Source organism: Lepisma saccharinum, chromosome 19 (genome assembly GCF_977018435.1).
Source record: "Lepisma saccharinum chromosome 19, izLepSacc3.1, whole genome shotgun sequence".
NCBI classification, from domain to species: Eukaryota; Metazoa; Arthropoda; class Insecta; order Zygentoma; family Lepismatidae; genus Lepisma; species Lepisma saccharinum.
This window is the reverse complement of record NC_139247.1, coordinates 54,418,032-54,490,120: the sequence shown is the minus strand read 5'-3', so window position 1 is coordinate 54,490,120 and position 72,089 is coordinate 54,418,032.

Sequence of the window (72,089 nt, the reverse complement as noted above, 5' to 3'; positions counted from 1 at the left end):
CTTGAAAGTGAGATTATTAAACCTTTTAACTTTTCTTCGAAACAAATGAAACATTAAAATAAAATTTACATAAGCTTATTTGTTAAGAATTTAAATTTTTTTCCAACCAATAGAGAGTTTATTTTACAGATTATCTTAAACATTTTAGGCTACATTATAAATCAACTTTAAAATTAATTAATAAACTCTGTTAATAACAAAGAAAATGATCCAAGTTTCTCAGACAATATGTCATGCACCAAGGACTAAGGTCCTCCTATTACATAGCCAGCTCCGGTGTCCCCCAAGGTTCGAAACTTGGCCCCCTGCTGTACTTGATTTTCATTAACGATTTACCAGACGCACTAAAAAACTCCGAAAAATTAATCTTTGCTGACGATGTCAAAATTTTCAAACAAATTAAAAGCGATCACGACTGCACGAAATTACAAGACGAACTTAACGAAGTACTTGATTGGTGCAAGAACAACAAGGTTAGTCTCAATCTCAAGAAATGCAAAGTAGTGTCATTCACACGTAACAAACATCCCATCCAATACTCGTATAACATTTCCGACGTAGAAATCCTACGAGAGAATACTGTAACTGATCTTGGAGTCACATTTGACAAAGCTTTAAATTTCCAGACACACACTGCGCGCATCCTCAGTGAAGCGCACAGGAACCTAGGATTTGTGATGAGAATGGGTAGCCAGTTTAAGAAAAAAGAAACCTTTTTGCTACTTTACTATACGTTTGTCAGATCAAAACTTGAATATGCCTCAGTCGTTTGGAACCCATTATTTATAAAGGAAATTTAAAAAATAGAGAAACTCCAAAATAAATTCTTAAGGTATTTAGTATATAAATTAGATGGCATTTATCCAAAATTCACTTCGGGTGACATCTTACGCAACATGCTGAGTGTCCCGTCCCTTGAAAAAAGAAGACAGATGCACAAGTTAACATTCCTTTCGAAACTTGTCAATGGAAAAATAGACTCCTCCGCACTTCTCGCAAAAATAAACTTTTATGTTCCATATTCAAAATTAAGACCCAGAAATGACCTCTTTAAAATTTCACGCGGTAGAACCAGGATGGCTGAAACGGATCCCATGAGGAGGATGTGCGCGTTGTACAATATAGTCTCCAATAATACCCGTGACATTGATCTATGTAGACCTAAAAGCAAACTTATTATATGAACCCTGTATATAATAGCATTGTAACCAAATAAGTTGTATACTTTATGATATACCACCGTTGTATTATATATTGTTGTTATGTAGAGATTATTCTGTTCCGTCTTATACGTAGTTCTTTCCCCTTGTCTTTGTTTTCTCTTTCCAATTCTTAATTACTTGTCTTGTCAATATGTATGTAAACTGAACTCAGTTAACCTCAAAACACTGTAACTGGGCATTTGCCTGTAGTGCTTAATAAATAAAATAAAATAAAATAAAAACATTTTTTACCAAAACTTAAATTGCAACAAAGGCACCTTTACACTTTTCTTTATCATGTTTAATCTAAGTTAAAAAAGGGGGACAAATTCAGGATTCAGTAATACAAATGAGATGTCCCATGTTCACGTAAGGAAAGGGAAACTAGGATGATCCATTGTCAAGTGCTTCTCATGGACGTCCGCAGGATTTTTTCCAGGGAGGGGCAAAGAAGGTAATTTTTCCAGGGGGGCAAGCAAGGCATATTCTCCCCAATAATAGTGTTGTTCCCTCAAAACAAAATAGCTTAAATTTGAATTTATCGTATTCATAAAATAATTAACACATATTATTGTGGCTGAAATGAAATTATATGTGAAAAATGTATAAATTTTGGTTGACTTTCATTTTACAGGGAGGGCACGGTCCCCCCTTGCCCCCCTTCCGGACGCCCATGGTGCTTCTACTACTAACACCTCTTCTAACATTACGTCTCGAGAGAGAGCGTGAATTGTTAGACAACGAGAAAAGAGGTACTCTTTCTCGTCACGTAATATTAGAATAAGACTAAGAACTTGAGTTTGAGATTTTGTTTTAATGCACATAGAGGCTAATTGGGACGTCGCGCAACATCGTCACGCGGTCTAAGGCGCAAGGAGACACGCGCATGATCTTGTCTCCTTGGGGGAAGCGTAACAACTTTCCTCCTGAGATTTCAGCCTGTGTATGGGACCGGTGGCCACCCACCATCGTGCGAAAATTGGTGAGCTACGAATGAGTAACGTGACAAGGTCATGGGAACCTACAACAACGACTGGGTGTTCGTCGTGCTGACCACACGTCACCCCGTAACTGATTGGATGATTGCCCACCTCTGGCGGGAGTGAGAGAGGTAGTCGGCAGGTAGTCCCTGGCCCTCGCGGGCTTTTCCGCCACGGATTGTTGTTATTATTACATGTAGGCTAATTGGGACTGACCTACAGTTTAAAGTGGGATGTAGCACCACCCGGGTATCGAATCCGGGACCCCTTCATTACAAGGCGACGACGTTCTCACTAAGTCTTCGGAGAAGTAGAAAGACTAGACAAATGGATAATAACCAATTAACATTGCTTGCCATTGTAACCTTATCTAATACTACTCTTTACACGCACAGGGTATGCGTTCAATGTTGACAAATGTTTCAGGTACGAATCCAGAGAAAGTCATGATTGTATCGTTTCGTTTGTCTCAACATTCATTTATTTATCCATTTATTCAGTGTATCGTTCATCCTACAACTTTACATTATCTAATCCATATAACAAAAGGGAACAAGATCTTTAAAATAGCCACAGGTCCTTAGCACTATTATTTGAAAGACTATCAGACAAGTTTCATTGCAACTATTGAAGCAAACGTATACATCTTGTGGTATTATTTACTTGAATAAACCAACTGTTTCAAAATATAATTTTTCATTTAAACACAAGACATTTCTTAACAGAAACTAATTAGAATCTACAACTTGCAAAGGAGTTAATTTACTACACACCATTTATCAACTCAGTGTCTCCCTCTAACATCATAGTTGTAAGTGTTGAATATAGTCGCAATCGTCATCGTAGCGATTATCCCAAAAGGAAGAAAACAGAACACCTCAGTAAAGTGGCGTGTGTCTAATACTGTTGTAAGACAGACTATGCTTTGTGTTTTAGTTACTCTTTCCTCAAGAGGGAAGACATGAACAGTGGCGGCGATTAGGAATTGCGAGTTTTGCCCCCCCGCACTATGCTAAACCTTATCTAAAAAGGGAAATATACTGTCTTTGCTCCCCTAGCTTTGGCACCTTGCCCTCCTGGTTTTGGGAAACCAATCGTCGCCACTTGACATGAATATTGGTGAATATATTCTTTGGCTTTACAAAGAAAGTGAAACAAGTGCTTCGTTTTCAACCTGATCATGATGAAAAAGATTCAGAATAACCGAAAAATATAATCTGCCCACTATTGGATACAGTTTTTCAATTTGGTCAATTTGATTGATTGGTTTGGTTTATATCACTTCGCTTTTCTACCATTTTTTTGGTTAATGGCGAAGATGAGAATGAATGAAGGATGAAATTGGTGAAAGGATACTCACAAAGATCATCCATGCTCACGCCGCGATTCGAACCCGGGACGTCTGGCGTCGTAGCGCGCTGTGCTAACCACTCCGCAATTGAGGTCGTCCATTCGGTCTAAGAGTTGCAAGATCAATGTAAATAAGACACAATACTAAATTACTAAATTCCTTCAGTAGAATTATTAAACATAGATGTCACTCATTTCCAAATCTTTGTCTCTGCGACGCCAAGGGTCCCGGGTTCGAATCCTGGTCGGGCTTGGTTGTTTGTGAATGTCCATTCATCAATTTCATCATTTCATCACTCATCCCATCTTCGCAAATTAGCCAAGAGGCACAAAACGCGAAGTAAAATAAACTAAATCAAATCAAAAAAATCAAATCCAAATCTTTGTAAACAGGATTCTGTTAAATCTTCGAACGCACTATCTTCCCATTCGCCATCAAGAGTTTTAGATTTCAGAATTCTTATCAGAATTATGACTGGACACTATTAACAAATTATCTCTTGCTACTCTTTTCATATTCTGCTCGCGTGTACCAGTTACAAATGACTCAGCTTCACTACATAAGATTTTCCTTAGAAACTTCATTTCTAAATAGGCTGAAAGTAACTTTGAACTTTCTCGATTGTAAGTAACTGCACTCTATAAAAGAGGAACACTACTATTTTAGAGATTCCTTTGCTTCTCAGCGCCCGTGCTGCCGCAGTGACAGGAATGAGAACCACTGCTTTAAGCCGATGACACATTTCTTGCTCTGTGCTTATTCCAACTTGCGTTTATCCCACTTCCGCGATACTCCTACGCTGGAAACGACCTTCGACCCCCCCCCCCCCCAAACTCTAACCAGGCTATTTTTGATTCAGTTCATGCCGCGTGGTGTCACTGGCGTCGGATCGTTAGTTCGTGTTCGGATGGAGTTTTCAGCTTCGTGTCTGCGAGTGGACGGTCCAACACGAGGCTGTGTTCAAGCCACACAATGGGTTACGCTCTAGCTGAAAAGCTTGCGACACTGTTTGGATAATTGACAGTACGTGTTCTAGCGGCAGTGATAATTACGGGATTACTTTGTAACTGGCTGCTAATAATAGGGGGACAAAAACGGTCGACAGCTGTCGGGTCCTCCTCTAAAGAGGGAACAAAGCAAAAAGATGATAGTCAACATCACTTTATTTGCCATTCAAGGCTGTTCTGTGTAAATAAAACTACATCGGCATTATCGAAAGTGTGTTAGTTTAATTTCAGAAACTTAAAACACATTTAAAACATGTACAGAAGCGATTCTAACCAATAATGCATAATAAGTTTTAAAAATATGTGTTTAAAATCTTTTACACTAATACTTAAACTTGTTGGTGCTATTTTTGCGATAAATTCATCATTTTTATTGATAGAGGGATACATGTTGACTCTTTATCCTCACACTATTGCTTTTTTATTATTTTTTTATTTATAGAAACGTTACTAAAGACGCAAACGATCACACCGTCGTCCAACGACAAGAGAGATGCCAGCTTTAAAACGACAAAAATGTCTTTTGAAACTCACTTGATTGCTTTTTCAGCGTTGAGGTCGTCTTGTACATAAGAGCTAATAACTCATGTAAAATTGAGCTGTATGCAGTCTGTCCTATAATTTTTGTCCTAATTTAATGGTTTTCATTTAATTCTTGTAATAATATTTTTTTAAAATAATAATAACTAGCTGAGATATACAAGCACATCATTAAAACTTACTAGCTCTTAAATTTCCAATATGCTTCCTTATATATTTCGTCATAATTCAGACAACAAACAGTCCTTGAAATGTCTGGGATATACAGGGTGTTCCTTACATGGGAATAGCATTATCTCTTTGCAAGTGAGACGCCACTAGAATATATTAAATGGCAGGAATGCATTGACCTACGCCTGGCTCTCGAAGTTCGCCATTGAGCACATTATGTGACATTTCAATTCTAAAGTGACATTCCCTATGTATCAAAACTTTTGTGACACCCTGTAAATATAGCGAATGGTTAGACAGACACGTCCATTTCAGCGAGTAATAGCTACCTTACAAAAACTTTCAGACAGAAGCGACAAGCAACAAGCGTCCAACGACAGTTGATATTCTCATCGAAGTAAGATGCTACACGGGGTCCTTCAATCTACAGGTAAGCATTCGTCGTGCATGTGCGAACAACATGATGAACGCCATTGAGTAAACAGACCTGTCCGAGCGACATGTGTAGTTTGTCGTCTTGTTTCGGTTGCTTGCCGCTTCGGTTTGAAAACTACCTCGTGGTTATTTGATTCGAACAGGTTTCGGGTTCGATTCCAAATGTGAATCGAGTCTTCACGCATTAATTCAATATTGAGGCGCCAAAAATATATGGTAGTAAACTGTAGTTTAGAAATTCAGGTAGCCTGAACAAAAAAGAAGAAGTTCTTGGGTGTTGCATAGTTGCTTCAAGGGTTGTTGTGTAACAGAGATTACTTATTGTACAGAGCATTTCCTGACATTAGCTACGAGACTCGGCCGCAAGCGGTCCGGCATCAGCGCTTGTCTTTCCCGGTGAACGGGTCCGCGGCAGTCGCTTATATTAAACCTCGTAAAAAAGTTTAGAGTAACAGGGTGAGTTCTGAATAAAAGTGGAAAGAAAAATGTGGAAATAAAGTATCACACCATCCCTGGGTTAAAAGAGAGTATTGTACGAAAAATCGGGAGAATTACAGTAGACGAACTTGCACGTGTAAATGCCAATTTCCTTCGGAGATGCCAGGAATGTATTGCAGCAGAGGGACATAATTTTCATCACCTTCTGTAGTCAAGGCTAGTACACAATATGAAAACTTTAAATGTAATAGCCGACTCTAGCGACTGTCGCTGACCCGTTCACCGGGAAAGACCAGCGCTGATGCCGAGCCGCTTGCCGCCGAGTCTCGTAGCAAATGTCAGGGAATGCTCTGTAGTATCTAGTCATCACGTAACATAGGCGTGAGCACGGGGAGCAAGGGGACCAGTTGCCCCTCCTAATATTCTCACTTAGAAATTTAGTGTAGCGATAGATATCCTATTGGCGGTATTAAACAATATTATTATCTTCAAAAAATAAAAGTATTTTCAAGCCGATGAAAGTTCCCAGGAACTACGGAATATTTATTTGCTATGATATTGTATTGTATTTCACTTCTCTCCCTCCAGAAAATTACTTGTTATTAAGACTCGTGCATTTTTTTCGTTAGCCTAGTTGTGTTACACCTATGAGGTCGCAGAATAAATTGGTCACACATTGGAAATTAATAAATTATGTGTAGTTGTTTTGAATCTGCTGAACTCTTGGTGTACGAAATCATGTTTATATGTAAATTGAACCACAGAGAAGGAAAATAAAGGGGAGGGGGACAGAGAACTTTTGTGCCTCGGAAGCTGGAATTCATCTATTAGAGTGATTTTCGGTGTGTCCGGACACACACTATATACGTCACGGAAGCTGGAATTAATCTATTAGAGTGATTTTCGGTGGGTCCGGACACACACTATATACGTCACGGAAGATGGAATTCATCTATTAGAGTGATTTTCGGTGGGTCCGGATACACACTATATACGTCACGGAAGCTGGAATTCATCTATTAGAGTGATTTTCGGTGGGTCCGGACACACACTATATACGTCACGGAAGCTGGAGTTCATCTATTATAGTGATTTTCGGTGAGTCCGGATACACACTATATACGTCACGGAAGCTGGAATTCTTCTAATAGCGTGATTTTCAGGAGGTCTGAACACACACTATATACGCGCCTGTTTAGTGTCCATCAATATAAAACAATGAGATGGAATGAGGTTTTCTTTCTCCGACTGAACTTTCATCAAGGCTCACCCCCCCCCCTTAATCAGAGGGTCTGCGCACGTCTATGTCACGTAATTATCGCCGTAGAAATGCTAAGCTTTTAAATTGATCTTTGATATCCTTTGTCTATTCTTACAAGGAAAGCGTGCTGTATTTGTGCGGCTCCTCTAAGAACAGGTCGAGACAATTTCCCCGGCAGCTTTGAACCGCCTGAGACAGCTCCTCGTCTGTTTCGAAGCCTCCTGCACATTTCATGAAGCATCAAGTCGATTGTCTTCCGCGGTTTTCCCTCTTCATTCCGGCAATATGACACGGAGGATTCCCTATTGGGGGAGACGAAACTTCCTCGAAAACCGCTTCCCGTGATGGCACCCGGCGAGGGAACGCCGATGGTGAAGAATTCATGAAGAGATTTGACGCACACATTCAACTTCTACGGATGCCGCCCATATTGGTGGAAGTTGGTGGATATCTTCCAAAGAGGGTGTTCCATTTTCTTTGCCGTCCTAAAGGTCTTTGAAAAGGACATTTTCCAGTTCTACCCACGAGAGTACCTTTCCGTCAGTCAACATGTCCAATGAATACATCATTGGTTCCCAACACTATATCATGTAGCCTAATTAAAAATCATTAACGCATTGGAAAGAATATTTTAGACTTGCAACGTACTCCAGTTGGACACCAGTCGTCAGAAAGTTAGTCCGCTACTCCTTTAGTCGGGAACATGTGAATCTTTGCAAATCATATCAGGGCTTGCATGGTAGAAAAGAAACACAACACAGTATTCAAAGTTAAACGCAGTTTTATAATTACTTATATTTCCTATCGTATGTGGACTTACAAGCAAGGTACAGATTTGCTTACGTTTCTGCCTGAAGAGGAACAATTCTATAGCATATTAAATCACATCACAATCACTAAACACCCTTGCATATAGAATTAACGTTTGACAAGACAAACGTAAATACACGAAAGTTTCTGTACCTAATTATTATTTCCGAGTATAACCAGAACGAAACGAAAATAATTACGAATTACACTATTCGGGCATTCCATTAACCGTTACCACGTTTCTGTTGATTTCTCATCTTCACCTGATTTCTAACTTAGTCTGTCGTCAGGTGAAAAACATTCAGGTGGGTTCACTTCCTCTGCTGAGATGAGAAAGTGACGTCAACACGAACAGATTATGACGTATTCTAAACATATACACAAGTTCCAACAAGAACTGAATCAATCTAACTATAGTTGTCTGTGACAGCTTGCACATTATTTGAAGTAACAAACATTTTAAAATCTTAATATCTTACAAATATAAAACCTTAAACGTTCAGGTTCGTTACAGACTTTACTCTTTCTTTACCACTTATGCTTACCGGAGAGTTCACACGTTTGGGAACGAGTCAATTAACAGCAATGTTTCACACCGTAGCGGAATGGCAAGCCGCACAAACCTGCGTTCGATTTGTGAAACCCTCAAGCGAAATGTATCGCGAAGAAGTATGTATCACTAATTCCCAAGCAAACTATTTATACGAGGTATAATTCATATCTTTGTGATAAATTAAACTCCTCTCAATTTATCATCTCAAATTTTCACATCACTAAATCATAATTCCCTGTCGCAACGGCTTTCGCAAGACGTACATAAACAGACAAGTCACTATTCTCTGTCATCATCAAAAAGAGGTTAAAAAATTGAACAAAGAAAGCAATCACATGCTAAATTAGACTACATGGATTACAAAATAACAATAAATATTTGTCAGAAAAGGACGTGCCAACCACCCCCCGTATCTCACTCTCTGTGTGTGTATGTGTGTGTGTCTGTATTCCCCCATTGTCTCTCTAGTGTAAGAGTCTAAGTAAAAAAAATGTCCGCGAAAGAACCCAGGACTCCTTGATTGCAAGGCGATGACGTCACCACTGCGCCATCGGGGAGGCCTCAAAAAAAGGATGCTATGTAGCTGCCGATATACAATACCAAAATGATCAAACTGGTGATAACTACAAACAGAAACACAATCGCTTTGCCCCCGTATTTGAACCCACGATGTAGAGGCCAAATGTCATTGTTGACGTCACGAGTACTCCACCGTTTACGAACCTTTCAAGAAATGTTATGCAAGAAAAGTGCAGGACCCAGTCGCAACCAATCACGAAAAGAGCCAGCCGAGCAAGATCAAATCGTTATCCAGAGAAAGGCCGTGAGAGGGGAGGACGCAGGGGGGGGGGGTGCAAAACCCAAAAATCCTGGAAAATCATTAAGAAGTTTTCCGCAAACTCATCCAAGTCTCCCATCAATTATTAGCAGTTCGATGAATCTACATTTTTGCTCCTTCCCCCCCACCCCCCTCTCCCTCTTCTCGTCGATCAAAAATTTCTTGGTTATTCTTTGGTTCTCCCCCCACCATCCCCCTCGCCCGCACTGGACAACTTCCAAAACATTCTCCGGACTTTAATTCACTTTGCTGTCTACAGTCCAATGAATTCTTGTTCGTGGAGTGATTTCCCTTTCTTTGTATGAAGGAAAATCTAATTCAACGGCCTTACCAGCTCCTACCAGCCAAAAGGACATTGATGTTTTCTTGGTCTCTTTTCAGCCTGGAACTCTTCTTCTGCTGTGGCTGACCCTAAAACTTGATTTGTCCGCAAGGAATTGCAGTTGTCTTCCTTTCTGTAATCTCCACTTTAACAGCGACATAAAGAATATCCTGATAAAACATCTCTGGTCTTGGTTCCAGTTTAAGCGTACACATGGAAACGTTTTGTTAATGTATAGCGTACGAAATTAGTTTGAAGATAGTTAACCGTGGGTACGTTGAGTGGCCGACTCACGAACTTTTTCACCGAAAGTTTAGGGTTTCAGTTACATCCACGCAGGGACCTGCAACGTACCGCAATTCATTGGTATTTGTCACCGTTCCGCGGTATTTCCGTACCAGCCCAAATGCCGTGGACCGTTCCAAAGAAAATACCAGAACCACTTGGTAAGGCGAACAGTAACGCTTCTGCTGAACCGTTCCGTTCGTACCCGATAGAGCTTCGGGGACGACAGCTTCGGGTACACAGAGTGGAACGTTATTATAACCGTACCAGAAAGCGTGGAACTTATTCCTTCTCTGAATGCCGGTTCCGTTACGGTACGTACCTCTCAGAATCATACCGGTACAAAATCATGATGGGTATACCTGAAACTTTGGGATCGGGTACAATTGTAACAAAACTTATTTTCAACTAATCAAATGGGTATTGAATGGATCAGAAAATATATGAGTCACGTAACTCTTCATTTTAAAACTTCCATTGTCGAATTCTTGAACAATCGGCTATTATTGGAGGTTGTAGGCAATATATATATAAAAATATGGAATCCTGAGATTTGTTATTAATAATGTTACTTTTATATAACCAATAGCCTACACGTAATTATAGGGTGCAAGGTGATGTCTTGTGTAGTAGTTCCTCCATTCATATCGGGGGTTAGGCGTAGAGCTGACAACTCTGCACTGTAAAAAGCCATGTCAAGAAACAGAAATATAAGGCCATGGATGTTCCCAAGGTAAAATATTCCGGAGGTAAAATAGTCCCCCGTTCGGATCTCCGGGTGGGGACTACTTTGGGAGGTCCCTGGACTAAGGATGAGATCTACATTAGGAATAAGGATATTAAATTAGGCACCTGGAATGTTCTGAGCCTTTACCGGCCTGGGGCATTTCAGTGTACAGTTAATGAGATAGTGAAGTATAAATTAGATGTAGTAGCTGTCCAGGAAGTTAGGTGGCCAGGAGAAGGGAATTGTAAAACTAAAAAATATACTTTTTTCTATGGTGGTACTGAAAATCATAATTTTGGAATAGGCTTTTTCATAAATAATAGAATTATCTCGGCTCTTAAAACAGTAGAATTTATTAATGATAGGATATCATATGCAGTTTTACAGGGTAGGTGGTGTAAAATTATTTTAATAAACATACATGCACCAACGGAAGATAAAGATGATAATACTAAAGATGATTTTTATACAGAGTTAGAACAGGTCTTTGATAAATTTTCTCAGTATGATATGAAAATTCTGTTAGGTGACTGTAATGCACAGATTGGCAAAGAAGAGATATTTAAACCCACGATTGGTAAAGAAAGTCTTCATGAATTAAGTAATGATAATGGTATAAGATTGATTACTTTTGCAATCTCAAAGAATTTAATTGTGAAAAGTACCACTTTTAAACATAAAGATATCCATAAATATACCTGGTCTTCTCCAGATGGTAAAACTCATAATCAGATAGATCATATTCTCATTGATAAGAGAAGGCATACTAGTATAATTGACGTTCGTACACATAGAGGTGCTGACTGTGCCAGTGACCATTATTTAGTAATTGCTAAATTAAGAGAAAGACTCTCAGTGATAAATCATAAGCAACAAAATCTGAAAGTTATAAAATTTGATACAGGAAAGTTTGCTGATGAAAGAATTAAGAAAGATTACCAAATTAAACTGTCAAATAGATTTGATGTTTTGCAGGATTTAAATGATGATGAAAATATAAATGAAACAGACGTAAATAAGAATTGGGAGCACATACGTAATGCAATAGAATCAGCAGCTAAAGAAAGTATAGGATACCATAAACCGAGAAAAAGTAAGCCATGGTTTGATAATGAATGTCATAATCTAATAGAAATAAGAAATCAGGCTAGACTTAGGTGGTTAAATAACTCTGATGATACAAATCTAAGCAATTATAATAGAATAAAGCGAGAAGTTAACCGCACGTTTAGAAGTAAAAAAAGAGATTACTTGAAAAGCAAAATTAACGAAATTGAAACAAACAGCAAAAATAAAAATATCAGAGATTTATATAAAGGTGTAAATGAATTTAGAAAGGGGTGGCAACCTAAAGTAAACTTGATAAAAGATAAAGACGGTGATTTTCTAGCTGACCCAAGCGATATTCTAAATAGATGGAAGAACTACTTTAATGACCTTAAAATGTCCATGTAGGAGATAAATCAGAAGTAAATGAAGTACACACAGCAGAACCTTTAGTTCCAGAACCTAACTTGACTGAAGTTAAAGATGCTATTAAAAGGCTTAAGAATAACAAGGCACCTGGCATTGATTTAATACCAGCTGAGTTAATTAAATATGGTGGAAATTCATTAATATGTCAAATTCATAAATTAATTTGTTTAATATGGAATAAAGAAAAAATCCCTCAACAGTGGAAAGAATCCATAATTGTTCCTGTGTTTAAAAAAGGTGATAAAATGAACTGCAATAATTACCGTGGAATTTCTCTACTCTCAACAACATACAAAATATTGTCTAACATTCTTTTAACAAGACTAACCCCATATGCTAATGAAATTATAGGTGATTATCAATGTGGATTTAAACGTAACAGATCAACTACAGATCAAATTTTTCACATCAGACAGACACTTGAAAAAAGTGGGAATATAATCAAAATGTCCATCAGCTATTCATTGATTTCAAAAAAGCATATGATTCGGTCAAAAGAGATAAACTATATAATATATTAGTAGAGTTTGGAATACCTAAGAAGCTTGTTAGTATGATAAAAATATGCACCAGTGAAACAGAAAGTAAAATTCGTGTGGGTAATAATATGTCTGACAAATTTATAATTCATGATGGGTTAAAACAAGGAGATGCATTATCTCCATTGCTCTTTAATTTTGCCTTAGAATATGCTGTAAGGGAGGTAAAAGAAACTAAAGAAGGACTAAAATTAAATGGTGTGACTCAGTTGTTAGCATATGCAGATGATGTAGACTTACTGGGGGATGATATAAATACGATTAAGAATAATGCTAAAATATTTTTCAAAACTGCTAAAGAGATAGGTTTGGAAGTTAACAAAGAGAAAACTAAATATATGCTTACAGGCCGAAACCAAGTGTTAGGTAATAATCAAAATCTAATTATTGATAACAACTCGTTTGAACCAGTTTCCAAATTCAAATACTTAGGAGTAATATTAACAAATGAAAATTATATTAAAGAGGAAATAAAAAGTAGGCTTAATTCAGGAAATGCATGTTACTTCTCTCTTCATAAACTTTTGTCTTCTCGTTTAATATCTAAGAAACTAAAAGTTAAAATATACAAAACAGTAATTTTGCCTGTAGTATTATATGGGTGTGAAACTTGGTCCCTTACATTGAAAGAGGAACATAAATTGAGAGTATTTGAAAATAAGATCCTTAGGAAAATCTTTGGACCTAAAAGGGATGAGGAGACAGGTGAGTGGAGAAGGTTACATAATTTAGAACTACATAATTTGTATTCATGTCCAGATATTATTAGAATAATTAAATCAAGAAGACTTAGGTGGGCAGGCCATGTGGCACGAATGGGAGAGGAAAGAGGAGTTTACAGGATTCTTGTTGGGAAACCAGATGGTAAGAGACCTGTAGGAAGGCCAAGACGAAGATGGAGGGACAACGTTGAGATGGACCTAAAGGAAATCGGTAGGGATGGAAAAGAGTATATAGATCTTGCTCAAGATAGGGACAGATGGAAGGCCTGTGTTGCTGCAGCCATGAACCTTCGGGTTTAAGAAGGCTAGAGAGTTAGTTAGTTAGTTAGTTAGTTAGTGATGCCAACATATTGAAAAAGAATTCTTTTCAAGCAAGATATTGAAAGTTCGATATGATGATAGTTTATAGTAATTAGAATATTACCAATTAATACATCTGGAAAAAAGGGGAAGTTAATGTACGCCATATTGAGAAATGATACCTATTAAGTAACAGATCTTAAATTCGGTTTGACTTATACTAATTAGGGCATTGCCAATCAACATGATTTTCGTAAAACTGGAAATTAGACGCCATATTGAAAAATGTTACTTCTTAAGATAAAGAAGTGAAATTCGGTTTGGTGGTAGCTTTTGCTAATTAGTGCATGTTAAATCAACATGATTGTGGAAAACCTGAAGTTCATGACCACCATATTGAAAAATGTTACTTCATAAGATAGAACTGTGAAATTCGGTTTGATGATAACTCATGCTAATTAGAGCATGGCAAATCAATATGTTTGTTGAAACCCAGAAGCTGATGGACGCCATATTGAAAATTGCTACTTCTTAAGATGGAGAAGTGAAATTCGGTTTGGTGGTAGCTTATGCTTATTAGAGCATGGCAAATCAACATGATTGTGGAAAACCGGAAGCTGATTGACGCCATATTGAAAATACTACTTTTTAAGATAGAGAAGTGAAATTCGATTTTATGGTAGCTTATGCGAATTAGAGCATTGCAAATCAACATGATTGTGGAAAACCGGAAGTTAATGGACGCCATATTGTAAAATGTCACTTCTTAAGATAGAGAAGTGAAATTAGGTTTCATGTAAGCTTATGTCAATTAGAGCAAGGCAAATGAACATGATTGTGGAAAACCGGAAGCTGATGGACGCCATATTGGAAAATACTACTTTTTTAGATAGTATGGCGTCCATCAACTTCCGGTTCGCCACAATCATGTTGATTTCCCATGCTCTAATTAGCATAATCTACCGTCAAACTGAATTTCACTTATCTATCTATTTTAAACCTAATGGTGCCTACTGCGCATGTTGGTTGCCTGAAGGAGGAATATCGACTTTCTACGCAGGTCATTGTAATTAGTATATTATACATGGTCTTGATCTAATTGTTTCTATTTTTGCTTAGCTCACCATTATTAACAAATTAATAGAAGATAAACTAGATAGTATTTATACATATTTTTCTGATAAATAATAACCCAAAAGACCACGAATTACTTTTTTTTAAAGTTATTATAATTAGTTTTTAAACAAAGAAGTGTAAATTTATCGGTATTCCATTTGCTGCTGTGGAATTTTGATTGACAGTAAACTTAATTTGAATACGCTCAGTATGTGTTTTGATACGTACCGTAACTTGCTGTTACAAATATTACCCGCTTCATCCATTTCTATCCACGTTCCGGTATTTTAAGAACAAGCGCTGGTCATAGTTCATTAGTACCGGTTACAAACCTGTGGTTCATTTCGTACCCGGTAGCCACCGTTCCGGTACGGTATGTACGGGTGCGATCGTACCCGTTCCATCCGAGACCCGTTCCACTCAGTACCTGAAGCGAATGGGTCGTTGAGTAACGTTACGCCTAATTTACCCAGGTTGTTGGTAGGTCCAATCTGTCCGGTACTGTCTGGAACGCCAATGCTATTGTAACGCATATCGATAGTCCGTTCGTAACTTGACAGCGTTACAAGTTCGGTTACGTTACAGGTCCCTGCATCCACGGGCTCAATTGTATTTTTAGTTACGTCGCGACGTTGACGATTAATAATTCTCTGAATGTTAACGACGATAGTTCTTTATTAACATGCAATATTAATTAGACATTATCCATTGTCATGTACAGTCGTGAAAAGAAATACTTCCCCCATAAGACTACTGGTATTAAGGCTCAATGGGGGAAGTATTTTTTTTCCTTTACTGTACGTCGCTAGAAATATTTGCATGCGGGGAATACGTTGACATAAATTTCGTAAGAAGTAATAATAGTTATAAATAGGGCCCGAAACTTTATGTAATAATATTTTTTTCATTTGGCTTTGGATCTATTATTGGGGTGAAATCTTTACATATCTGATGAAAATAAGCCGAAATAGACAAACTTGACAAAGCATATTTTGACATATTTCACCAATTTCGCGTTTTTAAAACATATTTCTTCAATTTTGTTGTAATAAGACATATTTCTGTATAACTTCGTAATTCTCTCGCACATAATCGGTTAATTCATAATTTTTTCTTCGTAGCTTTAGCACAACGGATAGTTCATATTGTCGATGGCAGGATATGGGAATTACGGAGGAAGAAAGGTGCCGTCTTTTCTTAGTACAGAACAAAAATACCCCCACTTTTTTATCCCACCGACAATTGATAGCCATGCAAACATTATTGAGGAAAAATATTCTCTCTCATTGTTGCACGGGAAGTAAAGAAGTTTGGTTCTCATTTCTTTGCCTTTTTCGCTTTTCACAAATATCAGTCAAGAGTAAAAATAACATTCGGTACATTACAGCCCCTACTCTACTCTATCGGGTATGGGAGAAATTAGAGAGTACTGTTGTGCATATTTTTGGCTTTACTGTGAATATTTCTGCATTTTTCTGACATATTTGTAATTTTTCATGACATATTTTCCAATTTATATGACATAATTAAATACATATTTTACAGTTTTATAGGATATAAAGTCCCGGGCCCTAGTTATAAGCATCAAAACAACTAATATTACACTGGTCAACATGAAATTTGTTACAAGGACTGTGAATGGTGTTCTATGGTAAGTCGGTGGTGCTGAATTCGAAAATGAAATCAGTTTTTTCTTATCGGGCTCAGTTTTCTTGTTATACACTAACCTGTACCTAATGCAATTCATGGAAATTCTACCTATTGGGCTGTGGCTTAACCTATATTTACTCTACAGATATTGTTGAATAACAGTCATTATATGACCATAGAATGACCAGCACATTCCTAAGGCCAGGGACCTTCCTCCAATTGAAACAAACCAAATTGTGAATAAGAGAGAGGCATGGCAACACTGTCGATGAGTCATGCCCGAACACTTCGAAAACAAAGAACACTGTGCAGTACCCAAATTTACTATCAGTCATGAGACCTGTATGTCACAACGAAGAATTGCTGGTACCAAAGCCTCCTGAGAATGTGACTGTGAGTGAAGATGATTGTCCTGACCAACACGGGGAAGAAAGTGCAAGAAGTGAAGAAACTGCCGACTCAACACTTAAAGTGTCCAGTTCATCAATGGAGCCACACTTACTGTCACAAGGGTATCTGAACGATATTACGTGGGATTTAAATTTGTCTAAGCAACAGTTTGAACTTTTAGCTTCGCGACTGAAAGGTTGGAATCTCCTCACTTGCGATATGAAAGTGTGTTTTTTTCGTGACCGCCATACTATTTTCTCAGAATATTTCTCCCACGAAGGAGACATGGGTTTTTGTAATGACATCTCATCCGTTATGGATTGTCTTGGCCATGAATACAGTTCACACGATCGGCGTCTTTTCATTGATTCCAGCAAAGTTAGTATGAAAGCTGTACTTCTCCATAATGGAAACAAATTCCCATCAGTACCAATTGCTCATGCTGTTAAAATGAAGGAGACGTATGAGAACTTGAAACAACTTCTTACAAATATCCAATATGAGAAATACAAATGGAATATATGCGGAGATCTGAAGGTAATTACAATTCTGCTTGGCATGCAGCTTGGGTACACAAAGCATTGCTGCTTCTTATGCGAGTGGGACAGCAGAGACAGAAAAAAATCACTATTGTGGGAAAAAATGGTCTCTTCGTAGTGAATTAGTGCTTGGACAGAAGAATGTGGCGAATACTCCTCTTGTTGACCCCAAAAATGTGTATCTCTCTCCTCTACACATAAAATTGGGATTAATTAAAAACTTTGTGAAAGCCATGGACAGAACTTCACGTGGATTCATGTACTTGCAACAGAAATTGCCAAGAATCAGTGATGCCAAATTAAAGAAGGAATATTTGTAGTGCATCAAATAAGGGAATTGATGAATGACGAGAATTTCATTCAACAATTAACAGATGTTGAAAAAATCGCATGGTTGTATTTTACAAGTGTATGTAAAAACTTTTTAGGCAACCATAAAGCAGAGAAGTATCGCGATATTGTACATGGACTAATTAGATCATACCAACGTATGGAATGCAACATGCCTCTAAAATTACATTTCTTGAATGATCACCTGGACTTCTTCCCAACTAACCTTTGTGCTGTTAGTGACGAACACGGTGAACGGTTTCACCAAGACATTGCTCTAATGCAAAAGCGGTATCAAGGCAAATGGAGTGCCGCAATGCTGTCCGACTACTGGACCTTACGAAGAGATGTTCCTGAGGAAAAGTTTGTAGGAAATCGGGAAGGAAACATTTTTAGGTATGTTTATACACTTTCATGTTACTCATGTACTTCATTCCTTTGTATACTGACACAGATTTATTACCTTTTACGTTTGTAGCACTTTTGTGAAAGCGAGTCCTTTCGACCAATACATATAGAACATAGGCTGAGGTAGGAAAATACAAAAAACATATTTACAGGAAATCTGAGCCCGATGGAGAAATTCTGAAATCAGATCTGCATTCAGGGGCTCAGCAACTTCTAGAAACACCTTGTTTTGTTCTTGTAACACTCACAAATATTTTTTTTGTAGACCAGTGTTATGAAAAGGTTTTCTCGGGATATTAACCAGGTGATTTTCGGATTGGATTTCGAGAGCTAATTGAATATTCAATCCCTGAAGATGAGAGTAAAGTTAGCTCTCGAAAGCTTGGAAGCGTTTCCGGAAATCACCTGATTCATATCCAAAGAAAACCTCTTCATCATTCGCCACCAGGAAAGCTTCAAGAACTAATAGTATATTGTCAATATTTTTTATTACTACTATAATGGAAGAAGAGGGAAAACATAAGCAAATACTGGAAACAAGACCAGAAGACAGGAGAGGAAGACGACGATCTAGAATAGAATAGGAGAAATATCTATCAGAGGTAGTTACTTAAATAGAGAAGACCGTATGGGAAGTTAAGAGAATGGCTCAAGATAGGAAAATGTTTACAAGATGGCTGAAGGAACCCGACACCTAACAGTACAAAGGGGAAGAAAAAGTAAGTACTACAGGGTGGGATAAGAGTCGCTTTCCCGAGAAATGAACATTGCTCATTCCTCTGGTGGAAGGGAATTTTATCCCAGCCTGCATATATCCTTGAATACTTAACTTTTGGAATTCTGAAAACACATACAACCAATACTTATTTCAATTAAGTGGTATAAAATAATATATGAAGTTCTGATACGTTCCTTGCATTTTACACTCAGTTTTTCAAGCTGGCTTGTTTTTGCTGTGGTTATTCTGTTAGCTGTAACAATGGCATAATTTAACAAATAGGAACTCTTGTAAAGAGTGATTACAAAGTCCCATTACCCCCTATTATCGCGTGTCCACATCGTCATAGATGGTCGCATTGTATTGATGTGAGATCATGGCAGAGGACAACTCGGAGGTAGTGTGACTATTCGTTATGATTTAGTCCAGAGTGTCTGTGTGTACACCATCGTTTTCATAACAGAGTATGATTCTCCGCCATGTACGATGGGAAATTCTCCTCTAAGTGGACTCATCAGCCATGATTTAGATGTAGATCCTGCAACAATAAGGAACAACAATTCATTAACATCTATGTAATACATAGGGGGTAATGGGACTTTGTGCTCACTAACATCTATGTAATACATAGGGGGTAATGGGACTTTGTGATCACTCTGTACAATGAATATTGTCAATAATGTTACATTGTTGGAACCTAACAACTCATATAACGACTTTGTCAGTATAATTCAAACTCAGTATCAGCACAATAGGTAGCTATTATTATTATTGTCATACTGGCGCTCAACAAGGGATGAACCCACAACAGATCTGAGCACTACTGAGACTTTAACATATAATAATTAATATATTTCCTCTATATTTACAATCTGTTTTCATGTTCAGCATTATAATCAATTGAGTGTAACTGAATATTTGTTTTCCAACAATACAAGAACTTGTTCATAATGAACCAATACAGTGGAACTACACATAATGAATTTTTAGTACATAATAATATTGAAAAACAAAAAATATCAAGTTCGACATACCAACAATTATTATCCAGTAAAGTAACCATTTTTACATAAACAATGTACCTACATAACATTATTATTTATTATCAACCAATAAAGCACCATTCAGAACTTAATTCTCAACCTGGGAGCAAAATTTCTATATTAATCTTTATTTAGCCAAAAAATATATTAATAATAATTTTTTACATGTAGAGTAAGTTACCTCTGATCTAAATTTCCCATTAGGAATTGATCCATTCATCTAGCAACATCAGCTAACAAGACAAAAATGTAAGTCCCTGCATCGAAAAGCAAACATCCTCAGATTTACGGAGTGCAGAATATAAGATTTTTTACATCGCAAATGAATTCATGCAAGAAATGTATAAATTATGATGTGCGCACAAAAATTATAAATTATAAATAACTGTTGTTCCTGAACTCACAGCGTCATGGCACGAATTTCCTATTCTGCCCTTTGTGAACACATTTTGGAGCCATAATGCATTCTAGCATTTTAAAGGAACCAACTACTTGACTTAAGCTTGGATCAACACGTGAATCTCTTTGCTCCTTGTCAAGTTCATTCCTATTTGAGCCTACGATTCAACTCTTGGAATCTTTGTGCTCTAGTAAATATTTTTCAAGCCAAAGCTAAATCTTAGCATTCAAAATTATTTCCACATGCCATCACATTATATTATACATTTTTTGCACTCTAAAATACACATAACAAAGAATATTTGTTATATTAAATTTTTCCACCGTTCAACACTACTAAGGATCAAGAAATATGAATGAGGACCAATGTCGGATCATGAAGCTCAACTTAAGGCAAACTCTACAGAGGAATACTTCATACCTGAACTAATGTTTCAGACTCAAGGAAAGAAGCACGAAAGGTGAGAAAATTTTGACATTAACAGCCGACAAAAGAAAAATTATGCACAAAGTACTGTGACTCACAGTACCACCTTTAACCAACAGCGTAAGAGAAGAACTCAACCAACCAACTCTCATGGGTATGGTTGTGATATGAAGCAGTATCTTTTGTCCTTCAAACCAACAAAATAAACAACATGTTAGCATAAGCAATTTCATGCCAAAATTAATATATGAATAATTAAAAAAGTAAAGAACTGAGGTCTTAAATACCACCCTTGAAACTCAGTCAATAAGAAACTCCCAACCAACCAACCCTTTATGCTTACTTAATCTTACATCTTCACTACAGAAATATCTGTTTCCTTTGAAGATCTGACAAGTATGTCATCTACCTTGCATCCTTGCAACAATCTCTTTATTAGCTCCTCATGTGACTTGTTGCAGTTTTGCAAAATTTCTAGCCATTTATACCTTTTGGCATTAGAACACTTCCACACTTTGATGTGTTCAATGGCCACTTGACTCACAGGATTACCAGTGTTGCATTCTAACAATGTAACTGTTGAATTATCATGATTCTCAACACACAAATAAGGTCCTTCAAACAAGAAGCAGTATTTCTTAATGGGATTATTTTCTAAATCTTTATGTCTGTTTCTAACAAACAACAAACCACCAACTAATATGGAAACTTTATCTTGTTGTTTTTGGTTGATTTGGTTTGTTTTCTTACGTCTGGCCTCAAAACTTTTTAGATGTGCCATGTAAATTTTATTATCCCATGACATTACTTCATCTTCAGTGATATTATTGAATATGCTCATGTTAGGTTCCATATTTAATCGTAGTTCTATAGGAGCATAACCTGTTTGAGATGAAATTGCATTATTTAAACAATGAAGGGCAACATTAACCTTTTCAGGCCATAGGGTATGACTATCCTGACATAAAACTCTCATTAAGCGGTTAAGCTCTGCATGATATCTCTCAACCATATTCGAGGATGGATGATATGGAGGAGTGAACACTAACATGATGCCTAAGTGTTTCATTTTATCTGCAAACTGATGAGATCTGAATTGAGGTCCATTATCGGCAATCAATTTTTCAGGAATACCCAAATGGACAAAATAACAATTGATAAGCTTTTTGATGACTGTATTTGCATTACTGTTGACAATAGGATAAGCCAACAAGTACCGACTTGCAGCATCCAACACTGTCAACAAAAATCTCTCCCGTTTAGAACCCATGACGAATGGACCTTGCAAATCCACAAAAAGGACTTTTCCAGGTTTACTGGTCAGGTGTATTTTAACTAAATGTTTTGCAGGATGTTTATTGGGCTTTGACCTGACACAAGTATCGCAATCAGCAACATATTGTTTTATATCTCCAAACATGTTTTTCCATCGGAAATTTCTATATATTTGTGCCATTGTCCGAGATGCACCGAAATGACCACTCTCATCATGAAACTTGATGAGCATATTACCAATTAAGGAGGCAGGTAAGCATATCCTTAACTTTTCTGGTCTGTGAAAATCCCTGCCACATAATATGTTCTCCCTGAGACAATACTGTTTCCGCCAATTCCTACAGCGAGAATTATCAGTATCAACATCTCCAGAGAGATAGGAAATGATCTCATTCAATTCGATATCATTTCTCTGTGCATTCGCAAGTTCCTTACAGTTACACAAAGGTTGCAGCATTAATTCCAACTCGGAGTAGTTGTCATGATAATGCATGTCCAACTGCCAAGGAAAAGATCGACTTAGCAAATCAGCGATTACATTTTCCTTGCCTTTGCAATATTGAACATCAAAAGAATACATCTGTAACTGGATGAACCAGCGAGTGAGACGAGCATTCCACGTGTGGGCAGTTTCCAACCACGTGAGGGCTTTATGATCTGTAATAATGACAAAATGCCTCCCTTTTAGTATAGAAGCAAATTTGTCTATAGTATATAGGATCGCCAACACCTCCATTTCAGTAGATGTATAAGATTTCTCATAATCTTTTAACAACCTGCTGACAAATCCAAGAGGCTTGAACCCTCCTTCTATGATCTGGAAACAATAACCCGCTACTCCAATAATCGAAGCATCAGTTTGAACAAAGAAATTATGTTCAAAATCGGGAAATGCAAGCATTACTTGTTCAGCAATTTTTTCCTTCAAAAGCTGAAATGCTTCAGATGCCTCTTTATTCCAACACCATTTTTGTTTAGCTTTGAGAAGCTCATACATGGGTTGGGCAAACATTGCATAATTTTTTATGTATTTACTAATCCAATTTAAGGAACCTAATATCTTTTGCAATTGTTTAATTGAGCTAGGTTCCGGTAACTCTATTATAGACTTGACAAAAACTGGATCTTTATGATACCCTTTTGGGGCAATGATGTGACCCAAAAACTTTATCTCCCTGCAGCAAAATTTACATTTCTCTATTTTAAGGGTCATGCCTGCTTTCAGTAGACAATTAAATACACTTTCAACATGAGTCAGATGAGAATCAAAGTCTTTGGATCTTATAATGATATCATCCACATACACCACTACAAAATCCTTACAATCAGCCAAAACTCTATTCATTGCATCTACAAAGACAGCGGTGCCATTCACTGATCCAAATACAACACGTTTAAATTGATATAACACGCCTTCGAATGAAAATGCTGTGTATTTTCTACTTTGTTCATCCAAAGCAATTTGCCAAAAGGCATTACCTAAATCTATAGATGAGAAATAATTACAACCTTGAAACTGTACTAATAACTCATCTATTTTTACGGGATGAATTTGCATCAACTTTACATGCTTATTTATCCCTTTTAGATCAACACACATTCTTATCCCTCCACCTGGCTTAGGTACAACCAATAGAGGGGATAAGTATTCAGAGTTGGACAATTCAATCACGTCCCATTCCAACATGGTGTTGATCTGTTCTCTAACTTCGTCCCGGTATGCAAATGGAATAGGATAGTTTCGACCTACCACGGTTTGTCTGTATCCAGTTCCATTGTGTGCACATAATTTTTACATAAACCTGGATTAATGGAAAACAATTTTTTATATTTATACAATATATTTAAAAATTTCTGTTTTTCAACTACCGACAACATCTCAGTTTGATCCAACTGACCAGAAATTTTTAATATTGTTTCATCACCCACCTTATTACCCTCAGAACTTGACACAAAAGAACATTCATAATAATGATCCACATCTACAGTATTTTCCAATGGAACGAAACGGGCAAGTACATCATATTTATCATTATCACATACAAGTGCCTTCTTAGATAAATCTAAGGTACCTTTCAATGCATATAGAACATCTAAGCCCAAGATCATATCCACCTGCAGATTCTGAACCACTAAAAATTGTACCAACAAACTTTGCAAACCGATAACAATCATAAGCCTAGTTAAACCTAAAACTTTGTTCTTTTTAGAGCCTGTAAAATCCACTAGTCTAATGTTTTTAGTACTCAATAATCTTGGCCTACTGGCTGTAGAAGAGATATTTTTCCACACCTTATAGGAAAGCAAACTAATTTCAGCTCCACTATCACATAGAGCCAAATGTTTATGATCTAGTATATTAACCCAAATTTTTGCAGTATTCGAACCATTAGGAACATTATTGATTGGTCTGTAATTTTCTTTCATGTAATTTTGATCTTCAGTTTCTAAGCCTTTTTCCCAATCCCCAACATTAACAACTGCTATGGCAGGGTTTATAGCATACCCTTTGTCACCTGCCTCAAGGCAAAGGGAATTGACTAGTTTTTTTTGATTTTCAGGAACATGAGATCTTCCCTGATTTAAGTGTCCAATCTTGTTACGCTCTTTGTCACCTATCTCAGTTGCATGAACTGACACTTCAGTCTTAAAAGTATTATACACACTTTTGACAGGCAACTGCATATTTCGGATGACACTCATACTATATAAAAATTGCAACAACTTACAATTATATTCCTTGTCTTATTTTTCATGACCTGTATCAGTCTGTTAAAGCTTTGTTTGATATCATCATCATTTCTCCGTTTCAGTAGATCATTCGTGCCAATCATTAACATAACCTGGTCTGATAACTTGTTATAAGATTCTATTCTTTGTCTTAGCTGATCTATTGTTTGACCTGAAACACATAATCCAATGTGCCGTGTACCATCCTTTTCCACCTTCACAGGTTCACCTAAGATATTTTGTGAAAGTCTAAGCATCATGCTATCTCCTACTAATTGATTATTGTCAAGTATAGGAGTTAGAATGTCTGTTTCCATTGTGTTTATATTATAGGCAAATCTATTCTTATTTGGAGGCTTTAATACATTATTAGCACCCATGTTACCTCCCCAAACATGAGTCCTCATCAGTTTTCCGCTTGGGAAACAACACCATTAGCTACTGTGGGAATCTTATCTGTTCCGCAATTGTAGCTCTTAACCCCAGGGTTTGTTTTGTCATAGTTCCTATGAAAATTAGTTCTTGTGTAATTTGATTTGCGAGAGTATGTATTCTCTTTATCTGCACTAGATGCTTGTTCCACAGTCACTTGAGCTACTTTAGCTTTAAAGTTTCGATTTTTCACACCATATTCTGAATTGCTCATCCTAAGTGGGATGTCTCTAAGCGATTCAAAATTCTCTATGGCTTGCAATGCTCTTTGCAATGTTTCAACATTATTTACCACAAAGTGCTCTCTGATCTTAAATGGCAAAAGCGTTGCCACTTGTGCAATCAAGTGTGCTTCCTCCGCATGAGGCTGGATGGATTTGAGCAATTTATAATTATTGTTTACAAATTTCTGTAAGTTACCATGTGCAGCTCTAGAAAATTGAGTATTCAGTATCCTAGTCAATGTGACACTCTTCCACCTAGAATTCTCATAGTGAGACAGAAAGGCCTTTTTAAAATCATGGTAAGTATTGAAGGAAGATTTATTCTGAGTGTACCAACTTTTTGCACAGTCTTTGAGTAACTTAGGTATATATTGCATGTAATCCTTTTCCTTGATATTGTAAATATCCATCATTTCCTCAACTTTCTCCAAAAATTCCGATGGCATACTGTCCATCGAGATTCCATCAAACTGAGGAAACTTGCACAATTCTTGTGGCTTTATGAAAGATTGTCGGTGCGCTAAAGAGTTGTCATATTGAGTACTAGTCGCAAAAGTTGCACTTTGAGAAGGACCATTTACATCACTCTTATTTATGTACTTATTATGATGCAAACAAGAATCACCTTTAGCATAATCTTGGCGATGACCAGATGGTGTTCCTCTACGGTCATTGGTAGAATCAAATAACTTTTCTTCATGCCAGATGACTCTGTTTCAGTATTAGTGGCTTTATCACATACCTTAGATACATGCCTGTGCACTACATCCTCATCAACACAACTATCAGAACTATTCACTACTGTGGGAACTTTTGCACGTTTTCTCTTTGTAAGAGTTCTTCTGCCAGCTGATTCTAACCTACACTGACTAATCGGTGACAACACTTCTTTAACCAATGTTAAAACTTCTAGCTTTACACCCATTATTTGATCCTGCAGAACCTGGTCCTGAGAGTGATCACTATTCTCTAATTTGCAATCACTTGCCACAAGTCCTTGCATGGTGTGAATAAGTTCATTTGGCATCTTCCCTGCTGAGCCATCCTCTTCATTATGAAGCACTTTGTACTGAAATTGATCAGAAGTCATCTCTTGGTTAGGTTGAATTTGTGGAGAAGAAGCACCATCACACACTGAAGGTTTAGGTAAACTTGAAAGAGAGGACAAAGTATTTGCTAAATGCTGTTTAGTTTCACACCATTCCTTTTGCATGTGTCTCTTAACATGCAGTCGCTCTGCCAAATCTGCATGTGCTTCTTGTACAGCACCAACCTGCTTACCCAAATTTTCCATCTTTTGTTCCACAACACAGGATACTGCAGAAATATCAGTATCCACTTTCATGGATATTGCTTTTATATGAGATTCCACTTTCTCTGTTCTAATTAAACACTCCTTCTTATATTGAGCAAGATCAATTCTAATTTCTTTTAATTGAGCATCAGAAGTTTGCTGAAGAGTTGTCAGCCCAGATTTAAGCACCACCTGGCTAGCTTTCAGCTCTATCAATTGGGCATCAGTCTTTTCCTGATTAGCTTTGAAATCCTCCTAATTAGCTTTGAGATTCTCCTGATTAGCTTTGAGATCCTCCTGATTAGCTTTGAGCTCTGTTTGGCCATCCTTGATAGCATTGAGAGCAGCCATAACATCTGCCAAGCAGAAATCACCCTTTGGATCTGACATATTTAAAGGTAAAAACACCTAACCTCAGAAACCAGAACAAGAAGCAAAACAATACAAAGATTATTATAAGCTTGAACCTTTTCAACTAATCACCTGACGTCTCATAATCTTAAATATATAACGACGTTGTCAGTATAATTCAAACTCAGTATCAGCACAATAGGTAGCTATGGTGCTACATTGAAAAGGAAATTTAAATTTACATATACTGATAACTTTATAATTATTATATTGATAAAAATAAAAAAAATAAAAACTAGAAACAACAAAAATTACAATAGCATCAAATTATGCATATGTTTACAAGAACATTTATAAGATATCAATGCTATACATAAAAAAAATATATCTTCGTTATCTCCTTCCAGGATAAAGCGAGTCTTTGTATCTACAATTCTGAGCTTCAGTTTTCGAAATTCATCATCTGATCAAATCACCTCCAAACCTAGAACATATAAGTGTCACTCTATGCGACCTTTCTCAAAGCACTCATTTGAGGAACTGCAAGCCTGCCCGTTAAGGAAGATGAAAACAGATACCTATTCACTGCTTCCAATTCAACATGGCATCTATTATACACATCAGTGTCATTCCACAACTTTCGAATCTTTATAAGATGATATCATATTCAAAGTTCATTCGAGTCATAAAAGGCTTCTATATCACTTAAACATCCAAGTTATTATAACATTGCCTAGTTTAATGCTTTAAAAGCAACAATTATTGTACAAATATATCACCATTCCATATTGCTCAATCTGTACTTCTTTTTTCCATCCTGAGATCTTTTTAAAGTCACAGACAACTAGTATTAGAGCAACTAGTTCAAGCCAGATTTTTTAGTATGAGTTATCTTCAATTGTTTTTGTTTTATATTTTTATCCATAAGTGCTTAACAGCTTGAATGTTTGTGTAGTAAATGTACATATTTGCTCTGTTACAGCTATTTTACTATGTATATCACAATATACTTATCTAATGATTACAATTACCATTTTTTGAATGTTGATACAAAATACCAAGTATGACATCATATTATACATTGAACAATTTTAAAGTGTTGACCTTTGTATATAAACCTTGATGCCAATGCAAATGTACATAATTTCAATAAATTTAATTATAAATTTGAATGTATCATATCATATCTTGTCTGAAAGAACACATATGATTTAAAATATTTGTTTTTCATTTTGTCAGTCAAAAATAACTGTTATGAATATGAATTCAACATATTGCACAATTTGATAATTTTGTCATTATATACAAATTGGCTTTTTTAAACATCATATTTAATAAAATTAGTTTAAATAATAATTTCAGACATTTAATTGCATTATATGAATAAATTTTGAGTAATCATATGAATAAATTATTATTAATATTGCACAAATGTGGAACTTTGGACTTAGGCTAACCATTTTCAAATGTAGTTATGACAATGTATTATTTTTATTGTCATACTCAACTGTGAAAGATCTTATCAGATTCCAATCATGGATCCCAAACTTCATCGGGTATTTCAAAATCTTCCTCTTTTTCACAAAATTCTTGATCTCTCTTGTTGGGTTAAATTTAAAGACTTGAAATTGCCTGATGAAGTTTGGGATCCATCATAGGCGTAGCTACGGTGTGCCGGGTGTGCCTGGGCACACCCTAATGGGCTGCTTTATCAAAGAGAATTAAATACAGATATTTCAATGAGAGAGAAAATAAGCGGCAGTTTGTAAGAAGTTGAAAATGTCATTACTTGGTACAAACGTGTGCATTATCGCTGATGAAACGGGTGTCTATAGATTTTCGATGTCATTGGAGAAAGAAGATATTTACTGCATTCTACTCTGTACTGCAGCGCCTATCTTCTATACCTGTCACAAGCTGCACGTGTGAGAGAGCTTTCTCCAAGCTTTCAAAAGTTAAAACTAAATTAAGAGCAACTCAGAAGCAGGATAGATTGGAAGCCCTGCCCTTGCTATTTGTGGAACAGGAAAAAAGCTTAGTCTATTTATGTAAATGAAGTTATTGGTGAGAGAACATTGTACCTTTTGACAGACGTCTCTCGTTATGGATGACGTGTATTTTGATGTATTTCTTTGTAACATTTATGAACATTTTGTGTGTGTGTAATTTCTATGCAATTGATTTTTTTCTACTACATATATTCAGAAATTTTCAACACTGTCATTTAGTGAATTTATATTCCTTTACAAACAACAGTGCAGTTAAAGAGCCAAGTGATTGTGTTGCAAAATATGCTATAAAAAAGGTACAAGACCTCATTTTTTTCTTTGTGCACACCCAAATATAAAGTTCTAGCTACGCCTATGGGATTCATGATTGGAATCTGATAAGATCTTTCACAGTTGAGTTGTTAGGTTCCAACAATGTAACATTATTGACAAGATTCATTGTACAAGAGTTCCTCTTTGCTAATTGTATGTCATTGTTACAGCTAACAGAATAACAACAGCATAAACAAGCCAGCTCGAAAAACTGAGTGTAAAATGCAAGGAACGGATCAGAACTTCATATATTATATTTTATACCACTTAATTGAAATAATTATTGGTTGGATGTATTTTCAGAATTCTAAAAGTTAAGTATTCAAGGATATATGCAGGCTGGGATAAAATTCCCTTTCACCAGAGAAATGAGCAATGTTCATTTTTGGAGAAAGCGACCCTTATCCCACCCTGCACTTACTTCTTCTTCCCCTTTGTGCTGTTAGGCGTCGGGTTCCTTCAGCCATCTTGTAAACATTTTCCTATCTTGAGCCATTCAATGAATTCAATGTACAGTGTGAGCACAAAAAACACTCCCTGGTTTTGAAAGGGTATAACTTTAATACCAAAAGTAGTATTCTACAGAAATGTTCATAGTAGTTGTAAAAACTCATAAAGTTTTCGTGGTGTACATTGGAATTACAAATGCTCAATGTGCGCGCGAACTGTTACGCGGGAAACATCGAGACGATAATCCAGCTCCAACCACACCTTCTCAAGCGTATCCGGTATGATGAAGTTGACAGCTGTACTGATGCGTTCCTGAAGATGATTCAAGGTTGTGGGTAGTGGAGGTACATGGACCTGGTCCTTCACGAACGCCCAAAGGAAAAAGTCACAATCTTGCATGTCCGGTGATCGTGGTGGCCACTTGCATAGATTTTGATCATTGGGTCCAGCTCGTCCTATCCAACGATGTGGGAGGTTGTCATTCAGAAAGCTGCGTACAGATTGATGCCAGTGTGGGGGCGCTCCATCTTGTTGTAGAATGTAGTCACCTCTCTCTGCAGCAAGTTGAGGAATTAACCAGTCACGTAGCATTGTTAAGTAGCTTTCACCTGTGATTCTTGGCCCCTCAAAGAAGAACGGACCGTACACTCGACACTCTGACACTGCACAAAAAACATTCACCTTGGGTTAGTCACGTTCCACATCAAGAGTGGCATGCGGGTGCTCGCTTCCCCAGATCCTAACATTATGCCTGTTCACTTTTCCACTCAAGTGGAAGGTCGCCTCCTCACTAAAAATTATCTTTGTCAGAAAGGTTTCATCGTCCTCCATTAAAGTGTGGATAGTCTCGCAAAACTCACGTCGCTTTTTTTTGTCTTGTGGATATAACTTTTGAACCAATTTCAGCCGGTACGGGTGAAAACGCAAACGCTTCCGTAAAATCTTGCTTACGGTAGTTTGTGGCACCTGCAACTGCCTGCTGGCTTGACGTGTTGATTTTCTGGGACTGCGTACAAAGGCTTCTCGCACACGCTCCACAATTTCCTCAGAGATGGACTGTCGGCCAGAATGTTCTTTTCTTTGATCACAAATGCATCCTCTCTCAACAAATGTTTTATGCCACTGCAGAATGGATTTGTGTGTAGGTGGATCAACATTAAACTTCCGTTTAAATGCACGTTGCACTCTCACAACACTGCTTGTTTTGGCAAATTCTAACACGCACCAGCTTCTTTGCTGCGGAGTAAACGCCATTTTCAATGTTACTGCCCTCTAGCTACCGAATTCACAACTAGCGATTCTGAAAAGAAAGATATTAAAATATTTTGAGTTAACTGAACTTTGGATATCGATTTTATCAAAATATTCAAGTAACTATTAATTTTATGACATCTTGAAACCAGGGAGTGTTTTTGTGCTCACGCTGTATATCTGCTTCGTTTTGTTAAATTTATCCCATTGTTATAACTGTAACATTATTCAAACCAAAAACTGATTGATTGATTTTAGTTCGCTTTTCTGCCACTTTTGGCTAATTGCGAAGATAAGTTTGAATGGTGATATGATAAAATTGGTGAAGGGGCTCTCAAAAGGAATATCCAGACCTGGATTCGAACCCAGGAGCCCTGACAACACAGCGCTCTGTACTAAGCACGCCACCACAGACATTGGCTCAAACCAAAAATAAATGTCTGTTGAATAGAGCGTCTGGTCGTCCAAAATGTTACATCGAAAAGTGTGTTTAAATGCTTGCAACAACCGTAATTCTACAATGCAAGCAATAGGTACAGTAACCACCAGAAGTTGCCTTTGAAAATTTGCTCTTAAAATGCACTTATTGCCGTAGAGTTAGGCAACACACATAACACCTTGCAGGGAAGCGAACATTTCAGGATCTGAGTGTCTCATTTATATTGCCGGTGACTGTACATACAAGAAAAACTATCATTGTGGCAAAGGGGGCCGAAAATATCGCTTGTATTAGCCCCAGGGTACTCTTGTGACATCGATTTTTCCCAAAAGTGGAAAACCACGAAAAGCTATTAATCATAATTAAAGTTCGCATCCGGTTGGTTCATCAACTGGGCATTTCTTGCTACTGATTTTTTTTCCTCATTCCCCTTCGGAGCTTGGAGAGGAAGCTAGGGTAAACGGGGAGGAAAAAAAGGAGTGTGGGATGTTGGTTGCCTATATGGCCAGGGGTAATTCATCATTGTGTTTCTGTGCGACGTCGGACATGATCCCACCATTCCCGGGGATGTCCTTTCCCTTTCAGCGGACGGGAGAGATTGAGTGAGGTGTCTGAGAAAAATTCGCGGCACGAATCCGATCCTCTGACCTCCACTAATTGCACTCACGTCATCATTTCTGGGCGAGTTTATGATGTACTGGGAACAACAGCTTTTTAATTCAGGTTTGTTTCATCCGGTAAAGCGAGGAGGAACAGTACCAAGAGTGCTGATGTAATTTGCATTGTAAACGATCTCCATTTACTCTCAAGTGAAAACTAAGTACTTACTCTGCTTTCTTGTTGCTTTCGATTAAAACTGTATTGGGGATGTTAACAGAAGGGCTATTTGACCCGTCACATAGATTCTCCTCAACGAAAAAGCTTCGGAAAAGATAAAAAGTACGCATTCGATGAGGAGGAAGGTGAATGGAGAAGGATACATTATTTAGAACTCCATAATTTGTATTCATCTCTAGATATTATAAGAATCATTAAATCAAGAAGACTTAGGGGGGCAGGCCGTGTGGCACGAATGGAAGAAAGAAGAGTTCACAGGAATCTTGTAGAGAAACCTGATGGTAAGAGTCCTGTAGGCAGGCCAAGGCGAAAAGGAAGGGATAACGTTGAGATGGACCTAAAGGAAACCGGTAAGGATGGAAAAGATTGTATTGATCTTGTCCAGGATAGGGAAAGATGTATTGTGTTGCTGCAGCCATAAACCTTCGGGTTTAAGAAGGCTAGTGAGTTAGTTAGCATATGATCACGATAATCATACCTTGAATCAGCAAAGACCACACGCACAATACTTACCAGGAATGTTTTCAAAATAGGATATGATCTGTTTGCCCGAAATATGGTGATTTCACGCAATGAATTGTGGGGGAAGTTGTTCGCTGAATATCATTCATTAACGTCGACGCCGTCTAGGTTAATGACATTGGAAGGACTTAATCGGTGTAAGGGATGATATTTTAAAAAGCTAAAACCTCAACCTCACTTAAACATTGAACCCGTAATCAAGTGTTTCCAGAATTTGATATCCTGTACAGATACATTGCATTATGGTTCAGATCTCACTGTAAACTATAGGCCCAGCCCATATTAGCCTATCTGAGAATAACGTGGACTTGAAAAAATTCAGAGCGCTATAAAATTGCTGCAGGCTAGAGAGGTCCTGGTGCTGATGAGGTTTCTGTTTTCTGTCTTGTCGATATGTGTGTGTGTGATTGGCAATTAAGTCATTACGTGAAATCACAAATCATCCTCATTGTCGTGATTAGAAAAAAGTGGCATGCAGGACAAGTGCTGGAGAAATTCCAACCTGAAATCACAACCGGGAATCTAACACGAGTCTCTTGAGTAGCAGTCAGTTGCTTTGTCGACTACTCACCACGGCCTATATGTTGAAGTATATCAACCAACCCCCTCCCCCAAAATAATAATACTCGTGTGATAAACTGTGGCAACAAAAGTGATATTTGTGATGGAAATCATCAACGGGATGAGTGGGTTTTCTTGCACTCAAGTTTAAATCGATCTCCGATCTCTGATGCACCAAGGATATGAAAGAACAGTAAACAAGGATGAATAGGTTACGTTGAGCACGGTTGATACAGACGGATTGTAACGATGCCTTTAGATTGCAATGGAATTGTTACAATCCAGAAATGTCCGTCACTATACAATTAGTTTCTTGGCCTGGTTTAGACGGAAGTATTTCCTTTAAAATTACGGTTATCTTTTGCGATTCTGAAAGGCAAGAAAGGCTCACCGAGTTACACCATCGGCGTTTGCGATTCATACATCTAAAATATTCTTCCATACGTGTGCTGTTAACTCTGTAAAGTATGTAGTTAAGCAGTGGCATTGATTTTTACCTAACAACTTTTTTTGTTGTAATCGGCATTCCTCTCGGTTGAATAGTTATGGGGTTCTAAAAATGTGAAGTGGTACATTGGTTACATCTCTCTCGGCAGCCATTACATCTGGACTCGTGACCTAGAACTTGCTTCTGATTGGTTTTGCTACGAAAATAGGACCGATTCTATCCTTGAGAAATGCCATGGCATCTGAAATATAATAAGATTTTTCACTTTCCAAGGTAGAAGTTTGGTCATGGTATAAAATGTTAAGAAAAAATGCTTTCGTCTAAAGGGGGTCTTACTGTGACGTGTTGCATGGAAGAGAGGAGGGCGGGTTCGTGTTCCGCTATGGTGTGAGCAGGCCCTATGGGAAAAGACTACACCGGGCTTCCTCTAACACATATTCTCTGTTAATTCTGACTTAAGAAGCTGGAGGAAGCATCTCGGAACATAAAGGGGAGCGCAATGTATTCTTGCTACAACACTGGATCAAATTGCTTCACGACTCCCCTTACAAGAGACACTGCTCAATTGACCGAAAACAAAACAATCGCTTGTTAATTCACTCAATCTTCCATCTGCTCCCCTGTTCGCTGACAACGATCCTGAGACGCAACATTGAACCAGCATCCGTATCAATGGACCATGGTAAAAGATGCCACGCACATAAATCCAGAGGAGTGGTATATACAGTGTTGCCAGCACGTTGTTTATTATGCTCATACAAAGAGGAAACTTGTACTGGAGTTTTCCAGTAACACATCGCAACGACAAAATCTCCAGTTTTTTCTCTACACACACTCCACACTGGAGTACTGCATGCGACAAATTCCGTACGCTATCTAGCGTCGTCCGTGCGAACTATTTGGCGCCCGAGCGAAACCCTCTCGCTGCACCACTCTACTCCGCACCCTTTGCTTCAATGGTACACTTATTTAAGACCACGGACACTACCTTCCACGGACTTGCTCCTTTTATCCGTCCTATCTCATCTTATTTTTCGTGAAGCTCAACCTGGCATTTCAAATATAACGATGTTAAGGAAATCAGCTTTAAATTTTCAAGATGGATATTAGTGAACTACCCATTGCTCCATTGCATAAAGACCTGATTAGTGATTGTGGGTCACGGCATCACATGCCATCTTAGAACATGTTTTCTTGTACATCCTAATTTTTGTGTTTAGTCTTGAGAGGTAGAAATGTAACATGAAAAATACGAAAAATATATTGCATTTTGTCCGTATGTGTCACACCAACTCGATCGTATTTATTATTTATGAATACTCTGGAAAACATGAGACATTATTAAAGGTTTCAGATCGAATTTCGCTGCATTTAAAATAATTTTTGCAACCAATATATACAAGAGTAGAAAAACTGAGTTCGAAGTACACGTTATTCATTAATAATGTACGTCTCACAATAACAAACACTTTGTTGATATCTAGTGATATGATAGACATATCGATTGACCTATAATGCCCCATATCTCGAGCCCGTTAGTCAATTCGCTTGAAAACAACTCAGCAGGTCGATATTGCCTGACAGTGTATTTTGTTCCCATGTATGCATAGTTGTAATCATTGATACTTATCTCTTTTCTCAAGAAGCCTGCTCAATACAGAAGCAGTTGAGATAGGTCTGCAATTATTGATCTCTTCCTTGACTTCTTATTGCATGGCTCCGTACAAAAAGGAAAGCTTCCTTATTGCAACAGCGTGTTCATCATATCAAGTAGCTCAGAGATCTAAGGTAAACAATTACAATGTACGGGTACTTACCATAACATTTGAACACGTGCCGTTGCTGACTTTGATAGAGTTGAACAGCATCTTCATTCTTCATGGAGATCTGGAAAAAAGAAACGACATGATAAAGTTTCCAGACACACAAATATACACGTCTTACACAGGATTCGAACACAGAGCCCCAGTGTCGTCGTGCTAACCACTGCGCCCCAGAGGTTGACAAACTCGATAATCGAACCGGCATTTGAGAATATACGAGAACTGTAATGTCTTACTTTCGAAATCAAGATATCTGGGAACAAAGGGAGTTAAGTTCCCAAGTCCAAAGAGACTTATATGGGAAGGTGTAAAGTATTGGAAATACCTCATAGATCAGTATAGCGTGTACTGGGTCAAAGTTTGTGATGCATGAACAGGGGTTCCCATCCTCCCATGACCAATGGCACGTCTTCTCCTATATCATGTTACAATTCTATAAAGTATTTAATTACGACATCATGTCTACTGCCATCATATTATTATTTCACTTCTCACGGATTAAACATAGTGCACCTCGTCGTAAAAGTGACTTGGAACCAACAAAAGTAAATTAATAATGAATTACTAATGAAATTTCCTCCTCCCCTGCCATGTTGTACATATTACAGCATGGGGCCAAGGTGGAAGTTTTTTTTTTTTTAATACATAATATATATGTTGAATTTTATATTATTTTAAGGAACCCTTTCCCCAAGGTTGTTTCGATGGCGCTACCCGTGCTACCGCCCCCGATGGCACCTCTGGGTATGAACCACTGTGTGAGTGCCTCACCGATGGCATAGTGGTAACGTCATCGCCTTGTAATCAAAGGATCCGATTACACACAGAACGCAAAACGTGTCAATTGACACAAAATATGTTGCCTCTAATAACACAATAATGTTCATAAACTGCAAATTATGCATTTTTTTGGTGTGTCAAAATACACAGAAATGCATAAATGGCACTTTTATCAGCTGACGTTCCGTGTGATGCGCTAAAAATGCATCAATTGGGAAGATCAGACGAGATCATTTAAAAGTTAACAAAATTTCACTTTTAATGCATCAACTGACACAGCTAAATGTGTAATTTTGTTATCTTCAGAATTGATGCATTTTTAGCGCATCACAGTAGATATTCCTTAGGGGCACATTGCACAATGGTTCGGATCCCACTTTAAACTGTAGGTCCAGACACGTTTAGCCTATCTGTGCATAAAATGGATTCAGATCCAAAACTCAAACAATGCCTCCACTGGAAATCTAATCTGGTGCCACTTCATCATGAGGTTGCAGCGCACACACTACACCATAGGAAAGACTATGGGGAGGCACATCTTCCTGGAGGAACATACAAAAAAGCTCTTCAACTACATCCCAACAAATTTCTCAACAGTCTTATCCTTGAGGAAGAAGACATCCAACCCCCGCACAGTAGCCAAAAAGCGAAACCATCCCCTGGCAACATGATGGCTGCAGGGGGAGGGTTCGTCTTGTGTTTGCGGCAACAACCGAAAAGATTGCTCCATTGAAAGAAGGGAGTCTGTGCAGACAATCTATCCCGCTGCATGGCAAAATTTGTCATTCCAGCGAGCGGGCTTCCCTTCCGAGGATGACGGAAACAAAAGACATGGAGAGCAGGGTAGCCAACCCTCCGCTCACCCCTCTCCTCGTAAAAGCCATTCCGAAAAGCGGGGTTTTTAATATTGAATATATTGACGCGGGCGATCAATTGCAGCTCAAACTCGGTCCGTGTCGGAAAGAAAATGTCGCCATATGTCTCTCCCCCCTACTTTTTTTGAATTATCCCACATATACCACTTCAGCAGCTGTTATGAAGGGCAATATATCCAAAAGCCGAAGGGACTATTATGTGGGAGGGGGGGACGATTCAATTTCTGGATTCGAAAGCATTGACCTTTACGGGACTGGCTCGCAATTCCGTCCGAAATAATTCAAATTTATCCAGAAATCGTTTCTAATGGTATCTTGGGGAAGAGGAGAGTCATGCAATTTGCAATATTAAAATGGAAATAATACAGCCGTCATTGTAATTAGCGGAATGCAATGGTGACAGAGAAACGATATTACGGATGTTCCTGTGGGTTCTAATTCGACTAACTTTGAAGGCAAATGTTTACAAAAGGATTGTATTAAGTTTATTTTGTGTGCATTGCTACGCCCTTTAAATTTATTCACACCATTCTAGGAGTCATAAATATTTGCAATATGGAAGCTTCACGGTAGGATATTTTCACAGCTCACATCGCATTTAACTCAATCGTGGTTCAGGGAATCTTAAGCAGCTTGAGTTATAAACTGTAACACGAACGTCGATTTCAACATTAATTTTCTTATTTAATCATTTGTATGTGCCGTTATTACCGACCTCCGTGGTGGAGTGGTTAGCACAACACGGTGCGACACCAGGGGTTCCCGGGTTCGAATCACGGTCTGGCATTGGTGTTCTTTGTAAGTATCCCTTCATCAGTTTCTTTTCACATCATCTCTCATCCAAGTCGTTGCGATTAGCAAAGTGTAACAGAAAAGCGAAATTAAGCAAATTCAATTAACCAATGAATCTTCGTGGGCGTCCGTTCATCAGCTTCATTACATCACCACCTATCCTCATCGTCGGGATTAGGCAAAAGTGGATAAAAGCGGCGTAAGGTTACCTAATTCAATGAATCAAATAAGTATATGACGTGATACCCAGACATTCTGCTCCGTGCATGAAATTTACACACCATGCTATTTTCTTAATATAATATCTCTTCGAATTACCATGTGATACAAACTCCTAATGTCATTTTGACGGTTTTTTTAAACGTATTTCAAACAATTGTGTTAATTTTTCGTAAGAAGAGCCCATAAATCTGATATTTATTAATAAAGTACATAAATACGTACAATAAATGTTATAATCTATTACGAGATTCAATGTGCAGTTGCATTGTTGCAGAAGTGCCCACAGTGTATCTGATTTTTATCGATTTGGTCAGCAAAAGTCAATAGTGAGCTAATGTCCGCTCAAAAAATATCTGGGTGTCGTTAAAATGAGTGAGCCTTTAAGATTACCCTGTAACGCGCAAAAGCGCTCCGCGCATGGGAACAAGTGCATGCGTCCAAGAACGATAAAGAACCTGTAGGTGGACCTTTAACATTTTTGCGTCATTCAGTGACTCACATCGAACCTTTGCATAATGTATAGCCTGAGGTGCCCAAAACTAATAGACCTACATTTGAATCTTGTTGACAACTACACCACCGTCTCCCAGTACGTTAAATAAAATACATACTTGATTTGATTTTTGTTATTTAGCGTCGCTTTTCTGCTTATTTTGGCCAATCGCGACGATGATTGAGTAATTTATCTTTTGATAATTAGCGTCACTTTTCTGCCACTAATCGTGATGATGGAGATGAGTGATAGTATGATCCGCCCACAAAGAACATTTAGGTTCAGGCCGGGATTCGAACCCGGGACTTCAATCACGACGATGAGGTTGAGTGATGATAGGACTAAATTGATGGAGGGACCTAACAAAGAACACCAATACCCAGTCAAGGATTCGAACTCTTGATTCCCGGCGTCGTAGCGCACTGTAAAATACTCTGTGTCGTATATATCTGGAGCAAGGCCGTGCATAGCGGCAGGGAAGGGGGGGGGGCAATCGAGTGGGCAGAGCGAAGCAGTACATGCTGCTGCGAAGACTGGTAACTTCAGTCGCTTTCCCCTCCATGCAATCCCGTTCACTCAAACGTGTTCATTGGTGGAGCCGTCTCACGTCACTACTTGTGCAGAGACTTGTTTCCGATCGCTTGTTCCAGATAGCCGAGACAGAGTATAACCACTCCGCCACACAAGTCGGTTACAAAGACATACAGCCGTAAAACTTGGGAGGATGTGAATAAAATCATCAGTCAATTGTAAACAGTACGATAGCTCCTCCAACGCAAAACGTCAGTACTGGTCTACAACTCCCAACGACCAGAAGAGGAGCAAAGTGCCAGAAATGGCCACAAAGAAGCACAGATTTTGCCGTAACATTGAGCAACCCTGCATGAATTTATATTCCTAAGAGTTGTGTCTCTTTCAACTTTCCCTCAATTTTCATTTTTGCTGCTTGGAAAAGTTTCCTTTCGCGGCTCACTGATTGCAAAGACTTGTGATGGCGAAGCATCTGGTACTTCATTCGGGGCAGAAAGAAGGGACTCCGCGCTTAACTTTCCGGATAATCCGACATCAACGATCCAAGAGAGAGGATTTGCATGGAAACTTCACAGAAGATGGCTGCTGCAGGATGAAAAATAGTCTTATTTGTGAAACAGAATTCTCTCGGCTAAAGGACGCAGTCTTTGGTTCATAACTGTACCTTCTAAACACAGAGAAGTTGGAGAGTCTAGGGTAAACTTCTGTAGAGTTCTAGATGTCACTAAAGCGGCTTGGAGAAACAGGGTGGTGGATGCTTCCAAATTAAGAAAAAGTAAGTAGCCTTGTGTTGTTTGCTAAAATATAAGAAAACTGTGGTAGTTTTTTCGATTATATAATTCCAGTAATTAGATTGCATAGCTTTATGTGGAAAATTTGCATTTTTCAGTAGTCAAGGGCGTATATATAAAGAAATAATGGGAGGGGATCAACTTTTCAACAGATCAGGATAGTAAAAGTTTAATAGTTACATTAATAACTCTTGTTTGATGTTAATGACTATATTTATATTTGTAAAAGGGTTACTATACAGGGTGTCATTTTAATGGCGCCCACGGACCACAGATTCGTATAGCAGACATCAAAACAAGCAACTTTTCTCAGTAACATTTTTCTCGTTGGAGCGTCGATTCGACGCTACTGACGTTCAGAAAAGACCGTTTTGCCGCCTGGATGCTGGCAACTCAACACAACATTTGATTGTATCTGTGACGTCATTTCCTGCGGCGAAACAGCGCACGGCAGGGTTGCAAGGATCACACAAATTTTGTGAAAAATGACAAACTACCAATCACATTATTAACTGTAAAACGAAGCGAGAAACGCGTCCAGCAGACCGAACATCATATTCTACCAGCCAGAAGATCAGCAGTCATCTCAGGGGAAGGGGGAAGTGAACCAACGATATGAGAAATGGTAAAAACGTATTCAAAATGAAGTGTCAATATCGGATTTTGTCTCAGCCTATTACTCAAATATCAACAACAATAAATTTTATTGGACTTGCAGCTTACATGTGGCTGTTTACGCCCAGCTACATCTCAAATATTTGAAAATCTCGTTGCAAGGTTGATATCTTCAGGTTTGTGTCCAGATGCCTTGTGGTACTTTTGTGCTGATAACGGAAGTATCCGAGGTTCACGTTGTTACATTACGGCTAAAACATGTACAACCACAGCAACAACCTAATAATGAATCAGCAGCGAATATACTGCCCTGTTCACAGTTGCAAACTATTACATGTGTATCCGGTGTATAGATAAACACAGTCGTCGGAGGGCTTATATTACTACTACTACTTATATCTTTGTATTTTCAACCATTTTTGCCACTTGCCTCATACGACCCTGAATATACATTATATTATGTGTTGCTAACCTTTGGAATTTTGAGTTCTTTCATTTCTATTTTGCCATCTGCTCAGTGTGCCACTTACAACTAGTATCAGAAGGACGAAGTGGATAGACTAAATTATAGATGCCAACTTGGTAACTAGATTTGCAAATATTTGACATGCAAGCTGAGACAAAATTCGATATGACCACTTCCACTTCAATTCTATTGTCTTTCTACCATTTTTCGTATCGTTTATTTACTTCATGTTAGGTTACAGAACGTGTTTTCTCGTTTTGTTTTAGGGTGCATAATGTGGCTGATTGTGGCTATGTCAATTTCACAGAATATGTGTGTTCCTGGCAAACCCTGTAACGCATCGCTTCACGACGGTATATGACGTCACAAATGCTATCAAATGTTGTGTTGGGTTGCCAGCATTCAGACGGCAAAACGGGCTCTTTTGAACGACTGTAGCGCCGAAACGACGCTCCAACGAGAAAAATGTTACTGAGAAAAGTTGTATGTTTTGATGTCCTCTATACGTTTCCGTGGTCCGTGGGCGCCATTAAAATGACACCCTGTATATTATCATTAAACAGTTTGAAATTAATAATATATCTCCTTTAAAAGATTCTCATTGTGTGTGTGTGTATATATATATACCTATATTTTTATATTACCTATGTATGTACGTACACAGAAAAAAACTGATTTGTTTGAATTAACAAAACACGTTTGGTTAAACTTTTTAATAACCAAAAACAATAAATTTGGCAGCATTAACTAAATTTGGTTATTTTGACCAAATTCTTTGGTACTCTATATAAATGTAAACGATTGCTAAAAAATTTGGTTCTGATGAAGAATCATTTGTTTGTTGCCTATTTAAACAATTTTTTGGTTGCCGCAAACTGTTTCTTTGGTTATTTCAAACAAACATCGTTCTCTGTGTATATTATATATGTTAGCTATATTATTTCGATGTTTTAAAAATGTTTCAAAACTTCGACATTTTTTTTTAAATGCTTCTCCAGTATCAATTTCCTCAGTTCATTTAACTGTATTTCTCAGGTACGAACCATCTCAATGCATTTCCAGTGTTTGGTGGATGTAATTTTCCTATTAAGGGAGAAATTTATTCTAGAATAGACTCCTCCACAAATATCTACTCCGCCGCTCTATTTCCTAGAAAACATTCTCCCTTAAAATGAAAATTACACATTTGCACGAGTGTGAACATGTAGAAACATACACGATTCGCATGTGCGATAACGTGTGAACACAACAAAGTGCAGCATGCATGAAAACTGTCACCTGGTTTCAAACGTAAGCTTTATATTATATCTAAATCCACACGAATCTCACTACACGCTTGTACTTTGAACCACACGATACAGTCTATATGTGAACTCATTTATCACAACTTCTTGCCCTATTTTTCAGCCCATTCGTTTCCTAGGACCGTCGATAAAATAAGGCCTAGGTCCGAGTTTGCAGAAACGTTTTGCCACAGAACAATATGGTAGAAAGCGTGGTCACTTCAAGATGCTGTGAAGTGCGTTCAGATTAGCTCAGTGTGCGCATGTATGAAGATGTATGCCTGGGTGATTTCGCCGGACTGGCGTGTCGCACGCGAGGACACGACGGAGTGAATGATTTGTCGCAAGTTGTCGCTGAAAAGTTGAAGGCACGGCACTCGATATTTACGGCACTTCCAGGTGGTGGAGTAGATTACCAGCGCCGTTCCAGGCGTGTTGGCGCTAAGCTTTTAATTTCTCGGGCTAGATGTAATCGTTTCTGGATCATTAAGTCCCTCTGTTGGGGAAAAAAGTGTGTTGAGTAACGGTTGACGTGCTACAACAGTCACGCCCCTTTTCTTCTAATGAGATGAAGTTGAGAATGGAGAGGAATCGCAAAATTGAAGAATCGATCGAAGAAAGACAACATTCACCCGTAACAGTTTGTTATTATTATTATTATCATCATTATTATTATTATTATTATTATTTTCTTAAATCAAAGAAAAACTACTATTACTGTTCACACCTGTGTTGCATCATTATAGCATTCTAGTACTTACAATGAATAATTATTTCTGCCAAAACAATAAATAGTTAATTAGTTCTTTATTAATTAAAGGGGCGTTATCATGGGCGTCCAGATTTGAAATTTATCGTACAATTGATTGATTGATTTAACTTGTGTTTTAAGTTCACTTTACGCACAGCAAGGCTAATTAGGACTAGACCTACAGTTTAAAGTGGGATCCGAACCACTATGTACCAAAATGATAGGTAGGTTAATTTTTCGTACGATAAATTTCAAATATTTTCTTTCATCTGGGCATTGACTGACTAACATAACAAGATGTCGGGTACTGACACTACCAATGTTGCCAGAACACCTCGTAATTTTTTAAAAAGTCATACTTGCTATGAATATATCATAATTAACCCCTTAAATCGTCTGTAATGCATAAAATGCGTACAAATATGTCGTTCTGTTTTCAATTCGATAAGTACCCACAGAGACCATCGATACACGTCGAAAATTATTGCAAGCGACTCCATAGTTATATTTTATCCATGTTTCTTTTTACTTTGTACAAAATTCTTTTTACACTTTAGTAACTTATTCATGTGGAACAAAATTTTCTTCTTTAATGCTTCAAGAACATCCACATGGACAAGGTTCGTGGCTCTATTCCTTTTTGTACAAAGCTTCCGTACGTTCAAAGTCTCTCTTGCGTGACTTTTCGGACACCCTGTAGTGTATTTTTCTAAAACAATTTATAAGTGTCTTAATTTTGGTTTCTAAAACTGAAGCAATTTCCTCTCAGAAGATGCTACAATACCATTGCGTGTATGGTCAGAATTGACCAGGGCGACACAATTCAATAATCTATATTCTTTGAACACTTAATGTGAGACTTGCGATTAATTACTATTAATACTATTTAATACTATTAGGGGTGTCCCATAAATAGTGAGCCTGATAGGGTTCCCATAGTTCAATCTGAAAATAATTTGGGGATTTGAAATAGCAATTATGTAAGTGTATATGCAAAGCGGTGCCAGTTCGAACCATCCTATTCGTCTATGCAGGAGCTAGAAGTGTGCTAAGTTCGTAACGTCAGAAAAATTAAGAGAGAAGAGATACGAGCAGTGATCAATTATCTGTAAAAATGAGGTTGAGTCCCAAGGAAATCCTTGTGGATATGGTGACAACATTAGGAAAGGATGCTCCATCCTCTGACACAGTGTAGAGGTGGGTAGCCGAATTTAAGCGGGGGAGAGCAAAGTAAGTATATAATATAGTTGAGAAAGTAGCGCAGCCTTCCCTCCCGAAGCTGAAAAAAGAGGGTCGTGGGGGGTCCCAACCCTGACGTCACTCACGGGACAGGGGTGACGCTGTCACTGACCTTTCTGCTTGTTATAGGATCTGTATTTATGTGGGGAACGTGAAAGTGCCTTGTGTTTCCTTTTTCTGTAGTTCTTGTGTGATAGTGGATTTTTTTTTTGCAACAACAATAACATTTCAGGAAAATGCCGCACAAATGTACTGTTGCTTTGTGCCCGAACAACGCAAGAAATACAGTAGGTGTAAGCAAAAGCAGGCACGAAAGTTTTCGGTTTAAACTAGATAAAATTAGGATTTTGGTTTCTTGTGGTGTGAAATATGACAATGTGACGATAATTTAAGGAGAGAAATAATTATCGAGGCAAGACGGAGAATGTTCTGTAATCCTGTTATTGATAATAGCACGCATCCAAAGTGGGCTACAGGGTGCTTGACCCCCTCTCTCCAGGAATTTTTTTAGTTTACATTAGATAAGATTAAGCTTTCGGCTTCTTCAATAATGCAACAATAATTTAAGCAGAGAAATAATTATCGAGGCAAGATGGAGAATGTTTTATAACATTTTCTATTGTTAATAGCACGTATCCAAGGTGGGAATCAGGGAGCTCGAGCCCCCACCCCCTTCAGAATTTTTTTCTGTTTACACTAGATAAAATTAGGATTTCGGCAACTGTGATGATAATTTGAGATAAATAATTATCGAGAAGAGACTGAGAATGTTCTATAACCCTGTTATTGTTACTAGCGCGATCCAAGGTGGGAATCAGGTGGCTCGAGCCTCATCAGGATTTTTTTCAGTTTACACGTTTAAAAATTAGAGTTTTATCTTCTTGAATAATATGACGATAATTTAAGGAGAGAAATACTTATCAAGGCAAGACGGAGAATGTTATATAAGCCTGTTGTTGATAATATTGCACGAAAACTTTTCTTGAGCTTTCAGTGTTGTCGCAGCGCACTTGAGCACTATGTAGAGACTTGTCAGCATTTGGAAGCTGCACAACAATGGTAGCTCCACGCGTAGGACGATTCGTTGTAATTTCTAATCTCTGGAAGACGCGAGAGGGAATGTTCTTGAATAAGAGGAGTCGAACTACTGGCAATATTTATGAATCGTTTATCTGCGGAACATTCTAGAATATAATGAGGATATAAATATGCGTTCCTTAGAACCATTTCTAAATATATATTCTTTGACGGTACCGTGGATCCAATTAAAAAAATGGCGTTGTCTCTGACGTCATTTCCTTTTAAGTGTTCAATTCAAGGACTTGTTCATGATGTATTTGATCGTGTACAAGGCGCTTTACTTCAGTCTCCAATACGAAATGAAAAAAACTTCTGGTGACTTGATTTTAAAAAATGTGTCCGAGATAACGAGTGGCGTTCCCAGGATTTTCAGAAGGGAGAGTGGTTAAGTTAAGGGGGTTCTAAAGCCATGTTAAAGCATAGGCCCAAATTTCAATGGATGAGCGTACAACTAATATAGATTCGGTAAGGAAGAAATTTTCCGATATAAAAGATTGTTTTATTCACTGGAACATGTGAACCTTATAATTTTGTTACGATTAATGATATTTAAGTAAATAACAGAAAATAAAAGGTCTCCGTCATGTTCAAACTTCTGCGTAGAGATGGCGCTGAAGTGGTAGTTTTGTCAATACCGGTGCATTTTTTCTCTTTTATGACTAGTATGGAAGATTTCGTGGTGAAACAAAGATCACATGTTCTTCCCGCAAGCATCTGAAATACTATGTGAAAAAATGAAAACATTTCGTACCTTCAGAGAGTAGTGCTTATCATTAAAATTTTTGAAGTGGCGTTTGTCGCAATATACTCCGTAGTGCAGATTTTAACCAACACTGTTGCCGAGATTTCACTCTGTGCTTTCTAACGATATGATCAATGCAAGTGCTTCGAAATTGTGAAAGTTAAACCAAGTTACCAGAGAATAACGAATCCCAGTAAATGTTGGAAGAAGGAAACATCGGAAAAAACTGAAAGGTAAGTCTTATATTTAAATGCTTGTTGCTTAATCCATCAAAAGCAAAACGTTTGCAATATGCAAGAGTGATGCAGAATGTATGATTTATTTTTATGTTGAGGAAATACCTTCCGATATAATTTCTGTGAGAATATCGCTTCGAAGTGTCTACATTTTCAACGCAGCACGCATTTTTTCCTTACAAAGGAAGTTGATAATTCTTTGCAATTGTAAAATCAGAAGAAAATGTTATTTCAAATTAGGCATAATGCAGATATTACAGTTTTGTGATTATTACTAGAGCATGAAATACCTTGATATAGATTATATTCTGGCATTAAATCGATATTGCACAAAATGCTCTACTATCGTTCCTGTGAGATGAGATTATTTTCGTATTTCAATGGTGCTATTGAAAAGTGCGTACTTACATCGGAATTTGTATTACAAATCAGTCGTTCATTATAGTTTCACTTTGCCCTTGTACGTGGTTGGAACGAGTCGTTTCTGGCCTGTTTTGAACAAGATTTTTCTCCTTTAATATATAGCTCGCAAGTGTTAAATGCATTAAGTATGTTAAGCTAAGTTAGGTTGGATTGGAATAGATTTAATGTAAGATCCCCGAATTTTGTGCAAGTTCTGGACAACGTTCTGTTATCTTCTTTCACAGAATCAGGTCAGAAAACCGGTTTCGTAAGTTGTATAAAACTCTTCGGTTTTCTCGTACTTTCATAATTTTGAACGTCTTGTAATAGTAGTGCAGCATTTCCAATAAGTTCAAGCTTTATGTATTTAAAGTGTAAAAGTACAGCCTAACAGCTAAAAGAGTAAAGTCCTAACAGTCTACCAAACAATAGTTTGCGTGTTTACTGAGAATGTACAAATTTGTATAGATTAGGAAAGTTTACTAGTTTACATATTTTATAAGTGCAAAGCCAATCATTTATTTGTGAGTAAGATTGATTGATTTTCAGAGAAATCATAATCTGTCCTGATTATGTTACGAATATTTGATTCAATAACCTACTGAAGTCCAAATCATATTTAACATGCACTGTAAAAATAGATCTGAATCTGAGCTGATATAGTGAATCAAACCTTTAATAATTCTGTTATAACAGGACTACTACGTTAACAATTTTGGTATAGTTTAGATTAATTATATTCACATCCACTTGCACAACATCTCTAAGTTGTTTTCATTTTATTATTAACTCAACTTGTCTGTGGTTGTAACAATGTTACATTTTTTTCATCTTTGTTAAGTTCATAGTCTCATACACCATATTAACAATATTTTTATTTGCTCCTTTTGTAGATGAACATTTGAGAATCCATTTGATATGTCTTCTAAGAATACCTTGAAATTTGTAAAAAGGACAACAGATTTGACAAACAATGGTAACTCAATACCGTGGAAGTTTGTGGATATGCTTCTATGGAATCAAAATCGTATTTGTGAATTGTTTGACCTGTACACAATTTGCAGATAAATGGTTGAATGGTGATGGTTACGACGCTAGGAGTCTCTGGTTCGAATACCGGCATGGATATTCTTTGTATGTGATCCTTCATAAGTTTCATCATATTATCACTCGTTCTCATCTTTGCGATTAGACAAAAATGGCAGAAAAGCGTAGTAAAATAAACTAAATCAATCAACCTTATAATTATAACTAAGTTAATATATTTTATATGTAAATACAGAGGCAATAAAATCCACATATTTTACTTAAAGATGAAAAAATAATATTTTGTTGTATTTTTGTTAAGCAAACAATATATTATTCAGAATTACTATTGAACTGTGCTATACCAATGATGATTGTTGGAGATTATATAGCCTTTTGATGAAATTATTCTAATTAAAATACGCTTGGAAGAGATACATTCTGGTCCTTGGCAATAAATAAGATTGTTCTCATAGTCTCAGGATTTCAATCCATTGTTTCAGGCGAGGATATGATTCAACAAATTGTAAAAATGGAACAAAGGAAAATTCCTTTCTATGCGAAAAAAGTAGTAATTGTACACTTCTGTTGAGATCAATTGGTACATACTTCAACTGTTCGACCCTATAAAGAGTGACACTTTATGTGAACAGTAGTGTACAACTAACTCTCAATTTAGTTACTATTTAGGTGGAAAAATAACTGAAGTTCAGGTACTAATTTCATGAAGTAAGTAGTTTACAGTTACTGTTACACGAAAATGTTACTGTTACTTCTAAAGAAAGCTGCAGAACAAACCAGTATAATTCGTGAAGAACTGTGAAACAGGACTTTGGACATTGTACGGAGGCAACTTGTGTAAAATTGTACTTAAGTATTATGAAACGAACAAATAATCACTCTGCTTCTCGTTTACCTTTATTCCCGGTCTTCAAATAAAAGCCTCCCCGATGGCGTAGTGGTAACGTCGTCGCCTTGTACTCAAGAGGTTCGATACACGGTGGAGGTGCATTATACAGTGGTTCGGATCCCACTTTAAACTGTAGGTCCAGTCCGGATTAGCCTATCTGTGCATAAAAAGGACTTAAAACATCAATTCAAGGTTTTCAAATAAATAATTTTCTTATAGTATAGTAATTTGAGCTTTAATTTCCATTGTAACACTGTTAAGCCTTGTTTCCATGTTAATAAAACATTAAAATGCTGACCAAGGAAAACTTTTATAGTATAAAAAAATATGCATAAAAACGTAACGTTTCCACCCTCAATTGTGAATATTCGTCTGAAGAAGACCCTGTTAGAGGGTGGAAACGTTACGTTTTTATGTATATATTTTTTTTATACTATAAAAGTATAAAAAGTCATGATTTTAATGTTTTTTGAATTTTCATCTTCAGTTTTCTTCCAATATTGCGGATAAGAACTTTTGCAGGTTTTAATATACCCGAAAATATTATAAACTAAAAGAGTGTTTGGTCTTATCGTCATCCTTAGAAAATGGAACACTTTTTTGTATCAATTGGAATTCTTCAAGGTTATGAAACATTCTCTATCTTGCCTCCATAATTATTTCTCTCCTTAAATTATCGTCGTATTTTTCAAGAAACCAAAAACCTAATTTATCTATTGTAAAATGAAAGATTTCTCGGTGGGGGGGTCGACACCCCTCCCTGATCCCCACCTTGGATACGTGCTATTATCAATAACAGGGTTATAGAACATTCTCCCTCTTGCCTCGATAATTATTTCTCTCCATCGTCACATTATTCAAGAAGCCAAAAACCTAATTTTATCAAGCGTAAACTGAAAGATTTACCTGGGGAGGAGCTCGACCTCCCTGATCCCCATCTTGGATACTATTATTAATAAAAAAGTTATAGAACATTTTCTGTCTTGCCTAGATAATTATCATTCTCCTCAAATTATCGTCAGATTATTCAAGAAGCCAAAAAACTACTTTATCTAGTGTAAACTGAAATATTTCCTGAGGGTGGGCTCAAACCCCCTTATCCCCACCTTGGATACGTGGTATTATCAATTACAGGGTTATAGAAAAAATTACCTTGCCTCGATAATTATTTCTCTTCTTAAATTTTGGTCACATTATTTTATTTCACACACACAAGAATCCAAAATGACCCATTTTATCTAGTGTAAACCGAAAACTTTCAGGGGGACTAGAGGCCCCCATTGGATACGTGCCTGAGTCAACGCAGCATTTGCTTCAAACGAATTCACAAAATGTTTTCAATTATTTCAATTACTGTCCTCACTTGGCCCGTTTCGTGTTTGAATTAACTACACTTATAATTGTATTTTCTTCTCTGCGTTCTAAATATTAAGGCAAATACTGAATATAATACAACGGATTTTATATTAATATTTAACTACACTTATTATTGCATCTTCTTCTCTGCGTTCTAAATATTTAAAAATATACTTAATATAAAACAACGGATTTGATATTAATATTTCGACTATTACTACCTTTCACTGAAGATATATTGCTTATTTCTCTAATAAGAACATATAACTAAAATCTTATGATTATCAATTTCCCTGATTTACTACTATTTCTTTTTAATCCACTAACTCACCTCTAACCAATATGGCTTCATCTCACATCGAGTACCCTTATCGAACCAACCTGTATGTATCTGCCTTGATTACACGGAGATCTGGCAACATGGCCCTCGGTTGCCATGGCAAACGGTGCTGCCATCTGTTATCGAACAATTACCACAAAATTGCCTTTAGTACGGCCTTAAGCTTACTATTTTTGGTGATCAGTCCTAATTTTGCCATCTTTTCCTGTCTTTGACGTTCATTTTTTAAAGGAATAACGACTCAAATGAGGCTATGACCCCCACCAACCCTCCCTTGGACACTTCACTGGAGATAAATGAGTAAGCATTTAATCATATTGGGAGACGAAACATTAGATGTGTTGGGAACGGAAGAGTTTTCACTGTGCATTAATTATTTCGCGATCCAGATGTATTCTGGAAGACTTCCTTTGTTTCGTGCCGATGTATGACAAGACTGCGGAAGCTGTGACAGACCATTTGAACACTTGCGAGTGCTTACGCCTGAATATGAACAATTTGGTGGGTTTCTGATTTGATAAGAGCTGCAAACATGGGAGGACAAGGCATATTAGTGGTGTTCACGCTCGAATCAGAGAGAAATATTCGAGAACTGTCTTTGTCCAGTTCGCAGGCCAGGCCAACAGTTTGAATCTCGCGTTGTCGAGTTGATTGTCCATCTCGTGCATGTGTAACAGCTTCGTAAAAACACTTTTGGTACACAGATGGTTTGATGTGTGATCAGAAGAAATGGAAAAACTCACATACGGATATGGTTCCTGCACACAAAGTTACAGCATGGAAACAGAGGAGTCAAGTGGTAAAAAAAAGTCCCGATTTCACGTTCAAAGTGTAAGAGGTTAGATCCTGTTAACACCAAAACAGCCACAGTGTGCTCATCGCATTTTCTGGATACCGATTACGAACGGAACTTAAACGCAGAACTGCTGAGCATTATCTGCGTAGACCGCAGCTTAATAAAAACGCTGTACCATGTTTAAATTTGCCTGGTTGTGTGGTAAATTGTCCTATTGTAGTAGTGTTCAACAGCCAAATGACATAATTGATCGAAGTGGACGTGCCAATAAACGTCAGATTCGAAAGCGAGCAGTGGAAAGACTTGAAGAGTTGTCTCCTCGCAAAAGAATTTGCATGGCACGTAATTCAAAGACTCTGAGTACTGGAAATATACCCAATATGACCAATCTCCAACAAAATTGTGAGTTGGAAACTCTGAAAAAGAAATTAAAATGTGCTGAAGAACAAATAAAGAAACTGCAGACGCTACAGGATGAAAGTGCTAAAAAAGCAACTTTTGGATTATAAAACATGAAGTTGTAATGTCTCTGCCCCAGTGATTTATCCTCCAACTTCGCCCTAACACTCCACACATTTTTTTAAAAAGGACAACTTTGTGGTCATTTTGGCTCTAAATATACCTTTTCACCCCCATAAACACGAATTTACACCACTCAAATAGAAAATTCTGAACAAACCTCTGCTCCACCTCCGAGCCGGCTTTCCCGCTTTTCATTACATGTTAATTCTATTGATAGTTAACCTTCAGCGACACAGTTTACTCTGCTATATACATATACATTTACTTACACACACACACTCCAGAACATCCATTCAATTTTTTAAAACAAATTTATTTCCGAAAACACGGAAGAAGTGTGAATTCCTATGCCGTTGCTGGTGCTCGTCTTTGAGATGTCCCGTGGCTGACGTCATCCGTGGAGGTTTACGAATGGTTCCGAACTTTTCCGAACGCCAGACTGCACCTCCCTGGGGGAGAGTGAGTGTGGAAGATGGCCCTTGCCCAGGCAGGCCAGTGGAGATGATGACACAAGAAATGTAGACAAAGTGGATAAGATTATTCTTGCAAACAGACGTGTGACTATGCGATATATTGCAGACGAACTGAAGATGTCCAAATCAACAGTGGAGTGCATTGTGGATGACCAGTTGGGGAAGAAAAAGGTTTCTTCGCGTTGGGTTCCAAAACTTCTGACAAGTGAACAAAAGTTGACAAGACGCACGATCTCAGAACGAAATCTTGAGCTGTTCCAGGCCGATCCAGACGGATTTGTTGTACGACTTGTGACTGTTGACGAAACATGAGCTCATCACTATGTACCGGAGCCAAAACAGGCATCAAAACAGTGGTAAAACCCCGGCTTCCCCACCCAAAAAAGGCAAAGTCCGGTCCCTCTGCTGGGAAAGTGATGACGACAGACTTCTGGGACTCTAAGAGTATTTTGTTGGTCGATCATCTCCTAAAGGGAAACACCATGACAGGAGAGCATTATGCAATTACGGGGTGTTTTGAAGACTAAGCGATGGGGAAAACTCTTTAAATGGGTGATTCTGCGTTAGGAAAATGCACGTGTTCACACATCGCTTGTTGCGATGGCAACCATCCGTGATTGTGGGTACGAATCGTTGGAACATACAACTTATTCATCCGATCTTGCTCCATCAGACATTCATCTCTTCCCTAACTGAGAAAAGCTTTGGGCGGTGTGCATTATCAGTGTGATGATGACGTCATCAGTGCTGTGGGTGACTATTTTGCAAGCCCTCAGGAAAGCTTTTATGAGACTGGGATAAATGTACTGCAGAAGCGTTGGCAAAATTGTGTGGACCTGCAGGAAGACTACGTAGAGAAATAGGTTGCTATTGTGGTCCCATCCTGTTCCCTTCTAGGTTAGGCTCGCTACTTATGGGACACCCCTCGTATAAGAACGTTACCAGCGCATGCTTTGCTGTTTCTTTTTCAGTAGAAAAGTTTATCTAGCCGTGGCCAAAATTGTTTTTCAGGTTGTCAGACTCTAGGCTCTAGTAATAATCAACCAACGCCATTATTACAGGGTGTCCACAAAGTCCTGCTACCGTTACAATGAAACTTAACTACTAAACTATATGAGATAAATACATGCAGTTTTTTGGAACGTGTTCTACAACTCTCAAAGTTTTATTTACAATTACAACACTTCCACACCACATAGTTGCCCTCAGGACATCGAGACGATATTCTATCTCCATCCATGCACGCTGCAGCATAGCAGCATCAACCTGTTCGAAAACTTCTGCAATCCGTGTACGAAATGTGAGAATATCTGGAACAGGGGTTTCGTAGACACGATCCTTGACGTACCCCCAAAGGAAAAATCCAAGAGGGTGATATCAGGGGACCGCGGTTGCCAGGAAATGTCGATCCAAAAGGTCCCTCACAACATAATCTGAAAAAAACAAAACAAATAATAATAATGATAAAATACCCACTACTTATTAAAACTTTGAGAGCTGTAGAACACGTTGCAAAAAACCGCATGTCTTTATCTCATATAGTTTAGGAGCTATGTTTCATTGTAATGGTAGCAGGACTTTGTGGACACCCTGTATTATAAACTAATAATAAACAGCCTCTTTATGGTCTATCCATTATTATTACTATAATAAGTATTCATTAACATAAAAAATAACGTAAATAAACGTTAATTCATTAATGTAAGAAATAATTGTCATATTCATAATAAGTATGTTTTTTAAAAAAATACCAGGTGTACTGGCAACATTGGTCGTGTCAGAAGGCAATATCAGGTGTGCCCAATATCTGCCTATGTTATTCAATTAATGCTCAGATGAAAGAAAAGATTTGAAATTTATCGTACTAAAACCTAACCCACCTATTTTATGTACGATAAATTTCAAATCTGGACGCCCATGATTCCGGTCCTTTAATTATTAATAAAGAACGAATTAACTATTTATTATTTTGTAGAGACTATTATACGAGCCACTATATAATTTAATATCCTAAAAAGTGCTTTCTTTATTTTTCTTTACGTTAATGCTACTTATTATATTTTGTTATTGACTTGTACACCGCTTGTTAAAGAAAATTATTTGATAGTTATGGCAAATTTTAATCATAATGATTCGATAGTGAAACTGTACTGAATATTTATGCCAGAAAATAATATTGCACCATGTAGAAAAACTGAAATATAATCTCTGTTCCGTCTATTATAATGAGTTATTAAAATTGAAATGTTGTGTAACTTTTTTCGTCCCACAAAACATCTACTCACGTATTCCCTAGGGTGTAAGATTAAGTGGCTTTTCCCGTTGGATTTTCCATGTCAGAGGCACCGTATTTTATTAATTAAATGCTCAGTAACATCTTGTTCTGCACTCAAACCTTTGAATTCCACGAACAGCTCGGAAAAATAAAAGTTAAAAAAGGACAACCCCTTTCAATGAAGACTAAGTAAGTTCATACGTAACCAACCTCCCCCATGCATGCATGTCTCCCGGCCAGCTTAATAATTAAATGTTTCTCGTACTTTGCGAAAAAAGACCCAATGTCTAAGAACTACCTCCCACTTCTATGGAGGTGCTGTTTCATATTCAAGACCACATCAGCGTTGGCTCATTTATTTATCCGGCTTGTACTTCATTCATGGACCGCCAGAGCTGGGGACAAAGAACCCAAAGAATCAAGCTGTCCAAGTCTTTTTGTTTTCCAATATCCCGAGGCAGATATTGAAAATTTAAGAACGGCTTTTTCTCACTCTTGAAACTGAATGACGCCTGGTTCATCAATTCTTCTGACGTTCCTTCGACATTACTTGGAGCGAGCAATTTATCCACGATTGGAGTCTTTTTTTACCTATTCTTCGTTCACGGCAAGTATGGAGTCGATGTCCACAAAGCTACGTAACCTGGGAGAGATTATATTGGTTATTGGATAGCTGAGCTGAGAATTAACCAACGAGTTAGCTCACAAGTCATGTGATTTTTGCTTATACTGACTTCGAAGTTACACTAGACCTAGAGTAGTTGTCGTGGATGGTGGTAATTACAGATGAAACTCGGTAACTTAGATGTATAGGGGGAAATGTTACAGGAGACAATTAACAATAATTAAACGTCCGTTATTGGAGAATGCTGCACATTGTTTAACCACATAACTACTTTCGTCCCTTACACACAGAACCGAAAATGAGTCAATTGGTACAAATGTGTTGACTCCAATGACACCTTAGAGTGTATAAAGAGCTAATGGTACACTTTTGGTGCATCCAAATACACACACAGCTGCAGCTGATGCACTAAAATGCATCATTTGAGAAGAACAGACAGAATAATTACTAAGAAAACAAATTTGCAACTTTCATTGCATCCTTGAGTTTATGGATTTCGAGTTCTGTTAAATTTTGTTAAATTGTTAATTTAAGTCCACTTTATGCACAGACAGGCTAATCGGGACTGGACGCACAGTTTGAAGCGGGAAACACTGTGCAATGTGCATCCACAGGGCATCGAACTCTGGACCCCTTGGATGTTACCATGTTTCTAAATTAGCATGACGTGATAATCCTTGCTCTCAGGACACGTCACAGTTGTACATCTTCCCTTTGTACTTAAAAATTGACTACTTCTCTCCGATCTGATCCATGACATGCCCCTTAGAATTAAATCGGACTAAATTCAGATCTGAATTTCTTCCCGGCCATTGTTCGTCACCGAATTCCATCTACAAAACACCTGCGAAAGACCATCTCTCTCAAAATGTGAAATATCAACACTCGTCACAAGAGACACAAACTGGCAGACCACATATCCCTACATTAAATAGGCAGTACCATGAGAAGGGATCGTCTACTCGAAGATAAATTTTCGAGTGCCGTCTTACGTCTCCCGAAGCACTCAACATTTCAAGCCTAGATTATGTTTGACGAAACGTACAACACACACCCAGCCAATACAATAACCTACCAAACTCAATAGAAATTTTTTGAAAATTCGGCACGCTTTATAAATCTCTTGTGTAAAAATGTGTAAGTTACTTTACCGCATGTAACTTTTATTTACGTTTGTTATTTTCTGTTGTTAGTACATTCCAAGAAAATGACTAAATGCTGTATTTTGAATCCTTTGTTAAATCAATAAAATCATCTCTTTCCCTTATAAATTTGTGTAATTACAATATAGTATACAACACGAATTACAAATTTGTCGTGTAGATTCGGTGCTACTAATACCGACGATGCCAGGGGTCCCGGGTTCGAATCCTGGCCTGGGCATGGGTTTCTTTGTGAGTGTCCCTTCATCAATTTTATAATATCGACATTCATCTTCGCAATAGAAGCGGGTTTTGTGAAGTTTTATGGCTGCCTGATTCGTGAGATGTTTTTGATATATTAGAGGCGTGTATCTACAACAGAGCAAAATGGCATTCGGGCTGTATGTGGAAGGATGGTAAAACAAATCAAAAAGTAGTCAAAATACTTTCGGAGGTATGCGCTTATGCCCTGGTACCTGAAAATTAACCCAGAGCGTCAGTTCTGCGAATTTTTACGGATTCCCCCCGCTTTTCTTTGATTCATCCTTTATTTTCCATTTTTGATTACAATAATTCACTGAGACATTGGCATGAATGCCCCAGTGTGTAGAACCAAATTTGTTCGGTTTCCCTGAACAAAGTTGGTTTTACATCATTCTACAAGGTAAGAAGATTAAGATAAAGGTTAGTAATAGTAGGAAATAAATATGTGTTAGTGTTTAACATTAATATTATTTATGAACACAGATACGAAATTACATAAGTGTGTAATTGGGTGGGTAATGTTTTGTTAGGATAAGATTTATTGTGTGTTGTGTACATTAGTGTTGATGAGTGAGATGAGAGATGGACATTAACATGATTCTATGAATGTTAAGCAGGGTCTAGTATGTTATGTTTGAGATAGTGAGAGAATTATTGGCTTTGCGATGTAAGTATTAATACTAGGAAGGGATATGAAAGAACGAGTGGTGCTTGATGCAGGGAGACTTGCGGGAGACCAGCAAGAGTTGGTCGGACTGGGATGAACATGGGTTCGACGGTTGGTACCCGGGACATCATCAGGAAGGAAAGAGGTAGGGAGGGATTTCCTGGCAAGTATCGGGTACTTTAGTATGTTAGGTAGTGGAAATATGGAGAATTGTCATTAATCAGTGAGATGAGTTTGCAGTGTTTAGTAACGAGAATAAAGAAGGGGGTGTAAGATTACAGTTTAAGAAAGAAACGAAAAAGAAAAATCTGGGTTAAATTCGGTTGGTTCCTGGGTCGAATCCTTGCAGTGTTATCCTTTGCCTTTCTCCGGGGAGGCGTAACCTTTTTTGTTTCTGCCGTATCGTTGTCTTGTGTATTAGTGTCTCCTTCTTGATGTTCCTGTGGGGGGTTCTGCTTAATTATCCTCTTAGTGATCTTAGTCCGAAGGAGGGATGTCCTGTTGTTGTTGTTGAGGTGGATTCTTTGTGATCTTCTGGGGGGTATATTACATCCCGTAGGTAGGGGTTGAATGGGGAGGTGAGTGATGCCGGATTTGAAGAAGGAAAGTTCCTCTTTCGACACCAGGTTTGTTAAGTCGTTTAGTAATGTAAAGGGATTTCTTATTAACTGGTACGTGTTGAAGTTTGGTAGCATTTGTCTTAAATCTTCGATTTGTTTGGGTAAACAAATAAACATTAGAATCCCACGTTTATTATTTTATTGGATGTTCCTACGTTTACAACCTTTATGGTTAGTTACAAGAATAAAAATATGAAATGGGCGATTCTCTACGTGATGCACGGGACATTCGCACATGGTTAAAAGAGTCTGGTATGCTGGTTAATTGATATTGCACTGATCTCTCATATTCGTTGTTTTTAATACTGGGTGGTTGCTTACCATATGCCAAGAAATAATATCCTTTCTCAAATTAACAATGAAAAAATAAATAAAAAAGCTGTGTGATGCACAGGAGTAAAAAAACGTGTGAGAAGCATATAGTTGTTTTTAATATATTATTTCTGTGATTTGAAGAAGTTTCAGGGTACCATATTTAGACACAATTTTCTAGGACTTTTTACTACAATATGCAACGAACAACATTTTTATATTAAAAAAGACGACAAATTTTTAATATTTTCTTTCCTTGTGTGACGCAAGGGACATTTAATATGTGATGCACGGGACATTTCTCTCCCTTATGTTGTCACTCCTACATTCACAAGTTGTGATACTCATCTTCTTGTCATTTTTCATAGCATCTCCTTAGCAGATACAGCACTTTCCAAGAGAGGTGCAAGCAAAGATGTCGGGAGGAGAGATACCGTGCCATCCTGCGACGCTCAAGGACGAACATCTCTTTGAAGCTGTTTGAGGAAGCACATTCGGTAAACAAACATGTGACGTCATTTTGCTCAAACACAGATGAGCGAACACAAGGTAGAGGATTAACGTGATCAAAGAGCTGCAAGATACACTCGAAAGTTGATCCTCATCATCCATGTTATGCACAAGCATGTTACATTGTTAAGTCTCCTCAGACGGGGGATTCTCATGTTGAGTAACAGGCATGTGAAGTTCTGCTTGGAATTTGCAATTCATAATTAAGTTCGGTCATATCCATGCGGATGTGTTTATGTGGTCAATGGATTCAAAATTAGAAGGGGTCAACTTCACAGGGTCATTCCACATCAAATCAACGCAAAAAACTAAGATTTTGACACCCACCAACTCCGATTTCGATGAAATTTCGTATACATCCTTCCTTTATGGTTGAAAGAAACCCCCTAAATGTTTTTCAATCTATCTCAAACGGTTTTCATTTTACAGTACTTTGAAATGTCATTAAATCAGTGTTGTCAGTCATTTCCCTTCAAAATTGAATATCAGTCATTTTGACCCTAAATTTCAGCCATTTGCATTAGATGTGGTGAAAAAAGATACTGAACATAAAATGTAGCCTGAAATGTACTGAAAACAATGTTGTTTACCCCAGAATTTTATAATTTTTCTCAGCTGAGTTATCATAATTTTCGCAACTGTCTGCATAGGCCAAAAATGTTGCAAGTCATGAAACAAAAATGGCCGCCATTTTCAAACGAAGTCTAGTTTTAGAAAAATAATGCCTGTTTTCAACTACCCTTGTACAGGGGTTACAACGAAAAAAAATCAAAAAAATTAAAAATGGTCGAGCGAACAGTGCTGGACCAATTGGTACTGATTGACCCTGAAATTTTAGGCAATTTCCAAGAAACGTAAAATTTTTGTTAGAAGGAATAAAAAAGAAAAAAATATTTTTTGTAGAGAAAGAGCATGTCTTTTCAATGATTTCCAACATCAAAAGGTTTTGGTTCCATCATACCCACATGATGAAAATTCAGATTTTCGTGACCTAGTTTTCCCACCACAAAAATTAGGCTACAAATCCGTTATTAGTCTTTTTATAGGCATTTGTAAAATTTTCTTAGTGCTCATGTATTTTTTTCTGAAATTCTCATTATTTCATTGAACTTTGTGTAAAATTTCAAAGAGATCTGATGATTGGTTAAGGATAAAATAAATAAAATATAAGCAAAGGTATCTTATGTCGAGGGTCTCAGGAGTGACAGACAACGCTGATTTAATGACATTTCAAAGTACTGTAAAATGAAAACTGTTTGAGATAGAGTGAAAAAAATTTAGGGGGTTTCTTTCAACCATAAAGGAAGGGTGTATACCAAATTTCATGAAATCGGAGTTGGTGGGTGTCCTGACCTCGTTGAAATGGCGTGGAATGACCCACCACTGAATAGATTACCTGAACCCAAGGTGAGCTTTCTATAAGATTATTGGTTAGAATTGTTTCCTTTCCTAAACAATCAGTACCTAAGGACATAGAGGACCACGAGGATTATGTGCCAAGGATTACAAAAAAATTTCAATAAAAATACAGGAATTTCTAAATGCATGAATCAAGTACTTTATACATTCACAACTTACATGTATATGTCCGCCAGTGTGATGTCCATAGGATATTCAGAGGGATGTTTCATGAATATTCTGTGGATCACTTTCGGATATGTTTTTGACATTCTGCGGATCGTTTTTGGATACTCCTTGTACATCAGTGCTACTTAGGTTCACGTGAACGTTACTTTATCCGGACTTTTGTATTTGACTGTGGATAAGAACATGATATATTCTGGACTATTTTGGACGTATTTTTTAAAAAAACATTCCTGGACTATATCTAGGAATATCAAATCTCGTGCAAACATATGTTTGTAACATGTAATTCTCTCTATCTCAGTCTCTCTCACATACACACCCTCATGGACGCAAACAAACATACACATTCATCTACGCATTCAAAAAATGTTTTATATTCACACGCATATAAGCGTACATGATAAGCAGTACATGCACCGAATTTGAGCCTATTCTTTAGACCACGTGTAAGCGCTGTCAATGCAAACTGAAGTGACGAGAAAGACAGACAAAAAGTTGTATCAAAGTAACTTTCACCTGGCTTTCCGCTCATACGCGACTCGCTGGATCACACAATGCGCCTATCACGACGATATGTCTTCGGGTGATGTTTGCAAGTTGTGACTTCATACTGCATCACAAGAGTTTGAGTCCTAACATACAGCTGAATGACTAGACACAATGAATTAATCATTCCACGAATATCAAAACCTTTACGTCACTTTCTGATTAACAGTACATGCCATGGATATCCAGGACAGAAGATCCTATGGATATCCAGGATTGGAGATCCCATGTATATCCAGGACTGGAGATCCTAGGGACATTTAATGTATATCTAGAAATGAAGATGCCATGCATACCCAGGATTGGAGGTCTCTTGTCCAGGACTAGATATCCCATGGACACTTAATGAATATCTAGAAATGGAGATGCCATGCACACCCAGGATTTGAAATCCCATGGATATCCAGGATTGGAGATCCTATGGATAACCAGGATTGGAGATGGTGTGGATTCCTAAAACTGAATATTCTATGGACACCCAATGGTTATCGAGAACTGGATATCCCATGGACATCTAATGGATTTTCATGGATCTAATCTGGACATTGTGGATATCCTGCTGCTATACATATTAACCCGCTTGCATTCCTAAACTTGAAAGTTTGTCGCCGCAGCAATACACGCCGTCCACCTGGTCAAGGCCAATTCCATCTTGACCATCTCCATCTCTCTTGCATGTCCCCCACTCACCTTGTTAACTGACGACGTCACTGTACGATAAAATACATTTTGGATCTTCAACAACAATGATGAAAACAATAAAGAATATGTTTTCTCATCATACTTCCCGAACGGGGTCGACTCTTGTGGGAACTTAACATGGATAAACGTGGCAAGAGGTTTGGAAGGTGGCGACTGCAATCTGCCACTCGCACGATAAGGCATTTGCATATGAATTGGGCCCTCCAACATGGGAGGCGATTAATGAATCCGCGTGGCTTTTTCCGCCGCAAAAACAAGGATTAGGGAGGTTTAACGAGGCCACTTCCATTGTGACGTCACGACCCCCCGGCGGGCGTCTCACGAGCTGATTGGCGTAATTAAAGACACAGGCTATCCATTCCTTGCCCGCAAAGATAAACTCGCTCGCGAGGTGCCGAGCCCCTTAATTCGAGAAGCGAGGGCTATTATGATGTACAATGGCTGTGGCAGAACTTTGCAAATACTGAGGATTACTGTGCTAAATCACCTTGTGCGTTGGATTAAGAAGTTTTGCAAAGTTCTCTATTGTAATGAATGTGCGCTGTTCAGGGGTAAGGGGGCCTCCCCGATGGCGCAGTGGTAGTGTCGTCGTCGTGAAATCAAGGGGTCCAGGGTTCGATTCTCGATGGAGGCACATAGTGGCTCGGATCCCACTTTAAACTGTAGGTCCAGTCCCGATTGCATATTTACAAACCCTATAGTGCTGCAGAACCAGAGGTATATGACTCTTTCTTATTGGCTGTATGCACCGAAAGTGTTCATGTTCCGTGTCCATTGTTCCTTGTTTCTTCATTTACAACAAAAGTATGGAAAAAATTAGACTTGTGATTATATAGTAATAAAGTTTGTAAACAGATTGTCGAAATTATGTTAAGAGATATACGTTTATATAATAAAATATAATGTTTAAAATGCTATATGTTGGATATACATAATTTTCTCAATAGTCATTGGTAGTTACAATGTTTGCACTGATGTGACTTTAAATAGAAAAATCATTCACTTCAAGAGAGTTCTGATTTCTGTCTTCTAAAACATTAATTTAAATAATTTTGCTAAAAAGTGAACCTTATTGTAAATGGGTTTCTTATCATGTTGGGATGGATATCTGAAATCTACGCTGTTAATTTGATCCCTGCCATCTAGCGTTAACTTGAAGGAACGCTGCATCAACTTCCGGAATGGCAGCCAATCAGTAGCCAAATATCGCTGGAGGTTCTGCAGTACTATAGGGTTTGTAAATACGCGTCCCGATTAGCCTTACTGTACATAAAGTACGCCAACTCAAGCAATCAATCAAGGATAAGGGCAGTCGTCGTGTAGGAACTAATACCGGGTGTCCCAAAAGTCTCTGTGCAGTGGGGTTTTGAGTTCGTGTTTTAAGTCCAGTTTATGCACAGTAAAGCTAATCGGGAGTGTACCTACAGTTTAAAGTTGAATCCGAACCACTATGTGCCTCCAACGTTTATCGAACCCGGTACACCTTGATTTCATGCCGACTTCCTGTGGAGTGGTTAGCGTGAAGCCTTGCTAAGCTAAAGAGTCCAGGAGAAATGGTTCTTTGTCTCCTAATATCACATTTATCATATAGAGGGATAAGAGCGTCATGAAATACAAATTTTGGGCAATGCTATTTCTCTCGTTTAGTTGGAGCTGCATTTACGGCGTATCTTCTGGGAGCAGAGAAGGTGGGAATAATTTCTGGTGGGCAAGATATATATTCAATACACAGACTATTCACAAATTAGTTAAAGAAAAATGGTGTGATAGCTGTTGAATCAGTTTTACTGGCTAGGTCCTGTTTAAAATGCCCAGCTGCTCCTCTAGTTCGCCTTACGCCAGCTAGAGAATACGACTGAAACACACGTGTGTAGTATAATGCTGTAACGCTCTGGGGGTTGGAAGAAACTTTACAAGGGTTGCGTAGCTTTATTTATTAGGATTTTCAAGTCATAAAGACACTTTATATTTTAACTTCTTTTTTTTCATATAATGAATATATAACCAGAGGATATTTAAAGTTTTAGCCTAACTATCGAATCATAAGATTTACATTATCCAAGAGCGTTTAACAAGAGTAACGTTAATTTACCTAGTTCAGAGGCACACTTAGTGCTGTCCTGTGAGGGCAGGAATTTCCCTTGCTGTTTGCTAAAATGGAGAGTTGTTAAAGCAAAGTGTCTTCCTGTTTCTCTGTTTACCAGTGACCGTCCCAAAGTCATTCCATCTCAGTTGCTCTTTATGCCTAAGTCCATTTCCTCATATTTGCCCGTATTGGAATATCACAGTAGTATCCCATATTTAGTTCATGGGCAATTATCCATATTTGGTAAATCACACGATTCACAATTTCTCTCGCAGGCCCCTGTGCGCTACGATGCCAGGGGTCCCGGGTTTGATTCCCGGCCTGGACATGGATGTTTGTGAGTGTCCATTCATCAATTTCATCATATCATCACTCATCCCCATCTTCGCATATTAGCCAAAAGTGGCACAAAAAGCTAGGTAAAGTAAAGCAAAGCAAACAATCACTGTTTTTCTCTGTTTCCAGAGAACCTTAAATCACCTTGCTGTTTACCAATTGTAACCTAACCAAAAATATACTGTGTATTATATTATTATCACTTTTTATTATACAAAATGTTAATGTATGTGTATATTAATAGCAAGTCTAATACAGAGATAGCATGATAACCACTGGGGGCGACATCTATTGCATTATTGTAATGCTTAACGATGCGCTTAGATTCAAAGTCCGTTGGATGGAAACACTGACGAATGCATTCCATTTACGCTGCCTTCCGTACAAGCCATCCGCTACATGCACTCGCCGAAAACTATCGGTTCTTTTCTGGCTTTGCGTAATTCCTGCAGTCACGTGATAATTGTGTGCTGGCGGGGGAGGGGGACGTAGGGAGGGGGCGCTCCCCATTTTCCCGTTCCGCCCATTTAAATTCAGGAGATAAAAGACAATCAAACAGCAGCAGCGAAACAAACCAGAACATTTCCTGCAAATTATCCTTAGTCACTTGAACAAACCACTGGGAACGGATTCGGACTCCCGACGCTTGTGATAAGCGTAAATGGAAGTCCATACGCTCTCACAAAGAGATAACGCGGACGCTGAATCCTCTGTGCAACAATCTGCACAGACGGTTTTGGTTCATTTGGTAGAATGTCCCTCCGACCAGCCCCCCATCAGTCGCCTGAAGGGGGGGGCACAAAAGGAGAAACATCCCCCGCCATAGATCTGGCCACGAAAGGAGAATCGAATGGACACAAAAGAAAGGATGATAATACGTCATCACTCATCTATCTCCCGCGTAGTATACGAGATGATATCAGGTAGGTTGCTTCATAATGAAACTGTAAGAAGGGTATTGATAAGCAGTGATATTTATAATGCAGCCCTCTCTGGCAAAGTAGTCACATACATAAATGCATATGTACCTATGTAAAGTCATGGTGCACTTTTGACCGGTCACAGGAAAGCAACAAAACAAGATAGAAATGTGAAATCTTCACCAAATAAAAGGAAAACTCTCCAAGTTTCCGTAGCATGATGCGCAAGCGTGTGCGCACACAGGTGATGACGCAACACCACGAACTGCGCAGCAGCAGATCAGCCCTCGCCCACGAAAGTCGAGATGTGGACGTTACAGAGGAAAGTCCAGTGTGTTCTGTGGCTTGCGAAGTTGTGGGGTTATGTGAAGCAACATGTGTATAGTGAACATATCAACGACATTAATCATTTAAAACAGAAATCACAGACGTTATTCACTCTGTTACACCAGACGTCCTTAACCGTGTAAGGGAAGAACTTGAGTATCGTTTAGATGTGTGTATATGTATACACACATACACACACGTATATATATGTATATACTGTGTATAAATGCAACATAGAGGAATGGGTATAAACCGCAAGCTAATCCAGAAATCCTACAAGCAATTTCATGAATCTCCAACTGCAGCCATTACGTCTATTTGGAAAATAATGTTTACACAGACAATTTGTACATACTTTGACATATCTTTTTCTTTTCAATAACTACCCTCCTATGCTTATCTCTCCCTCTGTCTCGCTCTTCCCTCTGTTTTCTATTTGTTACATTTCCGTCCTACTCTATGCGCTCTATTCTTTTCCTCCTACCTCCTACCTCTCTCTATTTCCTTCTTTCTGTCTCTCAATCTCCTTCCCCATTCTCTAGTTGTCTACCTGCTGTCTCTGTCAATCTGTATGTTATTCTTTCTCGCTCTCCGTTTCTCTGTTTCTCTATCCTACTCTTTCATTTGTTATTTACTCTGTGTGTGTGTGTGTGTGTGTGTGGCTAGAAGACATCTAGTCAGCCTCTTTTTCTGCATGTATGACTCTCTCTCTCTCTCTCTCTCTAGCTGTCTCTTTATTTATTTCTCCTTCCCTTTGTCTGTTTATATTCCCCTTTCTCCTACTTTCTATCTGTATGTCGCTCTCTCTCTCTCTCTCTCTCTTTTTCTCTGTCTTTATCAGTCTCCCTTTCTTTACCCTTCCCTCCTTATCTCTCACTTTCCTTCCGTGTGTTTCTATTCCCCAAACTCATCCTTTCTCTTATTTTGTGTGTCTGTCTGTCACTCTCTTTCCTCCCTTTATCCCTGCCAGCAGGCTACAGCTGAGCTTTGCCGGACTGGTGCATAATTCACGCAAGATAGACATCAGCATGCATGTAGATACATCTCACACCCAATTGATAGCTATTCAACAACCGACGCCACATGGAATGCACATGTCATATGGCCGCAGTGTTGCCATGCGGTTAATGTTAGATGCTCTAAATTTTGCAACGGAAGTTTACTGAACCCCAGCAGCCCTAGGGCACAAACCATGGTCAAGTGTGAATCCCAAATGGAACGAACGCAAATCCACAGGGGAAAATTCAATCCAGAAACGATAATTGTTGGATATTTTTTTCTCCTAAGTGTCAGTTTTCAATTAAAATAATTAACAACAAAGTAACTATTTACTCCGTTAACTTCTTTAGAAGTAACATGTGTTAGTAATAGCATTGCAAGTACCACTTACTCCTTTCGAGGAAATATGACACAAGGTTATTTGCTTTTGTAACTGAATTACACAGTTAATCTAATATTGTATTCAATAATAGAGAATGAATAGCTCTCAAAGTTTTGGGGTGAAATTCTTGTCATGCTTTCCACACACCCGCATTAGTTAATGTTATATTGAACGTAATTTCTGTCAATATACGAGAAATTTGTCTTTAGGGACAACAGAAAGTTTCAACACTTAAAAGAAAGTTAGATAATCCATTCCTTTGTTAAAAAAAGCACGTTTTGTATATGAATTTTGCACCTACAGTTTAAAGTGGGATCCGAACCTCTATGTGCCTCCACCGGGTATCGAACCCGGGACTCCTTGATTACAAGGCGGCGACGCTACTACTGCGCCATCGGGGAGACCCTGCAGTTAGGTTATGTTACTAGTTTGATAGCTCTTCTTGTGTACGAGTTTGGGTTTCCTTAGAATCTAAGCTTAGTTTACTGACTGGTAACACATATACATATATACAAATTTGCATACTCAAAAAAAAACAAAAAAAACGACTTCCCAAAATGAACAAATACGCCACTGAGTGGTCACCCCCCCCCCCCCAAATAGCTTAATTCGCACAGTGTGTCTGCGTTACAAAAGTAGTTAATTTAGGTGTTTTTATTAAGAAACGTAACTTTCATAACACTGTCTGCAACGGCGTTAGAAAAGTGGTTAACGAATGCTGCCACGTCAAACAACACGAAAACATCTCTCCCACTGCGTCAAAAGACTTCACATAGCCTTCACCTGGCAAGAAGTTGCCGCCCCATTGGCTCAGATCCAGGAAAACGTTCCATCACTTTTGTGAATAAAAAAAACTGAAAACTCTAGGAGCAGAGGAGAAAAAATACTGGGACACTAGACGTTCATAAACCTGTCGAGCATCGTTTAGGGCGAAATGAAACATTTAAGAGGAAAACAGGACATGAGAGGTATCGAAAAGTTTCTCCCTGGCTATCTTTTTTCCTTAAGACAAGACGTAAAGTGGAGGCGTATACTTGAGAAAAGTTTATTCGGGACGTGGGTTGGGATCACGTACTGCATTCATCGTATGCTACGGGAATTCCCTTGCGTACAGACAGCCACTACCCACGGCCATCACGTCGTATGTTCTCTGGGGTCCCGAAATTCTTCCTCACGAATATCGTACTGGACGTAAGTAGCTATTGGAAGGGCCAGCCAGCTTCTTGGATGCCAATATTATTTATAAGTGCACGCATAGTCGTGCGCACGGGGGGTGCGCCTGGGCACCCTCTAATATGTTCTCAAAAAATAACAAACTTAGAAACTACCATTAAAATAATGAAAAAAATGTCCTCGTTAAAAAGTAAGGAATTTCGATTCCTTCCTCCTCTCTTTCCCCAAAACAAAGTAATATTGTATAAAATGGTAATCAGTGAGAGGAGCCTTTTGGCCTGTTCCGAAAGTCGCACGAGTTAAACGCGTTAAACAAGTTATGGTAACTAGCTGTACCATATCCGTGCGTTTCGTGAGTTTCATTATGCTGTCCCAAAAGTCGCATTCCGTGCGTTTCGTGCGAGAACGAGATTCACCAAACGCACGGGACAGGAGGCTGGTTTGTTCGATGAGAATCGTCTGCTGCCTACAGACAACGCGCGTATTGATGGATTCAAACTGCACTAGTCCGGAAAATGTATTATAATTTTAACAGATATCAATATGAAGCAACATACACAATATGAGTATGCCTTAACCGTTCTTAGAATGTGATTAAAACGAGTAACAGTGTCCACAGTAGAATTTATTTTTGCTATAAGGACATTACTTCCGCTGGACACCATGCGGAAACTTTCTCTAAACAAAACTCTGCGCCTGCGCTTTCGCTTAGAGTTTCCCATAAGTCTGTAAAATAACTGGTTTCACCAGATTCACGAGCCCAGTTATTTTCGTTGAATGCGTTCGTTTCGTTAAGACTTTCGGAACGCACCCTTAGTGAGCCTCCTCGATGGCGTAGTGGTTACGTCGTCGCCTTTTAATCAAGGTGTCCCGGATTCGATATGGTGGTTTGGGTTCCACTTTAAAGTGTAGGTCCAGTCCCGATTGGCCTGCCTGTGCGTAAAGTGAATTTGAAACAAAGGCCCCATCTAGTTCGCTGCACTTATTGGCACTAGGTGCAGTGCAGGTGTATCCCGGTGGTAGGCTGGTGCAAGGAAATGACGTTCAATCAAGTAGACGAATAGGTGTTCAAGTTCAGAAGATTCAACAAAATGCCTGTCATCAAAACGGTTCTAACACCAAATACACTACTTGACACCAAATCAACAAAGTAAAAAATATATCAACGAGCTGGTGTTGCACCGTGTAACCAACTAGACGTGTAAGTGCAATGAACAAGATCGGACTAAAAACTTAAACTCAGGTAAATATGTAGTAAAGATTTTTTTCACTTTATAAATCGCACAGAGCCCCTCCATAAATCGGTCCGCACTTATCCCTCTCCCGAGCAGAGCCTCTACTGCTAATGCAACCTTCTTCAACTCATAACATTTATTAGTTTATTTTCATATCTACATAACAAGAACATTGCAGTAGCAGCCGAAACCGCACCAACAAGAAAAATAAATGCAAACCGATTTATCGAGAAGCTCTGTTCATGTTATAAACTGATGATAATAATAGTGGTTTAATAACGGCAAACAGTATGAGAAAGATGGACGAAGATTCAGAGCCTATAAGGTTACAAAATCATCTTCATTCCTAATAGACGGTCTAGTTTCTGTGAAAAAGGACGAGAATTAGGCTAACAATACCCAGATAGGCAATTTAAAATCCCCAGATAGGCAATTTAAAATCCCCAAATAAATTAGTCTGCTCGCGCCTATGTATGCACTTGAGAAATTTGTCGCTAGATGGCAAACCTAAACAATATATATTCATGGCTTGAATTGCAGAAGATGCGTTTCTTTTCTCGACTTTTGGCACAAAACTAGCATTGACTCAGAACTGACTACCTGTCAGGAATTTTCGCAGAACTGGACACAAAATGTTATTAGCTGACGAAGCAATTGCTTTTATTGTATATATTCTGTATTTTCAATTAACATTTTCACTCAGTTCTTGGCATGTCTCCCTAGTAGTATATTTAATGCTATAACCAGCTCAGGAAAGTATGAACCCCCCTCCAGCAGATTTGCTTACACTTAAAACAAGCTCAACATGCCCATATGAGCTTTTTGCTCAAGTGTGGAACCCTGTCTAATCCAAGATTTTTGTAAAAAAGCCCTCATGGATTCCATCAGAAAGTATGACCCCCCTCAGATTGATGTGCCTATACTTACACAAGGCACTTCTGTGAGATTGTTGTCCATAAACTTGTTAAAAATATGCTCCTCTTGATATTTTTTTCGGCCACACTTAAAACTAGGCCACAACATACCTACCCACACCCATACACACACATATTTACTTCCAATTTAAGTTTAATTGGACCCCAGCCTCAATCCAATATTAAAACAATGTAATATGCAGAGACCCTCTAGAATTGCTCCGTGACTCTCTCATTTCTTACATCATAAACATATGATTTTTCTCCTATGAGAATAACACTACATATGGTGTCATCAGGTAAAGCCTCATGAAATTCACAGATAATTTTAATATTTGTTCTGTCATTCACCACAACTTGTTTTCTTTTTGAAGCATTGATTACAAACATGGGTCTCTGTGCCTTGAATTCATCAGGTGTGTAATACATGTCAGTGTTGCCAGTAGTGACTCTTTTGAAAGCCGAAAAAGCTTCATATAATTTGAGGAAGTCATCCTTGGACATGTCTAAATTGTAATTTTCTCTAGGAAATACCTCATTTCTGCCATTTTTAAGATAAATGTTCTTGATGTTGCAGCTATCAAATTTACTTGAATTTTTTTCCTGATTGTTGTGTCTTCCAGTCTGAAACAATACTACCACAAAATCAGGCATGTCAAATTGAATACTGGAGAATGAATTTGTAGCATCAAACTCATAATATGTACCAGATGCGGGCTTCTGTACGCATTGATATGTATAAAATTGCAGAGGAATCTGTGGATTTTTTATTATATCTGCTTTGTATTTAAGACCATAGCTGGCCTCATACTCAACAACAGGGATTCTTAGCTCCATAGTCTGAATAATGCATTTGCCTGCATCTGGTAGGGTATTAGGCAGAGCTTCTCCTGTAGAATTTATTGTACTGTACCTCATCAAAGCATTGTTATCATTTGCAGCTCTTCTAAATGTGATTCTTAAACCACCCTTCCACATAATATCTTTGAAATCTGAGAAGAATCCTGGCAACAGGCGCATAGGGAACAGCACAGTGTGGTTCTTAGATAATATCTTATCACCAGCTTCAAATCCGCCTATTTTGTAGTATGAAGCCTCGGTTTTGGATAATTTCAGTGTGGCCAAAGCTGTGGAGGTAATGCCGGGATAATCCACTCTGTTTATAACAACGCCATGTTTTCTGATCTCAATTTCAGAGAATAGATGCGGCACAAAATTGTCTACAAGTCTTATATTTGAATTTGCCGGATAAGCTGTTCCATCGAGCTTTACAACATCAAATTTGATGTATAGATCTGCTCTGTGGGGGTGTATAAAGCCATCCCCTACATCAAGATCAACCTCGATTTCTGTGTTGGGTTGATTTAAATTTGCAAATGTCCTCCTGTTTGGGGGGAATGATTGTAGCTCATAACTCTCAATATTTTCCATTTTCTTCTTGTATGTATTTTTATTTAAATGTTAATCTCTATGATTGCAGTTGTTGTGGCTCCAGCAAAATCAACTAATTCTTCTTTTTCATTAGTGACCATCAATTCAATATAATCTATTCTATTATGACACACAGGAAAATATAATGTTGGGGATGGATTGTAGATGATGGGCTCCATAAATTCAGAATTAGGTTTGAATGTTGCAATGATGCCTGTTTGTTTGTGAGTGCCTATGCCATTTGATTTGGTGATCATACCCTCGGCCACATTACAGTGAATATTCAGAGTCTCTATGGCTAAGAATTTAGGTATATTCATAGCAGTGTGTTTGATGCCTGCTTCAAGTTTTGTGTTGTTCTCAAAGCCTAACAGCTCTCC